The sequence below is a fragment of the Miscanthus floridulus genome, chromosome 11, assembly GCF_019320115.1.
Source record: "Miscanthus floridulus cultivar M001 chromosome 11, ASM1932011v1, whole genome shotgun sequence".
Classification (NCBI taxonomy): domain Eukaryota; kingdom Viridiplantae; phylum Streptophyta; class Magnoliopsida; order Poales; family Poaceae; genus Miscanthus; species Miscanthus floridulus.
In genome coordinates, this window is record NC_089590.1 from 97,300,072 (window position 1) to 97,371,003 (window position 70,932).

The 70,932-nt window shown below is 47.3% G+C and overlaps 5 protein-coding genes across 5 annotated transcripts; 2 read left to right on the forward strand and 3 right to left on the reverse strand.

Annotated features, from left to right (window-relative positions):
* The first annotated feature begins 20,294 nt into the window (after positions 1-20,294).
* On the forward strand, positions 20,295-22,294 carry LOC136490575 (DNA damage-repair/toleration protein DRT100-like). The gene has a single exon (XM_066486779.1). It carries the CDS (start codon positions 20,465-20,467, stop codon positions 22,025-22,027), a length of 1,563 nt encoding a protein of 520 aa, XP_066342876.1. The 5' UTR covers positions 20,295-20,464; the 3' UTR covers positions 22,028-22,294.
* A 1,545-nt stretch (positions 22,295-23,839) lies between these two features.
* LOC136494238 (NDR1/HIN1-like protein 6) lies at positions 23,840-25,192 on the reverse strand. Its single transcript, XM_066490410.1, has one exon. It carries the CDS (start codon positions 24,871-24,873, stop codon positions 24,118-24,120), a length of 756 nt encoding a protein of 251 aa, XP_066346507.1. The 5' UTR covers positions 24,874-25,192; the 3' UTR covers positions 23,840-24,117.
* A 2,302-nt stretch (positions 25,193-27,494) lies between these two features.
* LOC136492760 (uncharacterized) lies at positions 27,495-34,398 on the reverse strand. Its single transcript, XM_066488766.1, has 11 exons — positions 34,104-34,398; positions 33,775-34,003; positions 33,598-33,687; positions 33,320-33,489; positions 33,062-33,204; positions 32,788-32,968; positions 32,481-32,679; positions 28,597-29,001; positions 28,261-28,373; positions 27,887-28,130; positions 27,495-27,802 (listed from the first exon to the last, which is right to left on the reverse strand). Exons 1-11 carry the CDS (start codon positions 34,271-34,273, stop codon positions 27,563-27,565), a joined length of 2,184 nt encoding a protein of 727 aa, XP_066344863.1. The 5' UTR covers positions 34,274-34,398; the 3' UTR covers positions 27,495-27,562.
* Positions 29,289-32,435, forward strand: LOC136493856 (uncharacterized). Its single transcript, XM_066489988.1, has 3 exons — positions 29,289-29,498; positions 31,296-31,553; positions 31,734-32,435. The coding sequence occupies exons 1-3, from the start codon at positions 29,289-29,291 to the stop codon at positions 31,809-31,811; spliced, it is 546 nt and encodes a 181-aa protein (XP_066346085.1). The 3' UTR covers positions 31,812-32,435.
* A 678-nt stretch (positions 34,399-35,076) lies between the features above and the next one.
* On the reverse strand, positions 35,077-39,386 carry LOC136492761 (pyruvate kinase, cytosolic isozyme). Its single transcript, XM_066488767.1, has 3 exons — positions 38,903-39,386; positions 36,732-37,193; positions 35,077-36,194 (listed from the first exon to the last, which is right to left on the reverse strand). Exons 1-3 carry the CDS (start codon positions 39,167-39,169, stop codon positions 35,382-35,384), a joined length of 1,542 nt encoding a protein of 513 aa, XP_066344864.1. The 5' UTR covers positions 39,170-39,386; the 3' UTR covers positions 35,077-35,381.
* Between the last annotated feature and the right edge of the window lie 31,546 nt (positions 39,387-70,932).

A 70,932-nucleotide genomic window follows, 5' to 3' on the forward strand; every position in this document is an offset into this window, starting at 1 on the left:
ATCGGTACCTGTGGTGACGAGGATCGTACCATGCCGGCCATATGTACGTTTTTGATGTGTAGTAGCTATCAAATGTATTGCGGGCCTTGTTACCAAAGGTATGCAGGGACCACATAAATCAAGCTCCAATCCTTGCACGATCAGTTTGGTCATGTTGATCAGTGAACACTGCACATCTCTCTCTCTCTCTCTCTCTCTCTCTCTCTACGTGTAAAGACTCGGGTTCTTGATCGATGCTGATGAAACTCCAACTTGACCAGCATGCATAGAGATCAACACATAACTTCTTTCTTTGTATAATTTGGAACCTCAGCTCAAGTAGGAACTGTGCTAGCTTTCACGGTTTCACCATATAGTAGAAGATGTATATTTGGTGAAAAAGGAATATTACCCAGCCCACACAAGGCACTTGCTTGTGAACAACATGAGCTCACCAGAAAAATAACATAAACATAGCCTCAAGTATATAGCCTAATTAAGTTAACACTTCCATGCTATATGCACACTACTCCACATAATCTAATGCCGTTATTACAGCATAATGATGTCCCTATATATATATGCATGCAAAAATTTTCAAGTAGTACTAATAGATCTATCTATCTATCTATCTATCTATCTATCTATCTATCTATCATCTAGAAACAAAACGCATGCAGTGCAGAGATCATCTTGATTACATGAAGAAAGTTACAATCATCATTGTAATCTTTTACAGCCTAATAATTATTATTTGACACTGAGTGGGGTGAGATAGAAAGCCAAGCTTCTTTTGGTTAGAGAAATGGGCATGCTAATGCAGCCTCAACTTGCAGGGGGGCGGAGAGGGACCGCCGGACCGGCCACGCCGCAGTGCAAACACATGTCATTGGGTGAAACATGACATCTGAGTCGGCTGTCCTTTCGTCCTTTAAAATCCTTTCCATCTATCCCTTTTGCGGCCAATTCAAAATGGCGTGCTCACCAGTCACCACCGGCCACTGAACCACACACACACACAAAAGAAAAAAAAAGATAAAAGAAAGGGTAGCTATAGTTCGAGTTAGTAAGTGTTGAACTCTAGGTTGGCAGTTCACTCCTGAAAGATTAGCGTATGATTTGCTCTCTCTTGTCACTAGTGCTGCAATACTTTAGTAATGTTTGCAATCACCTGCATGCGTGCATGCCCGGCCACGAAAAGGTAGCCTACATATACTACCAGAAAGTAGTAACTCATATTGCTAACCTGTACGGAAGAAAATGACAGTTTACTGTTTCTGTAGTCTCTAATGCATGAGATCGCCATGTTTTTGGACTGGAAGGCAGGGATGGACTAGTATGAAACTACAAACCTGACATTCTTTTTTTTTTTTGTAGTGTAGTAGTAGGAACCAGTTATATATCCAGTGGTTAATCATAAATGCATGTCTTGTTTTTCTATAATTAGCGTACAAAACAAGCTGCGACTACTTTGGCTCCTTATTATTACTCCCTCCGTCTAATAAAAAACAACTTATGGAGTTGTCTTAAGTTAAACTTTTATAAGTTTATTAATAAACTTTATAGGAAAGAATATCAATATATCTATGACACCAAATAAGTACACTATGAAAAATATATTTCATAGTGTATCTAATATAATAATAATTTTGTATCATAAATATTTCTGTTATTTTTTTATAAACTCAGTCAAACTTACACAAGTTTTACTTAAGACAACAGTAAAAGCTGATTTTATTTGGGGACGTAGGTCATGTTCGCTTTGCTGAAAAGTCATGGCTAAAAGTATTGTTCGCTGATTTGTTGTGAGAGAAAAATACTGTTCGTTCGCTGAAATAGTACTGCTCATAAGACAAGCGAACAGGGCCGTAGCGGGTGGTATTGTGATACTAATAACAACTAATGTGTGAGATCATTCATATCATTATTATCGTCCACACACAGCCAAAATAGAGATTATTAGTGTGATAACAACGTTTGAACCGGCACAATTAGGAGCGCAGAGCTTTACGACAAAATGTGGTTAGGAGGAGATGAAAGGATTGCTTAAACAAATGAAAAGGAGGAAGGCATGCTTACAAGCGATGCTATGCTGAGGCATGCATGCAGCATGCTACAGGCGACTGCTGAAATAATAGAGGGCATGCAACAACGCGACACTGATGGCGCTGTAGTGGAGTTGTCACCACTCACCAGCGCCGGCGGCCTTGCGTTTGCGTACGTGTTCATGTTCCTGGTGGGAGACGCACGCAGACGATGCCAGACACTTTTGGATCGGAATTATTGGGGGAGTAGTAGTCAGGCAATACCAGATCAGCAAAAAACAACTGAAAAGAAACCGTGAAAGAACAGAGAGGTAGAGAACAGGATCAACCTGATTCTGGTTGTGTCGTGTTGTGAACAGTGACTTGAGTGGCCTCCAGACTCCAGTCCGGCCGGCGGCCGGCATCAATCCGGTGACATGGGGCAAGAGCTGATCAAAGACGAGTTCGGATCGGGCAAAAAAAGAAAAAAAAACGACAGGCTAAAATTTAGCATGCACTCACCCAACGGATACGGCGCCTATTCTCTATTTTCTTAGAGATAATTTTTTTAATAGAGTTTATTTGGATTTTTTATTTTCATATCTCTTTTTTCGAACCGAGGGGATTTCTCGTTTCCATTGCATCAGAACGGAAATACCGCAGAGTTTAAGAGCGCTAAGGCAGCACAGATACAAAGACATTTAGACAAGATGAGCAAAAGGAGTCTATCTTCGGCGCCTGACAACGCACATCACAGGGAGCAACCAACTAGACAAGACAAAAGGCTCAACATCCAGAAGCGAAGCTAACTCCTAGCAAACCTTTCACAGTGCCGGGCCCTTCATCATCATCATCATCATCATCATCATCATCATCATCATCATCATATGTGATAATGTCTTGCAACAGATTGGCCTACACAGCAACTTGGCACGGTTTGGTCAGCAGCTGGACAACGATCTTGAGCATAGTGTCGAGTGTCGACTCCCTCGATCAGCGCCTCCCTGTCACCTTCCTTTTGAAGACCTGCCCAAAATTTCATGAGTGCACATGCATGGCATATGATTTCAACTCATTGTGTAATATTTTTTCATTAAAGCAAATTTTGTTTCTCATTTTTCAAATTGACCAACATATTGCTGCAATCCTAACAATAAAGAATTGTTTCCCATTGGGAATCCATTTCTCACACCATTTCCAGCTTTGAGAGAAAGAAGTAGGGATATCATTAGCATCCAAGCAAGAAGCTATTGTAGTCCAAACAACTTTTGCAATAGAACATGTGAAAAGAAGATGAGGTACAGATTCATGCTGGTTACAGAAGTAGCAAGATGGATCGCCTTTCTACTGTCTCTTAATCATATTGTCCTCGGTTAAAATGGCATTGTTCTCCATTAACCATAAGGAGATCTTAATTTTGGCAGGGATCTTCCCTTTCCAAATGTGTTTAAAAGTAGGACCTCCTTCAGAGCTAGTTAAGGCATTATATGCGGATTTTACTAAAGACTTGCCTTGTTCTCTAGTTTCTAGAAAAGTTGCCTTTGGTTTTTCATATCTCAATCTATCTTTATATTTTTTATAGAATTTTTAGGAGCTTATAGACATCTTACGTGGCTCAAATTCTTATCGAGTATTTACTATATCTTTTTAAGAAAAAAGGACGACACCGCTTTCAGAATTGCTTTAAATCAGGCCAGGAAGATAATTTGAGAGTTTAGGTTGCAGGGTGTAAGGCCAAAGGGGGCATGCTCCTTCTGGCATGAGTACTGTAATGTTACTGTTCACAAAACTCATTTTTCTTTCTCTCGTTTCCGCCAAACCAATGTGGAGTTGGTGAAATCATGTTCTCCTCCGGTTATTATAGCACAGATCCGAACTCCGAAGCCTGAAGAAGTCCTCCCAAATAATGAACTCTAGGATGTCTGGTTTTGAAATTTGATAATGCTATTCTCAGGGCGTACGTCTAGATGGACCGACCTACACTGTTGTAGGGTTGACATGGCGGACTAGAGGGGGTAAATAGTTCTTTTCTAAAATTAATCGCACCAGCTAACCAAAATAAATGTGAAATTAAAATTATCGGTCTAGCCAAAACTACACCCCTCTATCTAAGTTCTCAAGCACCTTAAAAAGATCCTAATTAGGCAACAAAGTTATCGGGGTAGCTAGAACTCACATAACCAATCTAGCTTGCAAGGTCACACAAACCTATGCAACTAGTACTTCACACAACCGAGGGAGCTCCTACACAATCTAGTAAGCAAAAGCACAAAGCCACCTAAGCTCATTAGCAATGCTCAATAACAAGGTAACTAATGCCGAATTAGAGATCGCAAAATACTTAGCTACATAAACTAAGCAATGTAATTAATAAGGTTACTAAAACCAAATTAGTTACGCAAGGGAGCTACTTCTATGCTACACAAGCAAGAAGGTAACTAGTAAACTACACAAGCTAACTAATTATAAGAGCAACTACACAAGCACAATGTATATAAAAGTAATTACAAGGTTGTGTAAGGAGGATGCAAACCAATGGGAAAACAAGGATGACACGATGATTTTATCCTGAGGTTCACGTGCTTACCAATATGTTCGTCTCCGTTGTGTCGACCGCTGAAGGGTCGAGATGGCGGACTAGAGGGGGGGGTGAATAGTCTTTTCTAAAATTAATCGCGTCAGTTAACCGAAACAAGTGCGGAATTATAACTATCGGTCTAGCCAAGACTACACCCCTCTATCTATGTTCTCTAGCACCTTCCAAAGATACTAATCAAGCAACAAAGGTGCCGGGTTAGCTAGAGCTCTCCTAAACAATTCTAGGAGTAAGGTTACACAAACCTATGCCACTAGTACTTTAAGCAACAAGAGAGCTCCTACACATGCTAGTAAACAAAAGCACAAAGCTAACAAAGCTCACTAGCAATGCTCAATAACAAGGCAACCAATGCCTAATTAGAGAGCGCAAATACTTAGCTACACAAACTAAGCAATGTGACTAACAAGGTTACTAAAACCAAATTAGCCAAGCAAGGGAGCTACTTCTATGCTACGCAAGCAAGAAGGTAATTAGTAAGCTACACAAGCTATCTAATTACAAGAGCAACTACACAAGCTTAATATGTATGAAAGTAATTGCAAGCTTGTGTAATGGGGATGCAAACCAACGGGAAGAACAAGGTTGACACGATGATTTTTCTCTCGAGGTTCACGTTTTTGCCAACACGCTAGTCCCCGTTGTGTCGACCGCTCACTTGGTGGTTCGGCGGCTAATTAGCATCACCCGCTAAGCCCGCACGTCGGGCGCCGCAAGAACCTACCCCTTGAGTGAGGGTAGCTCAATGACACGCTTTACTAGAGTTGCTCTTCGCGGCTCCCACAGGGCGAGCACAATGCCTCTCACAAGCACTTCTCCGGAGCGCCGCACAAGCTTCTTGCGCGCTTCGACGGAGACCACCACCAAGCCGTCTAGGAGGTGGCAACCTCCAAGAGTAACAAGCACCACCGGCTTGCAACTCAATCACCTAGTGCCACTCGATGCAACCTCACGATGCAATCACACTAGAATCGCTCACTCACACAATCGGATGATCACTATCAAGTATGTGTGAGATGGAGGGCTCCTAAGCACTCTCAAGCATGGACATAAAGTCCCCCAAGGTGCTCCACACCAGCCATGGCCGAAGGCCACTTCTATTTATAGCCCCAAGGGCTAAACTAGCCGTTACCCCTTCACTGGGCAACGGTCGGGCCGACCGGACGCTCCGATCGTGTTGACCGGACACTGGACCTCAGCGTCCGGTCGCCCGCAGACGGCCACGTGTCCCGATTCCAATGGTCACTTGACCTGACCGGACGCAGCAGCTTCAACTGACCGGACGTGGAACCCCCAGCGTCCGGTCATTTCCAGTAAGGTACCGACCTCGACCGGACGCGTCCGGTCACACTTGATCGGACGCAGCCAGCGTCCGGTCACACTCCAGCTTCTGCGTCACCGTACATCAGTCTGACCGGACGCAGCCTGCCAGCGTCCGGTGCTTTCAGACCCAGCGTCCGGTCAGTTGACCGACGCCAGCGTCTTCGCGACCAACTCGTTTTCTCTTCTAACTTCTTCACCTTTGCACCAATGTGAGAGGGACCCAAACCCATCTCAACCCTGTAAACACCACCTCCTTTGTAAATGTGCCAACACCACCAAGTGTACACCACCATGTGTATGTGTGTTAGCTTTTCACAATCATTTCCCAAAGGATGTTAGCCACTCAACTTACCACGCCACTCGATCCTAGCGACGATGCAAAGTTAGATCACTCGAGTGGCACTAGATGACCGATATGCAAACAAGTTTGCCCCTCTTGATAGTACGGCCATCTATCCTAAACCCGGTCATAAACTTCTCTACACACCTATGACCGGTGAAATGAAATGCCCTAGGTTATACCTTTGCCTTGCGCATTCCATTCCATCTCCTTCAATGTTGATGCAACACATGCACCAACATGATCAACAATGATATGATCCACTTCATATCATCATGTGATCATATTGGTTCATCGATCTTGACTTTACTTGCTCTTCACCGTTGCTATCGTCCATCGGCGCCAAGTCTTGCTCAAGCTTCACCGCCACGCGGTCCATCACTCCAAAGCCTTCGACTTGCCCTTCACGCTTGCAATCGGTCCATCAAGCCAAGTCTTATCTTGATCTTCTCCACCTTGATCACATGACTCAATGTCATGTCTCATGTGCAATAAGCTCCTTCATCATCACATGTGTGAGCTTTGCAACATCTCCAAGACATTTTCACCTCCATGGCATATGTTGCTCACACACATGTACCTGTGGACTAATCACCTGTGTATCTCACATAAACATAATTAGTTCACCTAAGTTGTCACTCAATTAGCAAAACCAAACAAGGACCTTTCAACCGCTCACTTGGTGGTTCCATGGCTAATTGGCATCACCCGCTAAGCCCACACATCGCGCACCATAAGAACCTACCCCAAAAGTGATGGTAGCTCAATGACACGCTCTACTAGAGTTGCTCTTCGCGATCCCCGTGGGACGAGCACAATCCCCCTCATAAAATCCTCCTCTAGAGCACCGCACAATCTTCTCACGTGCTTCAATAGAGTCACAAGCCAATAAGTCATCTAGGAGGTGGCAACCTCCAAGAGTCACAAGCACCACCAACTTGCAACTCGATCACCAACTACCACTTGATGCAACACACTAGAATCACTCACTCACTCGATCGGATGATAACTATCAAGCGCAAGTGAGTTATAGGGCTCCCAAACACACCTACACAAGCCACCAAGGCTCAAGGGTGCTCAACTACCAGCTCAAGGCTGGCCACCACTTCTATTTACAGCCCACGAGCTAAACTAGCTGTTACCCCTTCACTAAGCTGAAATCGCAGCGACCGGATGCGCCGGTCATGATGATCGGACGCGTCAGGCCCTACGTCCGGTCACTCATGGACGACCACGTGTCACCTGGATTCAACCAGGGCCACTTGATCCCAATGGTCGGCTCTATGTGCCAACGGTCTAAGAGTGACCGGACTCGCCAAAGGACGACCTGACGCGCGCAACCGGCATCCGCTCGTGCGCCCCTGCATGCCATAGAGCCAAGGACCGGACGCGCCTCTGCCTTGACCTGACGTTGCGCCATGCGGAGTCAGGTCAACTCTAGAGACTACCCCGAGAGGGATTTTGACGATCGGACATGTCCGTTCGCATATGACTAGACGCATCGTGATGTTCGCTTCTCTCTGCCTTGCACGCCAGCCCTACGTCAGCGTACGTCAGCAACGATCAGACGCAGGAGCGTCGCGTCCGATCACCTCCAGGCTCCAGCGTCCGGTCATCAAGACCGAGGCCACACCACTTCAGCTAACACTAACCAGACGCGTAGGTCCTACCGAGGCCAGCGTCCGGTCACCTCCAGAGACCTCTTTTCGCCTCCTTTTTTTCATTGAGTTGATCCACAACAACTCCAACTTCTTCTCTTTTGTAAATGTGCCAACACCACCAAGTGTACACCACCATATGTATGTGTGTTAGCTTTTTCACAAATATTTTTAAGGAGTTAATCACTCAATTCACCATGCCACTCAATCCTAACACGTATGCAAAGTTAGATCGCTCAAGTGGCACTAGATGATCGATATACAAACAAGTTTGCTCTTCTTGATAGTACAACCATCTATCCTAAACCCAGTCATAAACTTCTCTACACACCTATGACCGGTGAAATAAAATTCCCTAAGGTTATACATTTGCCTTGTGCATTCTATTCCATCTCCTCAGATGTTGATGCAACACATGCACCAACCAATCACAAGTGATATGATCCACTTCATATCATCACATGATCGTATTGGTTTATCGATCTTGACCTCACTTGCTCTTCACCGTTACTTTGGTCCATCGGCGCTAAAGTCATCACTCAACTTATCCTTCACACTTGCAACTGGTCCGTCGAGCCAAGCCTCATCATGATCTTCTCCACCTTGGTCACATGACTCAATGTCATGTCTTATATGCAATGAGCTCATTTATCACATGTGTGAGCCTTACAACATATCCAAGTCATTTCACCTCCATGGCATAGGTTGCTCATACATGATGTACTTGAGGACTAATCACCTGTGTATCTCAATCAAACACATATTAGTCCACCTAAGGTTGTTACTCAATTACCAAAATCAAACAAGGACCTTTCAACTGCTCACCTATGTTGCGCGTCGCATGCCCTCACCCCACTCTGCCTCGCTGCTACCGCCTTCCCCACTCACAACCGTGCCTTGACAATCATGTCTGCGACCATGCCCGTAGCGGCCACCCCAACATGCTTGGGCCTCTGGCCAGCCTTCCTTCCACTAGATCCACTTCATGGAGAGAGATCTGGCGGTGGCAGGGGCTATGGCGCCAGCTGTGAAGGTTGTGAGGGCTCAGTCTCGCATGGAGCCCAGGATACCGGTGGCCACGAAGGGGTCCCCGTCGGCCTCGCGGTAGGTGAAATAGATCTGGTCGATGGTGGCGACATCGCGGCTACTTCCGGTGAACTCCACACGCCAACGAGCCTCCACTCTCATAAGCAGCAAGGAGATGTTGCGCTGAAAGCATATGTTTCAATTGTTTCAGAGGTATGTTATAAGTGTTTTGTATGGATGTTGCTGTCAACGAGATATCGTCGATAGTCCACCGAGGGGTATACCCACAATGGTAGATTGTGTGGTGAAGGTGCGCGTGATCAAGAACTAGATGGCTACAGAGACATGATTTAGACACGTTCAGGTCGTCAATGCGATCTAACACCTTACGTCATGTGTTCTGCTGGATTGTATTGATTGCAATGAGATGAGATGATGAGATCATTCTAGGCTAAGCCCAGGATTTGTATCTGGGCGCCGACTAGGGGACCCCTATGAAAGGTCCTAATATGGCTAGAGGGGGGTGAATAGCCTATTTAAAAATCTACAAATCAACTAGAACAATTTGATTAGTATGACAAATAGCGTAAGCAAACTTGCTCTAGCTCTACAAGGGTTGCAAGCCACCTATCCAACAATTCTAGTTGCAATGATTACTTAGGCACACAAACTTGCTATGTAATTACTCACCAAGAGCTCTCAACCTTGCTACTCTAAAGAGCTCAACTAGATGAATATAAATAATAAAGCAAGCTCTCAATTCTAATTACACTAAAGAGCTTGTGTCAACTAGTTTGCAAGAATGTAAATAAGTGAGTAAGGTGATTATACCAACGTGTAGGGGATGAACCAATCACAAGATGAATATATATAGCCAATCACCAGGAGAATGCCAAAGACAAGAGACAATCAATTTTCTCCCGAGGTTCACGTGTTTGCCAACACGCTACGTCCCCGTTGTGTCGACCAACACTTGGTGGTTCGGCGGCTAAGAGGTGTTTCACAAACCTCATCCACACGATTGGACACCGCAAGAACCGACCCACAAGTGAGGTAACTCAATGACATGAGCAATTTACTAGAGTTACCTTTCGGCACTCCACCGGGGAAGGTACAACTCCCCTCACAATCACCGAAGGCGGCCACAAACAATCACCAACTCGTGCCGATCCTTCACCGCTGCTCCAACCGTCTAGGTGGTGGCAACCACCAAGAGAAACAAGCGAAATCCGCAGCGCAACACGAATACCAAGTGCCTCTAGATGCAATCACTCAAGCAATGCACTTGGATTCTCTCCCAATCTTACAAAGATGATGGATCAATGATGGAGATGAGTGGGAGGACTTTGGCTAAGCTCACTTGGTTGCTATGTCAATAAAAATGTGCAAAAGTTATCCCTTGAGCCGGCCATGGGGCTATAAATAGAGCCCCCATCAAACAGAGCCGTTATACCCCTTCACTGGGCAAAACGCGCTCTGACCGGACGCTCCGGTCATACTGACCGGACGCTGGCCCTCAGCGTCCGGTCGCCCGATGGACGCCACGCGTCACCAGCTTCAAACGATGTTCGTCAGATTTCAACAGCTACGAAGCTGACCGGACGCTCCGGTAAAACTGACCGGACGCTGAAGCCCCAGCGTCCGATCGTTTCCAGTAAGCTCCTGTAACACCCCAGGTGTTTGACACTAGTTAAGCAATGTGTTTGAGCTAAAACATGGTATATTAAGTGATGATGAAGATGTCAAGGTCAAACCTATAGAAATGAGCCCCAACCTAAACTTGGAGATTGCACCTTTGCTCGCCTATAGACCCCTTTTCAAGATATATGCTTGGGTGGTGTTATTGGAATATCTTCGTGTGTCTCACATCAATAACCACCTATATTGATCCCTAGAAAAGTTTTGTGAAGTTTGGAATCAAGAAGTCACATGAAATGACGAGTTATGTCGTTGCTTGAATTATTTATAAAGTAAAGGGAATTCTCGATCATCAACCAAACCTTGCAACCTTGCCCAAATGACTCTAGATTAACTCTACAACAAAAGTCATGAAAAGTTCATGTTGAGCAAATGCCAAGAAAATGCCACAATGGGTCACAACGGATAATTTAAGCTTTATCGTGGTCCTTCTTTGATCAAAGTAGAACTATAGTTTCTGCACCTGTTATGAAGTTGGGCCTTTAATAAAAGTTGAAGTTTGAGTGGAGTAGAACAAACTTTGTTTTTGGACCCAGAGCCAGATCAACTTGGAACTAAGTCAAATCGAGGCTCGAACTTTGAGTTGACAGCTGTTTTCAGTACTTAGAAAATTTTCTAAGTCTGGAATCCATTGTCATCGCTGTTGGCATTCCGCGTTCTCCAAATTTTGCTAAGAAACTTCAGTTGATCCAAATGTAAAAGTTGGAGCTTACATGATGGGGAAGAACATACAAGAAGATGGCACCAGTTGCATTTCATTTCGACCATCAATTTTGGATGTTTGCTTGTCGCTGTCAAATCACTGACACTATCAAGTTTAGTACTAATTATCTGCTAATCCACCAGCCTAATGGCCGAGCACCCTTAATCAAGTTTGTAGAGCATCAGAAGATGAAGAATTTTGCTTCAAGGCCCATAGCCCAGTTCGGAGCAGAGCTGGCCCAAAAATGGACTCCAAGGCGGGCACAGTGACGCTCACCACGTGTTCGACGAATGGGCGCCGTGGCAGCCATGCAGCAGAGCGCGCGTTTCATTGCCGCCGCGCGTCCGACCTCCGTGCCACGCGCTGCCTCGCGCCCTGCTGCTCCAAGACCGAGCGCCCGGGTGTCTCCCTGCCTCCCTCCCTCGCTCTCGCCCTCCCTGGCGCATTTCCTCTGCGCGCTTGCTCGCTCTGTTGCCGCGCGGCTGCTCGCCATGGCCATGGCCGCCATTGCCAACTCCCAACCACCGCCTTGCCCCTCTGCTGCGCCATGCCTTGCTGCTCACTCCACCCGCCGCTCCCTTCACCTTTCCCACCTCACGCGAAGCCTCCTGGCAATCGGTGTTGCATGCTCAGATCGCCGCCGCCGCTGCAGCCGCCGCCCGCGCGTGGCCAAGCCACCGTGGGCCACCTCGGGCTGAGCCGAGGCCTCCGGCGTGTGCGCGCAGGCCCAGGCACCCTCCCCGCCACTTCACCGCCGCCGACGACGACCATGGCCACCGGAGCCACGAGCCGGCCGGCCACTCCCTGCTGCCGTCCTGAGGAAGAAGAAGATGGACCACGCGCGTGAATAGAGTGTCTTCCAGGGGGTTAAGTGATGAAGTGGTGACTCTGATGAATAGTGCAGTAAAGGATCTGTTCATGCGGGTTTTATTTGTGGAAACCACAGGGACCCTTATGCAAGTTTACATTCCTTTTCTTTTGCTTTTTACAGATTTGAATGATGAACTTTGAAAATTCGTATTAATTAGTAGAAAAATCATAAAATAGAAAATGAGGACTTTTTGGAATCCTTGTGAAATTCTCTATGTACTAGATCAATAATATTACCTGCTTTAGTTTAAAGGTTTAGCTGTAAAAATAGATTTAAGCAGTTAGGTTCTCAATGCTAGTCATGTCTTGTTCTTTTTATAACTGTAGTTATTTTACTCAAATAAATGTGAACTTTTTATGGAGTGTTACTGATGTGATTAGTGATGTCTGGTAAAAATTTCAGTATTTTAGGCTTGATAGTTTAAGATCTATAAAAATAACAAATTGCCTGTATTGCCTTACCCTTATTCTGAATAGGCCTGCAAGATTAAATTAATTGGCCTAGTTAGGTTATGAATCATGACTTTGTGATAATACATGAGTTGTAGTACTTTTATTAAGCTTTTAAAAAAGCTAAATATCATGATTTTTGGTTAAGTAGATCTTGAGTTATACTTGCTTAAATATCAGTGGTTGTTTCTGCCCAAACTCTGATAGGGTTACCTTGTTGGTATTGTGGGGCCTTCTTAATAGTAGAATTTGCTTTAGGTGTTTACAACAAAGTTGTTTAGAATTTGATAATATTTCTAAAAAGTCTAGAACCACATTTATTGGATATGTATAACTCCATTTATAGCTGTTTAAAGTGGCATGTCAATTTCTGTCTATGTTTTGGACAGAGATGCAATTATTGGATTAATTGACCCTTCTAACTGTAGAATAATCTTAAGATGATAATAAGAAAGTTGTAGATAACTCACCTAACTAGCTTGTGTTAAATTTTCATGGCATGTGGCCAAGTAGTTTGTGAGTTATGACTGTTCTAAGTTGGTCTTCAGAAAATTGTAGTTTTCTGGAATTGCTGGACCAGCTTTGATAAATGTGCCTGTTTAACCTGGTTAACTTTGGAATCATGCTGATAGGTTTAAATATGAATTGTAGACAATTTCATAATATTTCCATAATGTCTTCTTGCAAGTCATTTGGATTTGTGTAACTCTAGTTATAGCTAAATTTTGTAGCTATTGTTTACATGTCCAGAAATTGGCAGATTCTAATTATAGTGTTTGCTTGTATATTGTTAAGTGTGACTTATGCCTTGAATGATGACTGAGTTAGAGCACTTGAGATCTTGGGAAACCTGTGTCATGATTGGTGTTGTCGTCTTCTTTGCCATCTTAGCATGATAGATTGTGTGATGTTTAAGTTAAGCATCGCAAAGTACTTAAGTGTGTTAGTGTAAACTATGCTTGTCTTGCTTGCTATTTTGTGATGTGTCTCATAGTACTATTCTTCATAATTATGCACTTGCATATTGCATCTCATCTAGGTACGCTAGATGAACCACGTGAAGGACATGATGTTGGAGCCAAACCCGAAGACGGTGTTTGATGGATCTGTCCCGAAGATGGAAGGACTAAGCGAGTGCTAGGATCTGAGATGTCACCAGGACGGTGCAAGTTAACTGAACTGACTTGTGGCGGATCCCAGGCAAGCCCCGGAGCATTATAAGTCTCCTAATTTATAAAAGCAATTCTTTTTATATATGAGTTATATATTGTTGCATTAAGTTGTAGGAGTTGAGTGAAACCGTTGATGCATTTATTACTATCCTTGCCTACCTTATTATCTTTTTACCCTGTTAGGTCAGGATCGAATAACTGCTTAGCCTTGCTTAGACCAGTAGCGATCGGTGATATCCAGTCACCTACATTATAGGTGGTTACTGGAAGAATTTAGCTATGGAAAGAATGATATCCTGGAATTAACCATGTGTGATGGATAATTGGAGACCGGACGGAAAAAGTTGGAGGCAACCAGACAGGGTTCTGGGGTGCTGTTAGTTTCCGTCTGTGTCGATTAAGGACCGATCGTTGTTGGCCCTCGAGTCATGTTGAACGTATGCCTTACATTTAGCTGGCCGGATAAAGTACCTTCCGACCGCGAAGCTGGGAGATTTTTCGGGCCGAGTAGATTGCCCGCAACGCACTGTGCCGGAGCAGGTGTGGTAGGACACGGGGGCGGGATGATAAGGCCAAAGTGCAGTCGGTCGGCCCCCGGGTACATGTGGTTCCTGGCAAACTCGAGATACCTGGAAAGTTGACTCAGTGATCAATATCTCACTTTAGCGGGTGAGTGAGGTTTGTGTAAGGAATAAATCACCAGCTGGTTAGGAATCGATTCGAATCGCCATCGCTCCTGGATAGTGAGCACTTGACTCGAGTTACTGCATCATAGTAATTATTATGGAACAATGATGGTTATCTGGATGGTATGGGATATGCTAAATCTAAATTGGTAACTGGATGTTATTGGTTAATCAAGTGATTGCTATAGTACATGTGCTTACCTAGATGGATAGGTCATAATAAAGATGATGCAAAGTACTTAAAATGGTTTCTTCATGATAGCTTATGCTTTTCGCAAAGAAGTCAGCTAGCCCACTAAAGAAAGCCTTGCATAATCCTTGGTGTCACTTTATTTCTGGTTTACGACGGGTAAGTCTGGCTGAGTACATTCGAGTACTCAGGGTTTATCCCACCTTGTTGCAGGTGAAGTTCTCGACCTGTTGATGATGGTGGCTAACCGCCGGTGGGCTCGGTGATTCTATACTTACTTCTCATCTATATGCTTTTGTCGGATGATGTCACTTATGCTAGCAATATATTTGGAACTTATATTAATGTAATCATTTGAAAGCTATGTTGTTTTCACTAAGCGGTTTTGAAACCCAAACTGATACTTTTATTTGTGAACCCATTTGTAATATTATTTCCGCTGCAACCCGATGTATGTGATGTGTATTTGCTTAATCACGCGATCTTGGTTGTGATGTTGATTTACCGAGGTCTTTCGGGACACTCGGCGGACTACCGGGTTTATATGAGTGAAAGTATGGGTATGTCAACGTGTTAGCGGGGACAACCGTACTTGATCTTGTATAAATTGGACGGTTCTGTCACAGCTCCCTGAGGCATATTTTTTCGACCGGACGCGTCCGGTCCACCTTGACCGGACGCAGCCAGCGTCCGGTGCTCAACCCTAGCCACTGTGCCGTCTGACAGCTCGACCGGACGCATCCTTTCAGCGTCCGGTCGCTGAGTGACCCAGCGTCCGGTCAGTAGACCGACGCCAGCATTATTTCGACCAACTCCATTTCAACTCTACCTTCTTCACCCTTGCTCAAATGTGCCAACCACCAAGAATTTTGTATCCGGCGCAATAGAAAATAGGCATTCCATTTTCCCGAAAGCGCCGAATCCCGCCGAGCAAGCTCGGCGGGAGGGAGAGAGGGACCCAAACCCATCTCAACCCTACAAACACCACCTCCTTTGTAGATGTGCCAACACCACCAAGTGTATCACCTTGTGCACATGTGTTAGCATATTTTCACAAATATTTTCAAGGGTGTTAGCACTCCACTAGATCCTAAATGCATATGCAATGAGTTAGAGCATCTAGTGGCACTTTGATAACCGTATTCCGATACGAGTTTCACTTCTCTTAATAGTACGGCTATCTATCCTAAATGTGATCACACTCACTAAGTGTCTTAATCACTAAAACAAAATGGCTCCTACATTTTATACCTTTGCCTTGAGCCTTTTGTTTTTCTCTTTCTTCTTTTCCAAGTTGCATTTGATCATCAACATGCCATCACCATTGTCATGATCTTCGCCATTACTTCATCACTTGGAGTAGTGCTACCTATCTCATAATCATCTTGATAAACTAGGTTAGCACTTAGGGTTTCATCAATTAACCAAAACCAAACTAGAGCTTTCACCCTGCCCCTCCTTATATACTCTGAAGGGGTAGGGTTACAAGAAAAATATCTCAGTCGGCTTTATGGTAGATATTCTGTTTGGATTACAACATCTATAAGGGTCCTAGTAAATCATATCTTCTACCATTTTATGGTACTCGGAGATATATCCCCCACAGTTGTAAAAGTAGATCAGGATTTTGCACATGTTGTAATGGCTATACACTTATGTTGCAAGCGTCTGTTCTCAAAATGTTTCATTTGTTTTTTTACGCACGTTGCAAGTGTGTTTATCTGGATGTTGCATATATTTCACATATATGTTGCAAGTGTTTTATCTGGATGTTGCATTTGTTTTGCAATTGCTTTTTTAAGTGTTTTTAAGTATTTTTACAAGTATCTCATATGCATATTTCAAGTGTTTTACCTGTCTATAGACGTATGTTGCAAATATTTTATCTGAATATTTTAAAAGCAGATCAGATACCACCCATGCTGCAACGGACCCACCTCTCGTAGCAGCTGCATGAGAATTAGATGGGGGGCGAGTGCTCCCCGCGCCTGGTATGGCGGCGCGGATGACGTCTGGGCGCGCGAAAACGCTGGCGCAGGGCGAGGGCGTGCTGGTGCTGGCGCGGACTGCAGGTGCGCGCGGGAAATGAAGTGTAGGCGCCGGCATCTGTTTGAAATTTGAGGCGGCGAACCACGACGATCAGAGAGGCAAAAGATGCTTTTTCCTTGGGTTGGTTGGCCGGAAGTCTGACGTGGCTGCAGGGCAAACCGCGTTGGGTTCTCTATTGGCCTGCTGTGCCAGAAGCACAGTAGAGCAGACGCGCCTGGCCCAGCCGGCCAGGCCTGCCAAGTGGAGTGGGCTGAGAATGCATACACGCTACACGACCATGTAAGTTTCGGCCCATTGTATCCGATGCTTATGTGCCAAAAACCAGAGCGTGGTTTTCAATTCAAAAGAACCTCGTATTAGTCAAGCAAGGCCAGAAAAAAAAAGGTTTCTTCCCGGATTAGCACAAGCACAACACAGTGGAGCTAGCATGAGTGTGTATCAGGCCATCGCTAGCTTGGTCACAGTTGAGGCCAAGAATACGAACACGATGCTTACGAAGCTGATCTGAACAATCGTGTCTAGCACTTGACATAAAACGGCAACATAATCCTGCAAAAGTTGTAACGAGACGTGATGATTATTCAAGCGCGTATTCCCCGAGACTCGGAGCTGCATGTAAAGCCTATGGAACTGCACGAGTCCATCACTATTCACCATCACTCTTGTACTCCGATCCCGAAAAGAGTGCAATTTCTAGATTAAACCAAGTCAAAAAAATTTCAATCAAACTAAATTTATAGAAAATAGTACTAATATTTATGTTTCCAAATAGATAGATAAAAATAAGTTTCATAATTAATCTAATAATATTTATTCGATACGATAGTATGTTCTACATAGACTTAGTTGACTCGTAAAAATGAGAATTGCACTTTTTCGAGATGGGGGAGAGTATATTATATACTATTCCTTCTGTTCTAAAACAAATACACATATCGCATTGTATTTCGAGGAGTCAAATGTTTTCAATTTTGACTAAATATATTAGAAAATGTTCGAGATGTGATGATGATTGAAGCTCTAACTCCCCGTTATCCGGAGGCGCCGAAGCTGCCTGTAAAGCAAAACTACACATCGTTTGACTCCATATTCATTGTCACTAGTGTACTCCTTCCAATCCAAAAAAGAGTGCAATTTCTAGATTGAACCAAGTTAATTCTTTTGGATTCACTAAATCTATAAAAGAATATACTAACACCTATGTCTACAAATAGATTTATATAAAATTAAATTTTATAACTAATTTAATGATACTTATTTGGTATGATAGTATTTTTTTACATATATTTAGTTGACTCGTCTAAAATGAGACCTGCACCTTTTTTTATACAAAAGGAGTATATTATATACTACTAGATCTGTCCTGTCTAAAGTGTGACTAAATGTATTAGAAAATATACTAATATTTTATGATAACAAATAATTATCATTAAATTAAGATTAATCATGGAGTGTATTTTTATAGTAAATTATATATTAGAGATACAAAGATCAATGTTTTTCTATAATTTTCTAAAAATTATTTACTCCACCTAAAACGAGATATGTATTTATTTTGTGATGGATGGAAGTGAGGTGCTACGGCCATTGGGCGGCGGCACTTCCGTCTGCGGCCAGCTCCCTCCCGCGGGGCCCTCTGCCTCACCGCCGCCGGAATAGCCAGCTGGACCCAGGTGGCCACGAGAAGGGCGGTGGTAGGGCCTTTCTCCGACGGCGTTGCGGATTTGGCAGAGCAGCGTGGCTTCGGCGCAATGGGGCGAGGCGGTGGGCTCCCAGAGCGGCACGGGCGCTGCTCCGACTCTCTAGTGCCCCCAGGAACAGTGGTGGAGCTTTGGCCAGCGGATCTAGTTCTCCCCTGGACGGATTTGCGAGGGGCGGCCGGATCCGGTGGTCCAAGCCTGATGGCGGTGCAGGCTGTCTCCAGTGACGAATCCGGCAGCCTGGTGGCCTGATCCATCGATATGGTGGCCGGATCCGATGATCGGCGGTGGATGCGGCGTTTCTCCGACGTGATGGACGAGACGGAGGCGTCCGGACTCGTGCTCACGGCCGTGGAGGCCGAGGAAGCGACCGAGGGTTTGGCGGTTGGTGGTGCTGATCTGCTTGTGAGGTGAAGGCGTCGCAGAGGGAGAGGTGGGTGTAGGGCTTCGGCATGCCATCGCCGTTGCGCGTTCCATTCCTCGACGACAATGACAACATGACTAATTTTGGAGGACCGTGGTTTGATTTGGCAGGGCATTCCTTTGGAGCGGATGGTCGGTCTGCTTTCGTCTTCCGGGCGACTATGTGCAGGGAGTTTGGCGACATTTGGTAGGCTGCGGTCATTCGGGACTGGCGCTGCAGTGGACGGTCACGCGTGTCTGTGACTTATTCGTTGCGACTGTGACTACCATCTGGAGGCAATCTTCTCTGATGCGCCGTCTCGGAATGCTGGTGGTGTGGTCTAGAGCCTCGTTGAATGTCTTTGGTCTTCGACGGCAGGGGGTTGTCCTCATTCTTTGTAGCTTCTTGGGGGCAACATGTGGAGGCTGGTGTCTAGCAGGTCAGCAACGACCTCTGGCCGGCGCTGCAGTGACAAGCCACGCATGCCAGTGGCTCGATCATTGCGGTTGCGATGTCCTGCTAGCAGCTGCTCTTTGCAGTCGCTGTCTCAGTGACAGGTCTCGCTTGGCGATGGCCTCTTCGGTGCGACAGCGGTAGCCCTTCTATGGTGAGGTAGTGAGGTGGGCTTTCAGGTTAAGGCCTTGCTTCGTGGTGAAGCTGACATTGGCGATGTCTTTGACGCCGTTTTTCTCGCTTGGGGTCTTCGATTGAAAAACCTCGAATAGATTTTTTCGTTCAGCGTTGGCGACATCCGAGGATGCTGTTTCCTCCATGGAGGCATCGTTTTGGAGGATCCCCTTCCCACCATGGATGTTGCTACAGCTTGTCTGGTGGCCCTTACTGCTAGTGCAGGGTTCAAAGCTTGTTGCGGTGGTTTTTTTGGTTGTCGTTGTGGCTGTGTGGTGATGTTTTTGTGTTGCAATATTTTGTGTGTTCATCTTCTCTCTGTCAATACATAGACGGGCAGTTAACCTGTCGGTTCTCTTTTTTTTTTTGAAAAAAAAAATCGACTGAAGGCAGCAACGGCTAACCACGACAGCACATCGAGTGCTCCCTCCTCTTCGTGGCGACCATCGAGTGCCTTTCGCTGCCCACACCCAACACGCACCCCGTGCTGCGCGGCGCGTAACCACCGGCCGGCCCGTTGCCCACGGCGACGTCGGCAAATTCGAAAGCCGAGCCCCATGCCCTCCTGAAGTCCTGAGCTCATGCGCCGGCCGCGCCGCAGTAACTGTGAGCTGCTTGGCTCGCTAGGCTCCCCGCGAGGTGCCCCGGGCCCCTGCACATGAACACAGTGAATGCACGCGCGAGGCTCCCGTCCCCGTTCGTCCTCCGCGCTCGGGCGGCCGCGCCACGACGTCGCGCGCTATAAATACTCGCGCACCGACCACGTACCGCACTCGCAGCTCCACGGCCAGGCACGCACCATCATACACACACACTCGTGCTCGCTACGTCAAGCCACCGTCGTCTTCCCTACCTCCCGGGTGCTTTTCGTTCTGATCCATGATCACACGTCGATCACATCATCGCCGGCGCCAGTGACATGATAGCGCTAGTGCAGTAGTGTTCAACCGCGCCGTCAGCTACGAGAACAATGCAGCTTTCCGCCAGGCTCCTGCGCGTCCTCGCCTTCCTCCTTGCCGCCCTGCCGTCGTACGCGGACTCGGCCGCCGCGATCGGCACGGCGCGTGGCGGCGACGACAGTCCGTCCCCGCCGTGCTCGCCGGCGGACCGGGCGGCGCTGCTGGGCTTCAAGGCGGGCGTGTCCGTGGACACGACGGGCATCCTGGCGACGTGGGCGGGCAGCGACTGCTGCGGCGCGTGGGAGGGCGTGACCTGCGACGCCGCCACGGGGCGGGTCGTGGGGCTGCAGCTGGAGGCGCCGCCACCCAAGTCGCGGCACTACATGCAGGGCGCGCTGTCGCCGTCCCTCGGCGGGCTCGAGTTCCTGGAGTCCCTGGTGGTCCGCGACATGGCCAGGATCGGGGACGCCATCCCGGCGGCGCTGTCGCGGCTGCCGCGGCTCAGGCAGCTCTACCTTGAGGGCAACATGCTGTCCGGGCCCGTCCCGGGGAGCCTCGGCGGGCTGCGGTCGCTCCAGTACCTGTCGCTCGCGGGCAACCGGCTGGACGGGCAGCTGCCGCCGGAGCTCGGTGCCGTCTCCGGCCTGGAGCAGATCAACGTCGCCCGGAACCGCTTCTCCGGCGCGGTGCCTCCGAGCTACGTGAACCTGTCTAGGCTGGCGTACCTTGATCTCGGCAGCAACCTCTTCTCCGGCGCCGTGCCCGGGTTTCTTGGCCAGTTCAGGAACCTGGCCTTGCTGGACCTCAGCAACAACAGCTTCTCCGGCGAGATACCGGCCTCGCTCTGCACCCTGCACAGCCTGACGGATCTGTCGCTGAGCCATAACAAGCTCGGTGGCCATATTCCGCCGCAGATGGGCACCCTCCGGTCTCTGAACTCTCTGGCCATGGATGGCAACATGCTTGTAGGCTCCATTCCGGCATCACTCCTCGGCCTGCAGAAGCTGTGGTACATGAACCTGTCAGGAAACGGGCTCTCCGGTCCACTCCCCACCGGTGCTGGCAACGCCTTGCCTTCCATGGTATCCATGGACCTCTCCCACAACCGTCTCACAGGTGACATTGACCAGCTGTTCAGAAGCTTGTCGACAGCAGCTAGCCACGGCAACAGGACTACTACTCCACAGATTGTTCTTGCCCAGAAGCTAGAGCACCTGGACGTGTCGAAGAACAGGATCACCGGTGCACTGCCTGACTTCGCCCGCGGCGCCGGGCTCAGGTGGCTTGACATCTCGAGCAACGCCATCGGCGGCCAGATACCGAGCTCGATCTCCAAGCTGAGCGGCCTGGAGAGGCTGGACGTGTCCAGGAACCGCGTCAGGGGCACCATCCCTGCGTCCATGGCGGAGATGGTGCGCCTGCGGTGGCTGGACCTGTCGACGAACGAGCTCGTCGGGAGGATACCGGACAACTTCACGAGACTGACGGGTGTGCGGCACGCGAGCTTTAGGGGCAACAGGCTGTGCGGGCAGATACCGCAGGCCAGGCCGTTCAACCTGTTCCGTGCGGCCGCGTACGAGCACAACCTGTGTCTGTGCGGCAAGCCATTGCCGCCGTGCAGGAAGATACGGTGACACGGGATGGCATGGCAGGATGCAAGGTGACGAGCCAAAAGAAGTCGTGTCCACTGCTGGTGCAGCCTGCGAAGGGTGTGGATGGAAAGATGGAAATGTTCGGTTGTTAAATTAGTTTAGATTAGAGTACCTCTGTGTGTGTTTCTTTCAATGCAAAGTCCAGTTCATCAGAGCACTTCTTTGTGAGTCTGAATGCAAAGTTGTGTAATCGTGTTAGAAAAGAAGTGCAAAAGAAGACAAGCTTTGATATGTACGTAGTGTATTTGAAGTCTGAGGGTCATATTTGTTGCAATTCTAGTCAATTTTTGTTATAATTTAATTCAGAAAAAAACACAACGTGGGTTATACATGGTTCTTCCTAACCCACCGAAGTCACCAAGTCAAATTCCTATGCTTAATCATGTCCCCGGAGCTCCCGGTATCGATTTTAATGACACTTTGAATCGGTTTAAAGATAAATTGTCTAAATCCACTTAGGAGAGCTTGGGAGTACAAATTAAGCCTAGCAGGACCACATATCGTAAGCCGTACCCGTACCCTTCACATTTTGATTTCATGAAAGCACCTGATGGTCGGAGGGTACCGGATTTTTATAAATTCAGTGGTGATGACAGTAGATCATCTATGGAGAATATTAGCATGTTTCTTACTCAAATAGGCAAAGTTAGTAATTTAGATTTCATGAATGTTTGTCATTTTCTTTTATCTCTTACTGGTACAGCTTTTGCATGGTTTACTTCATTACCGCATTGTTCTATTGGTTCTCGTGGGCTCAATTAGAAGAGAAATTCCATGCTCACTTTTATAATGGAGTCCATGAAACTAGATTGTCTCACCTTACATCGGTTTGTCAAGAGCGTGATGAGTCCGTTCTTGATTTTGTTAAGCGTTTTAGAGACATTAAGAACCGATGTTTCCATTTGATGATTTCTAAAAGAGACCTCACTGATTTGTGTTTTGCTGGTTTCCGTTCTAGCATTAGAGAAAAGCTTGAGCATTATGAGTTTCTTAATGATAATCAATTATTGTCAAAAAGTTGTAGCGGTCGAATCTCGTTTAAAAGAATCTCGTGACGTTCATAGGTCTCATCGTTCAACTATGCATGTCGTAGAAAGCTATTCTGATAGCTCGGACGATGAAGATAAAGAATGCTATGCTGCTGAATTTGTGTGGTCAACGCAAAACAAATTGGTTGTTCTTCTCTCTAGTTGATTCACAAAAATCGGAATGAAGAAGTTAAATTTACTTTTGATTTTTCTAAATGTGATCGAATCTTTAATGAATTGCTTAAATTCAGTTATCTTAGAATTAATTATACATTGCCATCAGCTGAGGAGTGGAAGGGTTCGTGTCCCCTTCGTCGCACCACTGGATCTACCCCTGTTGACGTTGCTAAGGTCCGTGCAGTTCTGACAGACGAACCCTGAGTCATGGCAGATTCGATCAGATCATTAGAAGGAAACACATTCAGGATGTCTTCCTATCATGTTTGATCATCTACATTTCATGAAAGCGCCCAAGGTTGAGAACTGTGAAACTCCTTCAAATTTTTGTATAATTCTTGCGAAGTTTGTGTGTTCCAAAGGGCTCTTAGTAGAGAATTTATGGAAGATCCCATTGTTTACTCAAGTTGAAAAGGGAGTGTTTGTTTGAAACATGACCTGTTTTTCCTTAAGAATTTTTTTTTTTGCAAAGTGCTTTTCCCTCGAATAACCCGGCCATAACTCATACTCGCATCCGTTAGATCAAATCCATCATATGAAATCCGATGGGAATAATCAAATATAAATATATTTCAAATAACAACGATGCTTTATTGACACATATAAATAATTTCATACCAAGTTTTTTTTTAATAATGCATATCGAATGATATTACAATCAAGCTATGAACACACATGCCGAATAGAATGGAGCGAAATTGTACACCTCTATACCACCCATGTTGAGGCAGAGCTCAACCGGTGGATTCATCATCATATACAAGGAGATGTAATCTTATTGATATAACTAACTAATGCACTGTAGAAACATGACAAACAATTTGAACAAAATATGGCCAAATTCATAAAATTAAGGTATCTATCTATCTAGATCTTAAGCTTAAAACTGCAGGCATTGGATCGGATGCTCAGCTGCGTGCCTGCCTGGATATTGTCGACCACCAGGTTGCAGTTGGCCTTGCCCGTCATCTTCCACAGCCTGATGGCGCCGAACTTGATGCGTATCGGCACGCGGGCGCGCACGGTGAGCGGCACGAACCCGGCCTGCTGCTGCAGCAGCAGCTGCGCCGCGACGTCGCTGTCGAGCCGCGTCTCCCCGGTGAGCGAGATGTGCGGGCGCACGGTGGTCCGGTGGCCCTGGTACAGCGCCGGGAAGGCGCCGCGGCACAGCACGGTGCCGTTGAAGGACGCCGTGACGTCGCCGCCGTCGTAGTAGATCCCGATGCGGCGGTTCGGGTTGGTGGCCGTCACGTCGACGTCGAACGCGTCGGTGACCGTGGCCGTCGTGGTGTTCACGTCGAAGCGGGTGACGGTGAGCCGGTCCACGTGGAAGGTCGGGATCTTGGGCCGGAACACGAGGTACAGGATCCCCGCGGTGGCGCCGAGCGCGACGGCGAGCAGGACGAGGGCCAGGAAGGTGCAGCACACGCACCGGCAGCACCGGCTGTGCCGCCGCCGGCGCCGCGGCGGGGGCAGCGGTGCTGGCGCGTACGGCGCCGGGGCCGTCACCGGCAGCAGCTGGTCGTGGCTGGGTTTCTTGCCATGCTCCGGAGGCGCTGACGGCGTCTGCGGCGGCGGCGGCGAGCCCACGGTCACCGGGTGGATCCTGTGGTAGTCTGCCATGCTTGTCGCGTGCTGCTCTCAAACCTGCTGCGCGGCCCTGTACTTCTCTCCGGTGACCGGCCGGTGGCTCCGGTGTGGCGGCGTTGCCTGTACGAAATGCACGAACACCGCAGCTGCAGGACTGGATAGTTAAAGGCTTAAAGCTATTGTCGTCTCGGTGCTCAGTCGTCTATATATGTCGTCGCCATGTCTGGTTGGTCTGGCTTGGCTTCTAGACGGCTGCCCTTGACTTGTTCGCGCCATGGGCCATGGCGGCGTGCCGGCGTGGGTGTCGACTTCCACGCTTTCCCCTTTTCTCTCTCCCCTGTGTTTCGTGGAAGAAGAAATCACATGCCTTTGTGTTCTCACTCATGTGATGCTCGTGGCCTATAACAGGTCTTTGACTCCTCGCCCCCGCGTCCGGATGCACCTACGCGTTCTAGTGAGCATGCTGCTGTTGGAGGCAGGTGAGTGGTGTGGTCAGGTCAGACCATCCGTTGTCGTGTCGCAGTTGGACACGACACGCATCGCACCACCAACGGTACGCGCTGCGCCCGCGCCTGCGCGGCGTCTGCACTGCACGTAGATGCAGGTGAGTTCACGGCTCTGCCGGCGTGTTGAATGGTTGCAGGCTCGCGTATAGGTGGCCCTTCTCATGCCTCGTGTCCTCCTGTTTCGTTTGGGTTTGTTTGGCTGATAAGCCATGACTGAAAGTATTGTTGACTGATTTGGTGTAAGAGAAAAATATTGTTCGTTGACTGAAAAAATACTGTTTATAAACTAAACCAGTCTAAACGAACAGGGCCCTCAGGCGTACTGACACACTGGTCTACGCGTACGCATCCCAATGATACAGGTCGTGTCATGCCCCATGACCTATCGTGTGTCAAAATTCTAGATACGGTACGAATCAAAATTTATCGTGCCGTACTTTAGGCAGTAGGAAAAGGTCGTGCACGAAAGTCCAAGCTCAGGCTTGCGATCGTCGCCGGTTCGCCGCGGGGCATGATACGGAAGAGTCACCGTCGGCATGAGACCACCAGGAGCATGTACAGACGTACCGTTCAGATTTCAGAGCATCGCCGTGTCGTCGGCCGGAATGAACGGACGGTCGGTGTGGCGACAGCGATCCCCGGCAGGCAAGCAAGCAAGCATGCTTCATTTGACCACTGGCGGGTTGTTGTTGATACGTTGAACATTCAGAGGGCCGGGGCTGCATCCGGAAGCCCAAAGCTTTAATCATCCGTGACGTACTGACGTGATCAACGGTTGCCCGCAAACTTTCCCCATTTCATCTTTGCACGGCACGCGCCTTCCTGCCTTGCTGCATTCACCCAACTAGTAGTAATAATTACGTGTTACTACTACTAAACTTCGCTTAAACTGAGTTTAAACTGAGCCGGCCTGCCTCAACCCAACTTCGCTTCTCAAAGAAATGTTAAACACCTGGGCGATGTGGGCCCCAGCTTGCACAAACACAGAGAGAGAGGGAGAGAGCTGGACACTTGGGCCGCACACGTGGCGGGCAGTTGACGGGTCATTCATTGCCTCATTGGTATATCTTGCATTGGATTGCAGCCGGGGCCGGGCATCATGTGCTCCCTTTGACTTCAAATTTAGGGCCTTGTTTAGATTACCTCCAAATTCCAAGTTTTTTCACTCTCTCTCCATCACATCAATTTTTAGCCGCTTGCATGGAGCATTAAATGTAGGTAAAAAAAATAACTAATTGCACAGTTTAGTTGGAAATCACGAGATGAATCTTTTGAGCTTAATTGGTCCACGATTGGACAATATTTACCAAATAAGACGAAAGTGCTACTATTCATCGGGTTGAAATTTTTTGCAATCTAAACATGGCCTAGGTCGTTTGTTAGGACAAATCAAAGTGTATATTATAGTATCTTTTGCAAACAAACTGATAAAGTTTGACCGATTGAATCGACCATATTTCACATGAATAGTATTTCACTACTCATGCTGGGACTACTTTGTATCTTAAACAGATGTTGTTCTAAAAGTGTAGTCAATTAATATATAAAATAAAGTAGATGTGATCTCGACATCCTCGATTCTAACTAAAATGGTTTGGCGTGAAGATGTTAATCACCCTGTTCGTTTGGGCTGGTTTGGCTTATAAGCCATGGCTGAAAGTACTGTTGGCTGGTTTGGTGTGAGAGAAAAATATTGTTCGTTGGCTGATAAGCCATGGTTTATAAGTCAGATACGAGTAAGCGAACAGACTATATATATCACAACTTCAGAGATCAATTGCAACTTGCAACAGACAAACAGGTCATGACATAAGATTTAATTCTTTCATCTATTCTTTTTTTCCTAAGACTTTTGCTATTTATCTGTTGACAGATGTTTTTGATACTAAATCTGTCATATTTCAATACGTTTGATTGTGCTTTAGGATTTATGCTACAATTGTTGTCTACTGGGTCGCATTTGTAAAAATCTGACACTTCCTTTCCCTAATCTGTACTGGTCATACCAGGAAAAACTATATATGTTTGCTGCAATGAATAATACATGGTTCTTCATCTATTTCCACTTGTTAAAATCAGGCCCAGCTTACACCAAGGTATTTCTTTCATTTAAACACTTGTCTTGACGGCATGGTACCAATATCTCTACCGCTCAAAAGAATGTGCATGGAACATGGCGTAAAGCAATCAAATCAACATTTTTTGACTTGCTTATCTTATCTCAATCTCGATCTCCATCTCCTAGTGTCCCGAGGCTTTAGAAGTTGTACAGGCGCAGCTGGAATCCGGAGCCACCACTCCCTTAACCTTCTCACCAACTTTTCACTACTCTTCTTCCTCAATGGCATCTGTCTTGTGTATGCCTCCAGAAGAATCAGTAGAACAATGGTTCTCAATGGCATGAATGTGAATATCGTGGCCACAACGACCAATGCAGCTGCAACTCTGTTGGTGCTCTGAATTCAAGCAACAAATTTCACTGGTCAGGATGGCAATGTTTCAAACAATATGGCTACATAACAGAAGAGATCAAGAGACACCTGAGGAAATGCTGCAAGCATGAGGGACCGGAGCTTGAGGAGAAAAATGTTCCCTGTTTGCACGTGTGCTTCCAGCTGCGAGATGGCCTGTTGCAGAGCTAGGAGTTGTTCCACGGTTCTTCTTCGAGGAGGAGTTATGATCTCAAATGCTTCTACCGAGCGCCCATTCCCGTAATGTTTGTTCCATAGCATGAAGAGAGTAGAACCAAGCAAAAATCCAGGAAACATGAACCAGATCCAACCACTGCAGTAAAGGACGACAACGACTTATGGATTACTAAAAAACAGGCAACTTTAGCTACTTGCACAAAGACCTTTTTTCTAACCAAAATTTGTGATAAATAACTGGAAGGTATTGTAGATTATAACAATACCTGTATGCCATGTAGAGGAAACATAACAAGAAGACAAAAGATTTAAAGGGCTCTTCCCAGCCGGCCAAAGTGAGCAACCTTTTGCCTATTTCAATCAAAGGAAATAGTAGTTCCTGGAAGGAGTTAATCAGTGTTATTACATTAATAATCCTTAAATAAGCTTAGATTATGAGCTACCTGGATGACATATGCTGAAAGCCTGAAATATGCCCTACTATTTAGTACAGTAATTCAATAAAAGTTTAGATTCTGCCACACGCCATAGTTTTAGTTTCAGATTTACCTGAATTAAATTCTATGCAAGATAATGAACTTTTTTAGAGCAAAAAACAATACCTTTAGAACAGCTACATTAGTGTTTATGTCTTCCACTTTGACCTGATCAAGCGTAGCCCTTGCCGCTTCCACTCTACCTGAATACCCAACCGATCGCTCTAGAGCCATCTGAACTGAGCTAGTTCCTCCAATCTGCACGTCTCGCACAGTGAAATCCCTCTCCTCAGCGTTGTCCTCCTCTTTCAGTTTTAGCAAACCCATTGTCACCATGGTATATGCAGAAAGTGGGAAGGGGTCAGCACGCATCAATTCATCAGAACTGCTCTGACCAAAATCCTGGCTTCCTCTGAATCTTGGGCAATGCTGCTTGAGCTGGCCATACAATGCCTCCAAAATCTTGTCCCCTTTCGGCAATTTCTCTGCCAAGTTGAAGGCAAGGATGGTCTTGAAATGTGCTGGTAGTATGTTGAAGAGACTTTTCCCTACAAGCCATTATAAAAGTTTCTAATTCCTTCTCTGCCACAGAAATTTTAGCTGCCCCTCCTTAGTCCTTCGCGCAAAGTTTTCTGGACCTGTATGCCACTTCCGTCCGTCTAAAGTACGACGGCCGATAACGGAGAGATACAATGACCCTTTTGTCCCTGTGTCCACTTAAGTCCCACCAAACACACCACAGTCTCCCATTCCTCTTTTCTCGTCTCTCTCGCGAACTTCTCTCTCTCTCAAAACCCTAGCCTTCGGCGACGGCCCACATGCCGACCGCCTACAGCCTCCGCGCGCCGCCCTCCGCCGCGCAGCAGCGCCTCAGGCTGCCCTTACCGCCGCCCCCGCCACAGCTGCCGTTTACCCCGGCGGGTGGAGGGGCCGCCCGTCGGAGGAGGGTTGTCGGGGTGGCGGCCGCGTCCGCGTCGCCCTTCGACGAGCTGCACGCGCGGGGGAGGCCCGTACATGGACCCTCCAAGGTGAGCCTTCGCCTACCTCGGGGACATCGCCCGAACGACCAGCCTCATCCCCCCCACCCCAATTAGTATAGTTGGTGGTAGTATCGATCGAATACTACTGCATGATTAGCATCCATGGATTTCGTTGGCCCCGATTTTGAGGTTTCTATGCTGGAAAGCCGCTACCCGTAATCATTCCCTGTTTGAAATTTGATGTCTCATGAAATTCCGGGCCTTTGGGACTTGGGTCAGGAATAAGATCTACGTTCCAGCAAACGGTTCATATTGTGATGACTACCTCCTGTGATAGATCATCGCTCGCAGCTCATGTTCGTCTGTTAATTGAATAGAATACCCGCAAATAAGGTGGCAACGTTACTGCCAAGTAGTCTAATACACGACACGAGGTGCTTAGAAGCAGCTATTTGTTAGCTGCGTTCACTGGTCATCAAGAGAAACAAGAATTCGACGCTCGTGCAATTCTAGTTATTGTCGAGGTTTAGTTTCTGTACATAAAGTTGTGGTTTGCGCCACTCAGAAGGGGGAGGGGGTTCTGTAAGAGTGTACACTGTGAAGCAATGGAGGTTTAGCTGCATCTGCATGGACATAACTTTAGGCTTGGTAAACGTCAGCAACAATGGTCCTTTAGACATATGTTGGTTGTATGATGCCTGCCTGGATCATGAGGCTGATGACAAATTTTTTGTTTTGAGCTCCATTTTTCACCTTCTTTTTGAGGTCAAGGTTGTGATTTAGGAAGAATGATTGCTTACTAACAGCCTGCTGTCATAGGGGTCATATAGCATTGCAAAAAAAAAAAAAAAAACTGTTTTGTGAGCCCCATGTGACCCCAGGAACCATGGCGCTTAAGGATTCAGTGTTCCACCACTGTTTTTGTTTATTGCTAGGTCGAAACATTATATACTGCTAACTATCTTAGCAGTAACATTGGTACTACTGGCTAATACTGAGCTAAGTGGTCCTTAACATAGCAAACTCTTTATTTGTAATTCGTACTCACTGAGCTAATTTTTGGACTGAAGACTTATGACCTTCAACTTTAATATCAAAGTTCTTTTGGATAGCTCAAGATGATTTGTCCATATTGAGCTGGGTCATTCTCAGCATTGCGGCGTACTATGTTTCTGTAGACGTTTGCTTCTGTATATCAGTTCACAATGTATTTGTCAGATGGAGCAACCTGTGACCTGTCATTTATTCTAGCTAAATGTAGCAGCTGTTGTTATGACCAGTAATAATTTTTCTAAGAAATTTTGAAATACTGTTTGCCCATGGATCATTTCTTAATGAAATTGTGGGATTCTTTGAGGAGGATTTTTTACTGATTAGCAGCTATTTGTCTTGTATGGTTTAAATATGTTGATCTGGCTAGTTTTCCTAGGCTAATAGTCACATCACAAAGTTAGCTGCGCTTGATAGCTGCTTCTGAATTAACTGTTAGTTTCTTTTTTCCACTTTCCCAAAACAAAGAAATGAAAATTCCTGCTCAATAGTTTAGTTAATTCTGAATATTAGCTCTACTAAACTCTGTCCGAGATCCTGTCTTATTAAACATATGAACCTACTTCCCATTCCCATGTGATAACTCTTATTATATTATTTTCTGTAATAGCTACAGCTATGTAATTTATTAATCGAAAAGCTGAGATAACAAGAAGCAATGCCTTGTTTCATGGAAATACAGTTCACATGTATACATTGTACGATAGATTGGGTAGGACATGTATCTTGTTACTCTTGTACAGTTGCACATCATAAATGGGAACAAAAGCCCAAGCAGGGCACAAGTAAGCACAGTGTGCTGCTCAAGGCGCCGCGCGCGTCACGCGGGTGAAGCTGCTCAAGCCCCGCGACACGCTGGTGCTCGGCCAGGCGTACCGCCTCATCACCGTCGTCGAGGTCACCAAGGCGCTGCAGGCCAAGGAGGAGGAGAAGACCCGGAGGGCGCAGCAGCAGCTGCTGCTGCAGGTAGTTCAGACGAAGCACGCCGGCGGGAGGACGGGCTCCGGTGACGACTCGCAGCCGCAGCAGGTGGCTGATGGCAGCCTTGATCAGGTACTACTTTTACTCCTAAGCAAACTAAGGCACTAACTAATTTATGATGCCATAGGGTTAGACACTACATTAAGCTTTCCATGTCACTGAAGAAAACCAATACAGAGGCTCATGTTCTTGACATTTTCCTTGTACTACAGGTTTATAAGTCAACTAACCCTATACTTTTTTTTGCTTTAGAAGATCTGGAACAGGCTCCAACCAGCCAGAAACTGGAAGCCTGCAGCCTGTGCCTTTGAGCATTGTGTTCCCTGCTAGGCTGGAGCCAGAACCTGAGCATGTCAACACTGCTGACGATATCAACACAACTGAGAACAAAGGGAGACCCAAGACAGCAGTGAATAAGAAAATGAAACTTGACAGTCCTGCTATGAATACAAGAGCCAAGGTATCTACAACTCCAGATAGTCCTGCTATGGGTACCAGAAACAAAAGGAAGCTTGACATTTAGTTGTCTGTGGGATGACTCAAAACTCCAGATATTTTGTAACTCATGTGGTCTATCTATTGACCATAACCTGCATTTTGTAAGACCAAAACAGTGGTCTGTGCATGACCAAAACAATGGTCTGGTCTATGTCATGACTGGTTTGTGAAATGTTGTTATGGTTTGTGAAATTTTCGTAACTGGTTTGTCAAATTTGTTGTTCTGGTTTCTGAATAAGATCTCTTTCTGAATCTGTGTTAACTGGTTTGTCAAATTTGTGGCGTTAAGGGCAAGTGAAAAAATTCTACTCCTGACGTCTAGACACAGGGGCAAAAAGGTCTTCCTATCCCTCCATTACCGGCCGTCACTCTGTAACCTGACGGAAGTGGCACACGGGACCAGAAAACTTTGCGCGAGGGACTGAGGAGGGACAACCAAAATTTCTGTGGCAGAGAAGGAATTAGAAACTTTTATAATGGCGTGTAGGGAAAAGTCTCTATGTTGAATCCCTGTTTCACAGTGCGGTACCGCAAAATCCCTAATGTTGCGATGGAGAGCGCCTCCGCCTTCTGGAAACTACCAAGCCTGTACTTCCTGATGAACTTGTGTGCGTGCAGCACCTCTTTGATGGCTGCAAACCAGTAGTCTCGGCGAGTGTGGCCTTTCAATTGTGGGAATTCAAAGAAGATGGGTTCACTTCTGTCGGCAGTAAACATACGTTAGTTAGTCTAATATGTGCACATTACAAGTATGATAAAAGGATTTCCTTTTCTTAGCATAATAATGTATTGCGGTGCAGGTACTCACGTCAGGCTGGACTTGTACATGACAGCCTTGTCAAAGAGGTGAGCACCCCATGGCCCAGTGGACTCACGTTTTACTGATTGTTTCAAGTCCCTTGCCAGATCATACACAACAGCCTCGCCGTATGAGAAATCAACACCAATAGCCTCAAAGTAGAGTGCGTGATTCGTCAGCGTGAGCCTCCCTGCAGAATGTGCAGTCCATACACATTAAGAACCTCGTGAAGAAGCACAGGTCAGCAGCGCTGATCAAAATTACCATAAGGAGGGTGCTTAACCAGGCCATGTGGACGTCCCGATGTGCTGAAGAACTGGCTTGGTTGTCGCAGCCCCGTGGATGTCAAGGATCACCTCATCAGCAGAGAGCTGCAGGGCAGGAGCTTTGTGCCCCCCTAACATACGTTTTGCGGAGCAGAACGCCCTAGCGTCAGAGATGATACAGACATACAGTGAGTGATGCTCATAATTCAGAAGAATGTGATAGCTTACAACAATGTGAACATGGTGAGGATGGATCGATGCGTATATATACGTACTCGTCTAAGCTTCTGAGATACTTGTGGTAGATAAGGAAATGCAGCCGTCCTCCGGTGGAGTTGGTGAGCGCGTCAAATAGGTTACGGACGGTGATGGGGTGTGCCATGGCAGGGCAGGCAGGAGCAATCTTGGCAAATGCCTCGGGTCCAACCGTCCTCCTGCCATCAACCTAGCCATTGATATCACGCAAGATCAAGATCAGGCAACGCGAAGGAATCATCTGATGGAAGGGCTTGATCAAGAACACAGTCATATACAGGAGAAACAACCGGGAGACCTGAATTGCCATCTGCGTTGGGCTTGAATAGAAAATGGATGCACCGTCGTCGTCGTCCGCGTCGTCACGGAGAACGCTGAATGCCGTTTTCTGCGTCGTGAGAAAACCAATGAATCCTGATTCAGTATCTACATGGTCTGTTTGTTCTAACAGGGAGAAGACAAGAGCCGATCTGACCTCGAACACGGCGTCGGTCTCCTCGTCGGGCGCCTCCCAGGCGAGCATCATATCATAGGTGAGCGTGTGGAACTCCCTGTCGCCGAGGTGGTCCGGGCGCCTGGCCTCCACGCGCAGGGCGACGTGGGAGCAGTACTCCACGACGCTCCTGGCGTACTCCAGCGGCCCGCCGGCCTGCTCCTCCGCGTCCAGCCGCCGGAGCAGCTGATCCACCGGCACGCCCGCGATCCTGCCACGGTCACGCAGAATGTAATGCGATGAGATGCAATGTTGTGTCTGTCTGTCACGGTGAACGGAAAAAGAAACGCGCAATGTCGGGATGGACGGACCGGGCGCATCGGCAGACTACGGAGGCAGCAGCGGCCGAGAGGGGAGGGATGGCGGACGGTGGCGGCACGTCTGACCCCATGGCGGCCGTATCGGCGCCGCCACCGCGCTCCTGGTCCTCCTTCCCCCTGCTGCGATCGCCGCCGAGGAGGAGGCGATCAAAGAGACCCATCCCTGGTGGCCGCCGGACACGGATGCATCTCTTTCCCTTTCCGTGGACGGATGGCTACGCCTACGCGTGCATTCCCCGCCGGTGTCGGACGTCCAGTGAAGCGAGGAACCGCGCACACGCCGCGAACCTATACCTATCCGTCCACGGTCACTTGCCAGCAAAGTAAGTTCCACGTTCCTGTCCCTTCAAGTCATCGGTGAAATGGATTTCACGTAAAAGCAACTAATCGGACTGTTCGCTTATTGGTTTGAGGCAGAGCTTATTAGTCAATCAACAGTATGTTTTCTTCTCACAACAAATCAGCACCAGTCGGATTTATCAGTTCAGAAATCAACCAGCGAATAGGCTGAATATCTGTCCAGTTCGTTTGGTTAAAAAGCCAGGCTGACAAGTCTTCGTTGATTCGTTGGGAAAGAAAAACAACGTACCTAAATTGCGATCTCCGCCCAAAGATGCAATTTAGCTCCAGTCCAGTCCAAACCAAACTATCTTTATGTTTAACTATAATTATCAATATGCATGACTCCAAATAGATATACTATAAAATTATTTCATAACAAATCTAAGTAGATATACTATAAAACTATTTCGTAACAAGTTTAATGATACCTATTTAATATAATAAATATTAGTATCTCTTTATATAAACTTAATCAAACTTCTAATCATTTGACTTAAAATTGCATCTTTTTTTGACAGACTGGTGTAGCTCAGTTTGTATCTCTACTACGTATTTTTGCAAGATTTGCTATCCCCAGGAACAGTTATAAAAGAACATAATGTTTGTAAACGAGTTTACAAACATAATGTTTACACTAAAATACGGGCATGGACCGACATATAGCACGTTCCACCATTTTCATGAAAAAGCCTTTTAACTTAACTCCGTAGATACAAATCTTATTACCACTAACATCAATGGAGTCCTCTCCCTCCTCATTTACCAGCTCAAAAACCATGTGAACAAAAAACATCCTGCAACTGCAAAGAACAGACGCAGGCTTACAACATAATTATCTGTCCCCGAAAAATGCGGTAAAAAGGAGGCAGAAACATGGATCCCAGCGGTGAGAACCACCCTGGGGACTTAGGAGTCAAGTCATGGTGATCACTTCACGATGCAGATCTTGATGACAGAGGCGACGCCGATACGGTGAAGAGCCACGATGGAATCACCAGGCTTGCAAAGCTGCTTCTGCACAGCCGACTTCAGCGCGGCCTCCAAGATCACCTCCGTTGACTCTGAATCTGTAGCCTTTGCAGAGCCCTCGGCAAGGAGGGGAATGAGACCTCTGTAGATCAGGCTGTGCCTAGCTGGGCCCTCGGAGCTGATGGTCCAGTCGAAAGAATCCGTCGTTAGCACGGGTACGACAACAGAGAGGATGGGAACCCTGGGGCGGTACTTGGCGACCAGCTTGGCCGTGGTGCCACCGCGAGTCAAGACGACGATCAGTGCGGCCTTGGCCTTGTTGGCAGTTCGCACAGCAGATGATGCAAGAGACTCCAGAGGGCTCATTGGAAGAGGCGCGGACCTGATCATCGCCTTGAAAACTGCCTCGTGGTCCAGGGAAGATTCTGCCTCAATGCAGATACGAGCCATGATCTTCACAGCCACCTCGGGGTAGGCTCCAGCAGCACTCTCACCACTGAGCATGACACAGTCAGTTCCATCAAGAACGGCATTTGCAACATCAGTGGCCTCAGCACGTGTTGGCCTAGGAGATTTGATCATTGACTCGAGCATCTGGGTAGCAGTAACAACAGGTTTGCCAGCAATGTTGCACTTGTAGATCATCATCTTCTGCGCAAGGAAAATCTTCTCAACTGGAATCTCCATTCCCAGATCACCTCTAGCAACCATAAAAGCATCAGTCTCCCTCAAGATCTCATCAAAGTTTACAACACCCTCTTGGTTTTCAACCTGCATAGCAGAACCATATCATGAAAGAAATCAGATCCATGACAGCATAACTAACATGATCATAAGTTCTATATGTCCATTATCATCATGTAATATGAACAACACTATAGCAGGAAACCGATTCCAGACATTGCAGTGAAAAAGCAATATATGACATGAACTAGTCTGAACCATAAAGGAATTATCCAGTATTTCGGAGAATTCGGCTAGGAGTAAAACAACCTAACAGGTGGAAACGTAGAGTAAAAGTAACAGAATTGCATTTTGCTAACCAACTGTTAAGTAAAAATTCTTGTGAAGTCGTAGCCTGGGCAAGCACTATATCCTAGTTGGTAAAAGAGTACTCAACATACTACTTTCATATGTTACTGATAAATAACATAACATGGCAAAAACTGGTCATCAAGTTGTTTACAGTAAAACTAAGATGAGAAGGTTTCATACGAGAGATGCAAGCAAATCATGTCGTGCAAAATTATGGACAGAGAAATAGCTGATATAACCCTTTGAAGTAAGACAGTGATAGTATATACAAACCTTTGACATCAACTTAATGCGCTTGGCATGCTGCCCAAGAACCTGTCTGACAGTCACCAAATCTGATCCTTTACGGACAAAGGATAGAGCAATCATGTCAATATCATTTGGAACACCCCAGCCCAAAATGTCTTCTTTATCTTTCTCAGTCAATGTAGGAAGATCCACAACAATTCCTGGCAAATTGCAGTTCTTTCTCTCACCAAGCATTGCAGTGTTCTCACACCTACACCTCACAGTTCCAGCATCTGGATCGCAAGACAGAACGGCCAGAGAGATAGTACCATCTGCGCAGAGTATGACATTTCCAGGCTTCACGTCAACAGGCAGTTTCTTGTAACTCATAGCAATCATATTTTCATCACCCTTGATATCATAATCAGTGGTGACAGTGATTTCTTGACCCTTGGTTAGCTTAATTGGTTTACCATCCTTCAAAAACCCTGTACGAATCTCAGGACCCTGCAGCAACAAAAGGTTGGTTAAGAACACTTCATATAACCACCTTAAATGCCATACAAAGAAGAATACAGTCAGAAGTTTTGCAAAATATCATGGAGTGACACATGACTACATAAGCAGCAAAGAGCAGGTATAATATATATGTACTCAATTTTAATGATGAAGCCAAACCAACAAATATGACCATGCGAACCATGAATTGAAACATAAGAAAATGAAGAGGTAGCAATTTAGTGGCAACTGACAAGAAATTAAGGAATAAAGACCCCTAGAAGTTCCTTTATTGATCAGCTCTTGTGTCAAGAAAATGAAACATCAATTGAAAATTGACTGACCCTGAATATCTGGGGAGGCTGAATGCTTTGGCATTGCAACCTCAGACGACAACCAAACCATTCCAAATCCAAAACCAGAAGTAATACATTAATCCCTCGACCATTAAACGCAGAACCATAACCAGAAGTGGCAGAAGTAATCTAAACAAAACATAACAAATTTGGAACTGAATTCAACCATTCACATGGAGAATTGTTGACACAAGAGTGAACAATGGCAACAAGGCAAATATAGAGCCATAGGCAAATCTAATCCTTGGCACTATTGTGTCACGTCACAAATCAGTATCCCATTACATAAGAAAGCAACTAATGTAATCACAGGTGTTAATCATATATGTAGCATTCATTTTGGTCAAGATGAATGTCTAAATACTGAAACCACTGAGCTCAAAACAGCAATGTCCAAGAAAAATATTTTGGCTTACAATTTGCCAATCTTCAAGTCTAGTGAAGGAATTGATTTCTTAAAACCTAACTTCCACAGCAGCTAAAGTAGGAGTACTCGACATCCACCAACTTTGCAGGACACTCTGGGTAGTTAAAGCTAAACATACAACCCAAAGTGCTAATGTACAAAATCTGAAACTAACTTTAACCAACATGGAGTATCGTTTCCTTTTCACAAACACGATAACCAACAGCATATATTGACTAAAGTAGCAGCAACTGTCAATAAATCAAGGAATAAAGACCTTGGAAGCTCGATGCAGATGAACTCCATAGGAAGCAGTCAATCAAACCATTTAAGTCCAAAAACATTCCAGACTTGCAGTAACGTGAACAACAAGCAGACAATCTGAAACTAGCTTCAACCAACAAGACGTGCAGCTTCTATTCTATATGGAGTATTCAAGGCACAAATAGCTCCTCTTTGCAAGAGGGCCAGTATAGAGCCGCATGCAAATCCCTTGGCACGATATGTCAAACTGCCAAAAGCCAGCACAAGTTATTTAAGGAAAAAGCTACTTGCACGCATTAGTTTTGGTACTATCACACGCGTTAATCATATACTGTGTATATGTAGCATGCAGTAATTAAGTTAAGATCTAAACCTTCTACCAAAAAACCATTGAGATCAAAATACCAAGCTCCCTGAGTGGAAACCATATTGAGATAATACCAAGCTCCCTGAGTGCCGTGAGTGGAAACCATATATTGAGATAAAAACAGTCCCCGTCAGCCCCGAAAAGATCACTCTAGCTCGTCCCACTGAACAGATCACTAGATCCCTCCAGCGGCAAACAAAAACAGTCCCCGTCAGCCCCGATCCAACCAATCGGCAAGCATAGCCAACCCAAACATGCAGCTAAAGCAGGTAACGGCAGCAGAGCAAGCACATCCATGACACACAGAAGACAGAGAGAGGGAGACCTTGGTGTCAAGCATGACGGCGCAGAGGATGCCGGTGTTGTGCATGGCCTGGCGGAGGTTGTCGAGCGTCTCCTGGTGGTACTCGTGGGTGCCGTGGGAAAAGTTGAAGCGCGCGACGTTCATGCCGGCGCGGAGCAGCTTCTCGAGCATGGGCACGGTGCGGGACGCCGGGCCGAGCGTGCAGACGAGCTTGGTCTTGGGCACCCGCGCGTCGCCGGCGCCGCGGTCCAGGTCCGCCAGAATCTTCGCCATGTCGATGTTCGCCATCGCGCGCCGCTCCGGATCTCTCTCCCTCTCTGCTCCGCGGTCTGGGAAGGGGAATGGGGGGAACGGTGGTGGCGTCGGCGTCGGGGTCGGGGTCGGGGTCGAGCGGCGGAAAGCAGCGAGATGGGATTCGAGATTTGGTGCGGAGTTTTATAGAAAAGGAGGGAGGAGTGTGGGGAATTGCGATTCCGTGGGCGAAGGGCCGAAGAGGACGACGAGCGGAGAGATGGAAGGAAGGCGCAGGCAGTAGGCAGCAGTAGGCACCGGGCAGGGGGATGGTCGCCGGACACGTGGTGCCCACTGAATTTGGAAAAAAAAAATTCTTCCCCTTGCATTCTTTCTTCTAGTGGGAGCGATGGTCCCACTGGCATGAAGAGGCCAAGAGAGCATGGCGGGCCTACCAGTCAGTGGCTCCTGCGTCCACTGGCTATATGATGGTGCGAGCGAGACTTGTTTGTTGTTTCCAATCCATTAATCCAATAGTAAAGCTAGAAAGGGTCTTCTTGGAGAAGAAATTTTGCAATAGAAAGTGTCACTCTCGTCAGAAAGAATACATTTTTTAGTTTAGATATATATAGATTCTATAAAAAAAAGAGTACATCTTTTTAGTTTAGAAAGAATACATTTTCAGTTACAGTAATATAAATCAACAGTATGTTCGGTTGGCTAGTTCGTATCGTTGCTGGTTTGTAAAGAAGTACCGCTGTCTGGTTTGTGTGAGAGAAAAATATTGTTCCGGCTGAAAATTTACGATCATTTATGACAAGCCATAGCCAAACGAACAGTATGCAAACCATGTAAGTTTTCTTTTCCAAACAGCACTAATAAATATCATTAGATGTATCTTAAAATATATTTTTACTATTTAAAATTTAAATTGTTCACATACTAGCAGCCCGATCGGCTGGGGCTGGCTGACTAGGCTGGCTAGCCAGCCCCCTCACATAGATACTGTTCACATGAACCAGTGAACAGTATTTCACTCTCGCGAATCAGCAGGAGCGAACAGCCTGTAGTTCGCTGAGCAGTGCAACTGTAGTGGCCAGTGGGATTCGCACTCGCCCGCCTTCTCGATGCGTGCGAGCGCGGATGATGATGGGGGTGCGAGGGATGATTCCTGGGCGAAACCAGCATATGCCGCGGCACGGCGGCGGCCGGCACAGCAGTCAACAGCGCACGGCGCCACGGCGAGTCGCCGACCGTGGGCGGGGGCGGCGCCGAACGGACCTGACGGCAAAACCAGCGACGTCAGAAACCGGGGACCTGGGCCTCTGTTTTGAATACTTTCGCGGTCTAGCCCTTGCCCTTCGTTTTCCTCGACACGACAGCGTTGGTTGGCGGCGTCGCTGCCCGTTTCTTTCGTCACGGTCGTTTTCTGCTCTAGTTTTTATGATGCTGAGATGAGAGGAATAATTCAATTATTCAAGTTCATCCGAATATGTTGTCTTTTCTGATGAGATGAGAGGAATAATTCAATTATTCAAGTGCATGCGAATATGTTGCCAAAAAAAAAAGAAGTGCATGCGAGTATATACCGAGCCTGACGTTTCAGCCTGCATGGTCAACTTTATTGCACCAGTGGCCGCTGTCCAGTCTTCCATTCCACAAAGGCATGGACGAGTAGAACAAGAACCCTTTTTTTTCTCCAACTCCTATACTCCCTCCGTCCTATTGAGTTTGTCATTTGAAAACCGTGCCCCCCTCACAATTCCGATTCTCGAGCGACAAACTCAATAGGACGGAGGGAGTATGTTCTAATTAGAATTAGAAGGTTCGCTTGTTCAAAACCTCCTGGTCCTGTTGACAAACGATGTCAGTCACTTTTACGGCTAGAACCATGGGATCTAAAGACCGAGGAAAGAAAACAATGGTTCTAGATTATTTGAACCTGGACCAAAAGAACATCTGAGTCGTTGCTCGTGAAATTTATTTATACACTCGTCACATGCTAGTATTTTACTTGGATTCATCCACAGCAGGCAGCATAAAAGGGACATGATAGCTGAGATCTCCATGCCTAATCAGCTTTGCCTAAACACATCGAGAAGGTGGACACATGGAGCTATGAAAATATATATATATGCTCCCTTCATCCCAAGATAGAAGATCTTATAGAATTTAATTGTTCCAAAATATTTGAGATTCTCATTTCTCAATGTACCTTTTTCTTCTTTTTTAATACACATTTTTTTTCTTTTATCAATACATTTTTATCTCTATTTCTTTCAATACATATTTTTCCAATACATCAGTATCTCTATCTCTATTTCTCTATCTCCTTCCTGTTTTCTGCGCACCACAGATTTTGACTCTTCATAAATTTCTGTGTCCAAATCTAAAACGTCAAATATTTTTCGGTTGGAGAGAGTTTTCCCAATATATCTCTATTTGTTTCTATCTCTTTTCCTTTCGTTTTCTGTACACCATATTTTTTCATTCTTCGTAAATTCCGGTGCCTAAATCTAAAACATCAAATATTTTGGAGCAAAAGGAGTCTCTTCTTGATATGTGTGTCAAACATACATTATTTGTACTTAAACTAGTAGCCTCCCGCACGCTGCCACGGGACGTCTATTGTTTTTTTAGGAAAACTGGAGGGGTTTGCACCCCTACTGTGCTTTATTAAAAGAAGGAAATAAACAGTTCAGAAATTATAGTTGTATACATTTAGAGTGAGAACATGAGAAGTAGCCTAAATCTGAAATAACCGATATGGTATTATTGTCGCACGCTGCAATGTACCCAACTATCCCGCGTTTAGGTGCGGGATGGTTTCTCTCTAAGGGCCTGTTCGTTTGGAGAAATTTGGATGGTTTGGAGGAATGCTGAAGGAATTTGTGAGAGAAAAACACTGTTTCGGATGAAAAAAAAAGTGGAAGCCGGGTTTAAGAGCACGCGAACGGGGCCTAACTTTTAAGTGTAAATAGCATAAGAAAATGTAATGTTTAATTGTTGTACCATGCGGAAGATTTGTTCGTACTATTATCTAAATTAAGTGTCGAACAAGCTAGTTGTTCACCTGACACGTAAGGAGCCAAAAAAAAGGCGTTCGTTTGGCTGTAGCTTGTCGTAAACGATCGTAAATTTCTAGCCGGAATAGTATTTTTCTCTCACATAAACCAACCAGCAGTACTTCTTCACGAACCAGCAACGATACGAACCAGCCAACCGAACAGGCTGAAGGAAGAGCTAAAAAAGGTGTTCACTACAGTAAACAACGACACGATTATCGGTGAGGCCTATTGTGGAAGGCTTCACCGTAGCAAGTTACCACGCATTTCACTGCAGGATGGTTTAGGCTTAGGGCCTGTCTAGTTCCTCACTTTTGCTAAAACTTTTGTTGTTTTATCTTATCTTTTGGTAAAATGGATCTAAATATTATGGGCAAAAAACAGCAAAACTTGGGCTACAAAACTTTTGGCATTTGGGAGCCAAGAGGCCCAAATTGTGCAAAAACACGGAGAGGGGGGGCGAGCTGGACGCCCACTACCCCATACCCACCCACCCTGCTGCTTGGGTTCTATCCATTCCCCCGCACCTCACTCCCCACCGCTCTCGCTCTCTGCCTCCGCGTAAACCCTAGCTCCACCTGCCGCTCTTGCTCTCGCCCGCCGCCACCGCTGTCGCTCTCATCCTCCACGGCCGACCAGATCCAGCTCCTCCTCGCTGGCCCCCAGCTCCAGCTCGTCCTCCTCGGCCGCCAGATCCAAATTCGCGCCTCGCAGATGGACGGCTTCAACGGCGACGGCTACGGCAACGGCGATCGCACCAGGGACTTCATGCCGTAGCCTGATTCTTATTCCCCCGCCGGCGGCTACGACATCTTCAACGACACGGCATATCCCTTTCCGGGCTCGAGCAGCGTCAATCTCCCTGGGTGGGCATGGCGGTGCTCGACCTCAACTCCCATGGCAAAGGGTGGCCCAGAATGCCGGGCTATGATGGCCTCCTTCGCTCCGGCCCGCAAGGTGGAGGCATCGGCGGCAGCATGGGCCCCCCTCCCATTCGCGTCCGCAGCGGCAGTCGTACCCTCAGCTTATGTGTGGCTCACAGTGGCGATGGAGGAGGCACCACGGCCGCTCGCGCCTTGTCGTCATCCTCCGATGGTGGCTGTGGCCCTCCCTTGCCTCCTATGACCGCCGGCGTGCGCGGCTCACGTGGATCTACATCCGGCGTGCCTGCGGGATCCAGGAGCCGCGATGGACGTCGATGCCCCACGACGGTAGCTGTTGTGGAAGACAACTTCGACGTCAACAATTACAATGTAGCTAAAGACGACGAGATCCAACATATCTTTCCGAACGCTCAAGTCGCGGTATATTTTCAAACCCAGAAAAATATGCTATGTGTTGGATTGTTGCCGTTTTCGTAATGTATGTACCTATTATTGCTATGCATGGATTAGGCTAGAGTCGACATGGGAAATTGGTCAGATCGAAATACCATAACACTGTGTTTAATTTGGGTTGACCAAATTAATAAGGGTAACTGCGTGAGAGGAGTCATGAACAAGACAGTGATGAACGAGGTCATAGGAAGGTATTATGCAGCAACCAATTTGGTCCATAATAGAGTGCAGATCGCTAATAGAATTAGGAAATTGAAGGGATATTGGCAATTCATACAAAGGCTGCGCAATGACACTGGCTTAGGCCGTAGAGCTGATGGCACTATTGATGCAACTGATCAGTGGTGGGAAGACAACACTAAAGTAATTGCCAAACTGCTTGTTTGCTGTTTTGCATGTAGTAAGTTGTACACTAGCTCACAATGATACGTTCTTCAGGGCCACCTAGACTGGAAGAAATGCAAGCTGGGGATGTGAGCATGTTCACTTTTTACTGGCATATGTAACTGAGTTTGTGATGCATTTATGTGTCAACATGGTAATTCAACAAAGGATGGGGACAATTCTGATGAGTTAAGTGATGCCGACAACCAGCCGTTCGGGTGATTGGTGGAAGAAATTTGAATTCAACAGGCTCATTCAAAACCTGGCGCCAACAGCCCATGTCTCAATACACATTTGGCGCCAATGAACAGTAAACTGAACCCGCCATTTACAAGGCATACATTTCATACAAATACAAAGCTGTCCATTAACAACTACTAGGCTCGCTACTGTTCATCAGCAAGACAGACACCCAGGTCTCAATACACAGTCCATTTGTGCAACACAGTACTCTAGTATACATGGATTACTAGAGCATTATGCAACACATGTAGTTGTTCCAATGACCTTAGTGCAGCTACACAAAATTTGTACCCTCCTCAGGCACATAATCACCAGCAACAACATGGTACAAACACAAAAGTCACTTACGCATGCACTGCTCCACTCCGATCTGATTCACTGTTTTGCCATCAGGTGCTAATCAGTTGGAACCAAAGCTGAATCCTGAATGTGCACAACCCAACCGACGCCATTTTTTGTTCTTTATTCTTTCATTCAGGTATTGTCGGTGTTTTTGGACCACCGACGAGTAAATTTGTATTTACGCGTCTGGCTCGGATGGTGTGCTCAGAGGACACAAGGGTTTATACTAGTTCGAGCGAAATGTCCCTACATCTAGTTCGCTACTGCTCGTGTTACCGGCACTTGGTTTGTAGTAGAAGTTACAAATAGGTGAAAGAGAGAGGATCCCAAGTCTCTGGTGGAAGGAGTGAACGGGTGCTGAGAGCTCACTTATCGGAGGAGAAATGGATGTGAACCATGTACCTCATGCGTACCACGAGGGGTGAAACAAATTCTAGCCCCATGTTGGCACCCTTCTTCATTAGTGATCCATCAAAGTACATCGTCCAGTACTCTTGATCGATGACTGCTGGTGGCATTTGGATCTCGATCCACTCTATAACGAAATCAGCTAGCACTTGGGACTTGATGGTCGTCCGAGGGGCATATGAAATGCCTTGACTCATCAGGTCGAGTGCCCACTTCGCGATTCTTCCTGTGGCATCACAGTTTTGGATGACCTCGCCGAGAGGGAAGGACATCACGACCATCACCGGATATGACTCAAAGTAGTGATGCAATTTCCTTTTGGTGATAAGGACGGCGTACAGGAGTTCTGGATTTGGGGGTAGCGAGTCTTGGAATCAGACAAGACCTTGCTAATGAAGTACATGGGACGCTGCACTTTGAGGGCATGTCCCTCTTCTTCTCGCTCTACCACTAGGGCAGCGCTGACCACTTGCGTGGTGGCCGCAACGTAGAGCAGAAGCGGTTCCTCGTCGGTCGGCAGTGGCCACAAGCGAGCCCTCGTGCCGCTGCTTGTTCTTCTTGTTAGGGCGGTTGGAGGCACCTTCGCCGGCATCCTCGTCCCACTTTGCCTTGCCCTTGGGGCGGTAAAAAATCACCCCGACTACCTCCTTGCCCAAGGCGTGGCTGGTGACGATGTCGAGGAGCTCCTTGGTGGTTCACGGGCCCTTACATCCTAGCTTGTGAACTAGAGACTCACAGGTGGTCCCGGATAGGAAAGCTCCTATGACATCGGCGTCAGCGACGTCGGGCAGCTCATTGCACTACCGGGAGAAGTGCCAGATGTACCCATGAAGAGTTTCCCTAGACTTCTGTCGATAGTTTTTGAGATCCCTTGGGTTCCTAGGATGCCCGTATGTGCCCTAGAAGTTTCCCACAAAGATTTCTTTAAGGTCCGTCCAACTTTGGATTCGGTTAGGCGAAGGTGTTCCAACCACGTTCGTGCCGAATCGGCCTGGAATAATGGAAGATTGCGGATAATGAAATTGTCACTATCCGCTCCACCAACTTGGCAAGCAAGCCGATAATCCTCGAGCCACAGTCTGGGGTTTGTTTCCCTAGAGTATTTCAGGATGTTGGTTGTCGATCGGTATCGCGGTGGGAAGACAGCGTTGAGGATGTGTCAGCCAAAGGCCTGAGGTCATGGCAAGTCAGGGCCCGGGCTTCGTTCCTCACCGCTATCATAGCGTCTGCCATGATGAGGGTGGTAGCCATGGCTGGCCTCCTCCCTCTCATTGCCGTGGGCATACCTATGGGCATCCAGGGTGTCGAGCACGTCATAGTGGAGGCCGAGACGCTCATGCACCGAGACCTCGACGCGTGGCCTACCGCCTCGCTACATCTAGCAGACTGACATGTTCCTATCAGGTCACTCTGAGGGGGCGCACTGGCTGGCGTTGAGCTCGTGTTGTTGGGACAGCGAGCTCTCGGCCTACTGCGCCGCCGCACGCTCAAGTAGCGTGCGAATCTCACGATGGGCCCGACGGTCCTCTGATGTCGTGGGCTCTAGAAGCCCTCGGAGCAAGGCTGACATGGCAGCGATGTTCTGGCTTGCCCGGGTGAAGTGTGGGAGGGCTTTTGTCATCCTTGATGATCCTCCGATTGACGTCGCGGGCCACGGCACACGCACGGCCACCGTCTCTATGGCGCTCGATCTCTCGCTCGAGCCTCGTGCATTCCTGCTCAGGCTAGAGTCATGTTTCTTTGAGCTCTTAGTGCCACGCCCTCAGCTGCTCTACCCATAGGCAAGGTGGGGCCCACGCATCCCCCTCGACCTTGTCGTCGAGGTCATCTATTGGGGTAGCTCCCCCCTCATGGATGCTTTTGTCGTATCCCTCAGGGGTACTTGCTATGAAACATTCACGCGATGGGTGATGGCTTCCCCTGCTAGAGTTAGAGTCAAAGGGCGACTCTAATTCTCCTGTGAGAAGGTCGTGGAAAGATTCAACGACATATTTGGCCATCCACATGAACTCATCTTTTGTAGGGGATGGGGGCGTGCGCTACGCCACAAGGTAGCCAATGGTCTAATGAGGACATCACTACTTTGTCACATACAAGCCAAGGAGAGGAGGAGGTTCAGCATGGGCATCCAATTCATCTTTCTCATGGTGGAGGCCCAGTCCAACTGAAGTTGGAGCCCATCTCGGGTTCCAGGACTAGTCTATCATAAAACTGGTCACACAGGCGCGTTGGGGCTCCATTTTCCACGATCCACATATAGATGGAAAGATAATTAGATAAGGAAGCGAGTGCAACTGGTCTCACATCAAAAGCCCTTTGGAATCAATGGGAATCGTCAAAAGAATTCAGCGTCCAGAATCTACTAGGGTGCTGCGACACCGTCTTTTAGTCTGTTGGATCGTGTATCATGTTTGGGCCCGTTAGGGGCGCGTCCAGGGGGTGACACCCAAGACTCTATATTATACCACCGTCACTCAAGTTAGGGTTTGGGTTTTGTTTAGTTCTTGATTTTCTTGTGAAACAGACGTTATTTTACTACAACTGTGCCGCCAAGGTCGCTTGCTGTGAACCAGGGCCCCTGTTCTTGATCTTGTTCGCCTGTGGTGATTCGTCCTTTCGTGAATCCAGGAGAGTAGCCTCATTAGTGAATTAAGAGTAGCAAAGTGTGCATCCACCGTTCTCATTAGGCTTCGAGTGGTCAAGTGAGAGTTCATGCTTGTTACTCTTGGTGATCGCCATCACCTAGATGGCTTAGTGGTGATTGGGAGCTTAGTGATCACACGGCGGAGGTTGTGGGTGACCCAACTCAAGTTGTGAGCGGTTTTAGGTGATTCACCATGACAGAGTGTTGAAGAATCAACCTGTAGAGAGCACTTGATCCTTGCACGGATCAAGGGGGAGCTACACCCTTGCATGGGTGCTCCAACGAGGACTAGTGGGGAGTGGCGACTCTCTGATACTTCGGCAAAACATCGCTGTGTTCCTCTCTCTCTCTATTTACTTTGAGCATTTACTTTGAGCAATTCAATACTTGTCTTTACATTCATAGAATTGCCATGCTAGAGTAAGTTTGGAACATAGGTTACAAGTCCTTTTGTGCGTTAGATTAATAGAAACATTTTTCTAGGCACAAGGGGTTAATTGGGCTAACCGTAGGACTTAATTATTACAAGAAAATTTAGAATTAGCCCAATTCACCCCCCCTCTTGGGCATCTTGATCCTTTCAATTGGTATTAGAGCCTCGTGCTCATGTTTTTAAGCTTAATCGCTTAGAGCAAGATGTCTCACGGGGATGGAAATCCTCCTATCTTTGAGGGAGATGACTTTCCATATTGGAAAATCCACATGGAGGCGTACTTAGAAGCTCTAGACATTGGTATACTTAGAGCCACCACATAAGGCTTCCCAAAACCTCGGGATGCTACACACTTACAAGGCGATGAGGTCAATTATGAAAAGTGGAATGCAAAGGCTCAGAACACCATCTTTAGAGGCCTTTGCAAAGATGTGTTCAACCACGTAAGGAACCACAAAGACGCCCATGCACTATGGTCGGACGTTTGTGCGCTCCATGAGGGAACCAAGAGTGAGCATGAGGAACGCTATCATCTTGTGATTAAAAAGCTAAATTTATTTGAGATGCTTCCCAAAGAATGTGCTAATAAGATGTATTCATGTTTGAATGTTCTTATAGAGGAAGTCAATGGGCTTGGACTTACTCAAATGTCACCATCCAACGTTGTGAGAAAGATCTTGAGTGTCCTCCGCATTAACAAATATGGGCATATTATGACCGTGCTATACCAAGGTGATATTTCCACCACTACACCGACACAAATCTTGGGAAAGATCAATGCTCATGAGATGTACATGCACATCACGCCACAAGATGGCTCATCCTCTACCAAGAAGAAAGAGAAGGACATAGCATTCAAAGCTAGCCAAGATAAGGGCAAAGCAAGACTTGAGTATGAGAGCTCAAGTGATAAAGAAGATGAAGATGAAAATCTTGCTCTCATGGTGAAGAAAGCCACCAAGATGCTAAAGAAGCTAAACAAGAGTGGCATCAAGTTTGACGGCAAGAAGAGGAAGTTCTTCACAAGCTCTAGAAGGAAGCCAATCTCCAAAATGGATTGCTTCAATTATGGTGAACTTGGTCATCTAGCACATCAATGCATCAAGCCCAAGAAAGACAAGTTCAAGAACAAGAACAAGAGCAAGAAAGATGACTCAAGCAACAAAGATGAAGATGAGAAGAAGAAGAACAAGCTATACAAGAAGAGAGATGGCAAAAAGAGAGACTTCCACAAGAAGAAGAAGAAGAGTGGAAAGGCCTACATCGTCGGTGATTGGCTCACGGACATTGATTCATCTAGTGGATCATCCGATGATGATAGTGAAAATGAGAAGGTGGCCGCCATTGCTATTGATCTTTCATCTTCACCGCCACCATCGCCATTATTCTCTACACATCTATGCCTTATGGCCAAGGGTGAACGCAAGGTAACTAATAATGATGATAGTAGTGATGATGAGCAAGCTAGTGATGATGATAGCGATAGCGATGATGATGATGCACCTTCATATGATGATCTTGTCAAAATATTAAGACAATACACTAAGATCATTAGAAAGAGTAGAGCTAAAAATGAAAAGCTTGATGCTAAAAATGATTCACTCTTAGCAAAATGCGATACATTGGAAAAGGCTAATGTTGAGCTTAAAGAAACAAATGATGCTATATCATCCAAACTCAAGGAGCTCAAATCTTCTAAGAAAGAGCTTAAAGATAAACATGATAAACTTGAGTGGGTACACAATGAGCTTATTACTAGCCACAACAAGCTAAAAGATGAATATGCAACTTTAAAGATCAATTATGACACTCTTGTTATTGCTTAAGAATTTTTACCAAATGAGCCACATGATGCTACTAACCATGTTGTTAAGATTGATATAGCTACATCATGTGATGATTTGATTGATGAGAGCATTGAGCAAGGATCTAGTGGCAAAGGCAAGAAAGTGGTCGAGTGTAATGACTATGATGAATATGTCAAGCTCAAGAATACAAATGAAAAGCTCATGAAAGATCTTGAAGAGATAAAAAGCCACAACACCATTGTGCTAGAAACTCTTGATCATGACAAAGAGTTGATCCTTGAGAATGAGAAGCTCAAAGAAGAAAACAAGAAGCTCAAGGAAAAGAAGAAAGATGATGCTCTAAAGGAAGAAAATAAGAAGCTCAAGTTGGAGAAAGAGCATCTCAAGATTGGGTTGAGTAAGTTTGCTAGAGGTAAGCACCTCCAAAGTGAGCTACTCATGAACACCATCATAAAGATGGATAGAAGTGGCATTGGATATGTGGCAAGTGTAGAAAAGAAGAAGGCTCAAGTTCAACAACAACAATCAAAGCCAAAGCCAAAGCCAAAGAGATGTTTTGAGTGTGGACAAGAAGGCCGCTTTGCTAATGAATGCCAAACTCCACCGCCACAACCATTGCCCAAGCATGCTAGACCCTTTGCCTTCAATGCTCACTACATGCTTAGAAATGATTCTAGTGGAAAGATGAAAGTCATGTTCTTAGGACCTCCTAACAAGAATAGGCCTAAGAAGATTTGGGTGGCTAAGTCACTTGTTGAGAAGGTGAAGGGCCCTCAACAAGTTTGGGTTCCTAAAGTTTGAATCTCTTGTGTGTAGGTGAACTACAAGACCGGTGGAAGTCATTGGGTTATTGATAGTGGTTGCACTCAACATATGACCGGTGATCCTCGTATGTTCACCTCACTAGATGAAGAGGTAGATGGATAAGAGAAAATAACATTTGGAGATAACTCAAAGGGCAAGGTTAAAGGATTGGGCAAAGTGGCAATATCAAATGATTATTCCATCTCCAATGTGCTATATGTTGCTTCATTGAGTTTCAACTTGCTATCCGTTGGACAATTATGTGATCTTGGCTTCTAATGCTTGTTCACCGAGAAGGAGGTTGTTGTATCCAAGGTAGATGATAATCAAGTGATATTCAATGGATTTAGATACAATAACTTATATCTAGTGGACTTCACCTCCGAAGATGCAAATTTGAAGACTTGCCTATTCACCAAAACAACACTTGGGTGGCTATGGCATAGAAGACTTGCTCATGTTGGTATGAGTTCACTCAAGAAGCTAATGAAGAATGATTTGGTGAGAGGGTTGAAGGATGTGAAGTTTGAGAAGGACAAGCTTTGTAGTGCATGTCAAGCCGGCAAGCAAGTTGAAAATACCCATCCAACAAAAGCTTTCATGTCAACCACAAGAGTGCTAGAACTCCTACACATAGATTTATTTGGACCAACAATATACAAGAGTTTGGGAGGGAATCTCTATTGTCTTGTGATTGTTGATGACTATTCAAGGTATACATGGGTATTCTTCCTTCATGACAAATCCAAAGTTGTATCTTACTTCAAGAAGTTTACCAAGAGAGCTCAAAATGAATTTGAAGTGAAGCTCAAGAAGATAAGAAGTGACAATGGAAAAGAATTTGACAACACAAACATTGAAGCTTATTGTGATGAAGTTGGGATCAAGCATGAAGTCTCCGCAACTTATACTCCTCAACAAAATGGTGTAGTTGAGAGGAAGAACTGGACTTTGATCACTCTTGCAAGGACAATGCTAGATGAGTACAACACCCCCGAAGCTCTATGGGCGGAAGCAATCAACACCGCATGCTATGCATCAAACCGTCTATTCCTTTAAAAGTTCCTTAGCAAGACATCTTATGAGTTGCTCAATGGGAAGAAGCCAGACGTCTCATTCTTTAGGGTGTTTGGTTGCAAATGCTACATATATAAGAAGCGGCAATACCTAGGGAAGTTCCAAAGACGTTGTGATATTGGTTTTCTTGTTGGTTACTCATCAAAGTCCAAAGCATATATAGTATTTAATCATGCCACCGGCTTGGTTGAAGAAACATATGATGTGGAATTTGATAAATCTAATGGCTCCCAAGGAGCACATGAGAATCTTGATGATGTAGGTGATGATCCATTGAGGGAGGCTATGAAGAATATTCTAATGGGAGACATCAAGCCAAAAAATGATGAAGATGATATACAAGTCATTGATCAACCTTCTTCATCAAGTGTGTCATAAGATGGTGAAAAAGATGGGAGAGTAGAAAATGAAGATACTCATATCTCCCATGAGCAAATGGTGGTACAAGCACAAGATGTTGATGCTCCACAACCTCCTCCTCAAGTGGTTAATAGAAGAAATACACCTCTCCTACAAGATCATCCATAAGATCTCATCATAGGGAGTTCATCAAAGGGTGTAATGACTCGATCTCAAAAACTTGCTTCATTTATTGCTCATCACTCTTTGTCTCTTGCTATGAGCCTACCAAGGTAGAAGAAGCTCTTAAAGATCTAGATTGGATCAATGCCATGCATGAAGAGTTGAACAACTTCACTCGCAATAAAGTTTGGACTCTTGAAGAGCGACTAAAAGGTGCAAGAGTCATTGGAACAAAGTGGGTGTTCCACAACAAGCAAGATGATCAAGGTGTTGTTGTGAGGAACAAGGCAAGACTAGTTGCAAAGGGGTTCTCCCAAGTTGAAGGTTTGGATTTTGGAGAGACCTTTGCACCGTTTGCAAGATTAGAAGCCATCCGTATCCTACTTGCATATGCGTCATATCATGAAATGAAACTATATCAAATGGATGTGAAAAGTGCATTTTTAAATGGCTTTATTAATGAACTAGTCTATATTGATTAACCACCCTGGTTTGAAGACCCTAGATATCCTAATCATATTTATAGGTTATCCAAGGCACTATATGGGCTTAAGCAAGCCCCAAGAGCTTGGTATGAGCGCCTTCGGAACTTCCTCATTGAGAAGAGCTTCACCATTGGGAAGGTCGACACCACACTATTCACCAAGAAGCTTGATGGGCATATCTTCATTTGTCAAGTATATGTTGATGATATCATCTTTGGATCATCAAATAAAGACTCATGCAAAGAATTTGGTGAATTGATATTGAAGGAATTCGAGATGTCTATGATTGGTGAGCTTACATTCTTTCTTAGTTTTTAAGTCAAGCAAATGAAAGAAGGCATCTTCATCTCTCAAGAGAAATACACAAAAGATCTTCTCAAGAGATTCAAGATGGATGAATGTAAGCCAATCAAGACACCAATGCCTACAAATGGACATCTCGACCTAGATGAAGGAGGTAACCCAGTTGATCAAACTCTCTACCGTTCCATGATTGGTAGCCTATTATATTTAACCGCATCTAGGCCCGACATCATGTTTAGTGTGTGTATGTGTGCTAGATTTCAAGCTAATCCTAAGGAAACACATTTAATTACCGTAAAAAGAATCCTTAGGTATCTTAAGCACACACTAAACATTAGCCTTTGGTATCCCAAAGGAGCTATATTTGAATTAGTTGGCTATTCCGATTCGGATTATGCCGGATACAAAGTTGATAGAAAGAGCACATCCGGAGGGTGCCATTTGCTTGGTAGATCACTTGTGTCTTGGTCCTCCAAGAAATAAAATAGTGTGGCTTTATCCACCGCCGAAGCGGAATATATTGCCACGGGTGCTTGTTGTGCACAAATATTATACATGAAACAAACTTTGCTAGACTATGATGTAGTTCTAGAAAAGGTACCTCTTTTGTGCGACAATGAAAGTGCAGTAAAACTTGCAAATAATCCGGTTCAATACTTTCGCACCAAGCACATAGATATCTGCCATCACTTTCTAAGAGATCATGTTGCTAAAAATAATATATCACTAGAAGGTGTAAGAACCGAAGATCAATTAGCGGATATCTTCACTAAACCGCTAGATGAGGCTAGTTTTTGTAGATTGCGGAATGAGCTCAATGTACTTGATTTTAGTAACTTCACAAAAAAAATGAGCTTGTGTTGTCCCTTGCATTCATTGTAATATACAACATGTTTAATTTTTAGTAATGCATATAGGGCTTGTCTAACATGGTTAAGATAACCACCGAAAAGCGTGTGAAGAAGCTTAACCTTGGATCAAACTTGACAAGTAACTTGATTTACTTACAAGTATTGCATATGCATGGATGTTGTTTTATCGTTTTGTTCCATTTGCCCTCTTATTGCCTATTTTCTTAAAAAGAATTATAGCCTAAGGCAAAATATTTTTGAAAAATATGAGGGTTTGAGAGAGGTCACTCACATCAGTCCCAATTGGTGTTTATTTGGATATTATTTCAAGTTGGGACTTGATTGGGAACAGGCAGCACGAAGGAACATTGAAGATTTGCTAGAAAAGGGTGACCGAACGCTGCACCGGACTCTATAGTCTAGCATCCTGTCAGTTCACAGGAGGTGAACAGAAGCTAAAGGAGTGACCGAACTCTACTTTTGAGTGTCCGGTCAGGAAGGGTTCCAGCGTTCGGTCGATCTACATGGCGTTAAGGGCAACTAACCGGACTCTGGCTGCGTCCGGTCATGGACCACCAGACGCGTCCAGTCGCGATTTCAGAGGAATTGGACCTCTCTGGAATCGACCGGACGCTGGGTGGTAGTGTCCGGTCGCTACCACCGGAGCGTCTGGTCTGTAGATATTGTGCAGACTTTGATCTCTGTTTTCGTTTCCTATTCTGTCTCGTTGGGACCCCTTTATAATCAATTCGGCCGTACCTAGCACCGCATCTGCCTTTGCCCTAGCCTGCTTCCCCACGCCGACGCCGCTGTAGCTCCTCTGCGCCAGCACCATCGCGCCAGCTCCACCGCCGTCATGTCCGCATAGCATTGCCCCGCGCCAGCTCGCCACGCCAGTGCCACCGCTAGCCCGCGTGCACACTGCAGCCCGCCCACATGCATGCCGCCGACTGCTCCCGCACCACCAGCGCCCTATCCATAGCACCGCCGAGCCAAGTCCTGGTGCCCTAGCGCCACCGTCAGTCCACATCGCCGATTCACAGCCGCAGTGCGATTCTCACCCATTGCTTCACGCCAGGCTGTCAATTCACCGCTCAACCCTAACCCTAGCCAGTTCCAAAGGTTCCCCGTGTGACGTCTCTTCTTTTCTCTTCTCGGATCGTCAGTTCATTAGGTAGCAAGCCACTCGCTTCTATTTCGCATATAAATTGCTTGCTCTCATAGGGTTTCGCATCTATTAGATATATCGTATTTACTTGTATATCTATCTATTCCATCATGCAGCGAGTCGGTGCCGTTGAGGTGTTAGTGGCAGTTGACAGTCAACTCAGAGCCAAGCTCGCGAGTACGGATCGAGGCCAAGCCTCAAAAGTGTCAGTGGACAGTTGAACTTGTCAGTGGCAGTGATTCTAGTCAGATCAGATGGCTCGCACCAAGAATGTAGGTGGTGGTCCAGGAGATGATGATCGGAGGCCTCCACCTCGCTTGCCTGTAGGAACTAAAGGCAAGGCGATGAAGCAGGTTGCATCAAAGAAGCGCAAGTACCCTGATGCAGAGATAGCAAGAGCAGCAGCAGTTGCTGAGGCCGCAGAGCGTGCTGAGAGAGGAGGTGCCCGCAGTGGAGTTGTCATTACAGATCATCTAGCACCAGACGCGTAGGGCAGCCTTAAGGAGATTGAGTGACTTCATGGTAGTCCATCTGGCACTGTCATGATGGTAGGACAACATCTTCCCATTGTGGATCCTCAACCTCAAGGGGAGTCATAGCAGGAGTCACAACAGCAGCCCCCACTAGCAGAGCCTCAGCCAGCTCAGGAGACACAGGAGGGACAGCAGTCACAGCAGCCTTAGGAGGGTGAGGAGGGCTAGCAGGCCGAGGAGACTGAGCAGGCACCCCAGCCATAGCTATGTCGCTCTGGTCATACCCAGGTTCCAGTGTCACTGAGGCCGCCGACACAGTGGAGGGGATCACATCCACCACCTCATCCATAGGGTCCACCTCCAGTGACCCACCTTGACTTGAGGGCCGCCACGGCCAAGCAGGTTCAGCAGCTTCACTTTATAGAGTTTGATGTGTGGTTTCCACCCAGGAGGGATGAGAGAGCTTCAGAGGGATTCTATACACCGCTCTAGGAAGACTTCTACAATGCATATCTGAACAGTAGAGCAGTTTTTAGATCTCAGCGGGTTTGCAGCATTGAGGCTATAGTCACAGCAGCTAGAGAGCACATTCGCCCCTATCTTGCATATCTACCGGGGTTGATAGATCTGATTGGCCGGACAGGATTGTATGTACCATCATGGGTTCGGCAATTCTATGCTTCGCTCTATATTGACCCACAACATAGATATATTCACTTTGCATTTAGAGGCAGAGACTATAGGATGATGAGTTAGAGGGCTAGGGAGATACTGAGGTTACAGGAGTAGCCTGTCAGGTTACATGAGGTTTGTTATGGACAGCAACAGCCTCCCAGGCGCCCTCATGGTGGTTTGGTGCCCTCTATAGATCTTGTGCGCCATTGCTTCAAGGAGCCCTTTGGTGAGGGGTCAAGGAGGAACCCCAGTGATCTTACCCCTACAGCTCGAGTGCTAGAGGCTATCATCAGGAGGACACTACTTCCCAAGATGGGATACAGAGAGGGTCTGACTCGCCTACAGCTTTGGCTCCTCAATGCCCTAATGCAGTAGACAGTGTTCGATATTTGGGATCTTCTTCTATCTGAGATGGAGGACACGATAGCTGAGGGCTTCAAGGGTCACAGGCAGCTTCCATATGCACATTGGATCACATTCCTTATGCTTAAGGCTGTGCATGTTAGGACACCAGAGATGGTTGTAGAGTACAGAGGTGCCACCATAGAGTTTCCAGCTTATAACATGTCATAGAGGATCAGGCATAGCACACCATAGGCACCCACTCAGTCTTGCCGTCATCCAGATGTACCAGAGTCCACAGCTCAGTAGGATGAGATTATCAGAGGCATAGCCACTGCTGAGGAGGAGTAGCTTGAGGCTTAGGAGGAGAGGAGCGAGTCTAGTAACAGTTCAGATGATGACTACCTGCCTATTCCTCAGATGTCTCCACGCAGACACGATGCAGAGGCTGGCAGTTCTAGCTCCGCTCCACCTGCACCGTAGACGGATCCTGCTTTGATTGCTATTCTTGAGCGCATGCAGCAGGATCAGGCACGACTGGCTTAGGAGACCGCTACCAACTTTGCACAGTTTTAGGCTCGTCAGGACGAGTTCCAGCGACAGTAGCAGGTCCTCCAGCAGCAGCAGCAGTAATTACTCATGCAGCAGCAGCTTATGGGATTTATGTAGCATGTAGTAACAACACTTGGGGCTCCACAGTCATAGCCTTCACCCCAGCTTGCTCAGCCTGCCACCACTACGATGACTCCAGCAGTACAGCCTAGTGGGCTTCAGAGTCAGGGACAGCCTCCAGCTCTATTTGCCTCTCCCATAGTATAGGTGTCCCAGTGGTTATTCTCGCTAATGGTAGCCCCGTAGTTCACACCATATCATACAGGCTTCACACCAGACCAGTCACCCTCGCTATTTGTGCCTGACACATCAGTCTCCAGGAGTCTTGGAGCATCTTTCAGCGAGTTGATAGGGATGCCTACACCACCGCATATGTATGCCCCAGGTCCTTCTACAGTAGCTCCTATCGCTGTGACTACTCAGAGGCTCCCTTCTTCTGTCACATCTTTAGATCCTACGACAGATATACCAGCAGCATCACAGGCAGCACCTGCCCTAGCTCAGACCTAGACCGCTTCAGAGACACTTCCAGCCATAGAGGGTCAGTCAGTACAGAGCTCAGGGTTAGATGATGATGGCGCCCAGTTTCATCTTGCTCCTCGTACCTCAGCGCCCGGCTCGTCCGCTGCAGCCCCATCGATCGACCCTTAGGTTTTGGTGTTTGACGCCAAAGGGGGAGAGGGTTCGAGTATGTAGACTCAGGGGGAGCGACATTTAGGGGGAGCTAGTTATCTATTATTAGCTTATTATCTATTACATTTGGAGTTTCTATGTGTGTGATACAGTATGCATCCATGTTTACTATTATATCTATGTGATAGTGATATCTACGTGATGACATGTGTGCTCTCTACTTTGAATTCCTTTATATGTCATATCACTTGTGCTATGCTCATTTGCTTTGCTTTCGCGTTTATACTCTGATGCAAATGAGCTTTATTACTTATACTCATGCTTATTTCATATCTTTTGAGTACATCGTGTTGGCTTGGGTCATATAAGCTTGCCTAACTCTTTTGTTCTTATTGACAAAAGCTTATATGAACCAAGCATGTCAAAAACCTTACTCTTTCACATACTTGAGGTGGTATTGTCATCAATCATCAAAAAGGGAGAGATTGAAAGCATCTAGGCCCCTTGTTGGGTTTCGGTGATTAATGATAATACAAAATTACTATGACTAACATGTGTTTTGTAGAGGCAATTAAGTTAGGTCATGGTAATGGAGATCAATTGGAAAATCAAGGTGGTCATGCCCCTACGATGGAAATCATTTTGGTTTTCAAAGGATGGACGACAAGGTTAAGGATGACTAGTTCTAAGTGTCGATTGGAGTTGGAGAGACACTTAGAGTAGTTTAGGACTTTGTTTTTCCTTTGGCCGTACTATTAAGGGGGGTATGGATGGATAGCTTGACCTAGATGAGTCTAGTGAGTTAGGTGTGGTGCACACTTGTTAAAACTAGCACTAGGTAGCTCCACAACACCCTATGATCCTATGGAGCAGATTTCATTCACATATGTTCGAGAGTTGGAAGTGAATGGAGGGTCAAATGCTGACCAGACGCTGTCTCCGGTGCGACCGGACGCTGGCCGCAGGGTCCAGTCAGTTCATTTGATCAAGGAGATTGCGTTCGGTGTGACCGAACGCTGAGCGGCAGTGTCCGGTCGACTCCAGTAAGGTTCCAGAAGAGTGAATCTACGACCGGACGCGTTCGGTCAATGCTGACCGGACCCTAAGGATCCAGCATCCGGTCGAGTACAGTAAGCATCTAGTGAGGGTTTCATGCGACTGGACACATCCAGTCAGTGGTGATCGGACCCTACTAACGTCCGGTCAACACTTAAACACTGGTGTGCGGGTTGAACTGACTAGAGAGTCCGGTCAACATGACCAGAGCGTTCGGTCACCCCGCAGAGGCACATAACGGTTTGTTTTTCAGGCTGCCTTATAAATAGAAGCTCCACTCGTGTGTGGAGTCACTTTTTGCTCATTCCAACAGCTGAGAAACACGTTTGTGAGTGCCAAGAAGAGCAAGGTCCTAGTGAGGTGATTGAGATTCATGAATCCAGGAGAGTAGTCTCATTAGTGAATCAAGAGTAGCAAAGTGTGCATCCACCGTTCTCATTAGGCTTCGAGTGGTCAAGTGAGAGTTCGTGCTTGTTACTATTGGTGATCGCCATCACCTAGATGGCTTGGTGGTGATTGGGAGCTTGATGATCACCCGACAGAGCTTGTGGGTGACCCAACTCAAGTTGTGAGCGGTTTTGGGTGATTCACCACGACGGAGTGTTGAAGAATCAACCCATAGAGAGCACTTGATCCTTGCGTGGATCAAGGGAGAGCTACACCCTTGCGCGGGTGCTCCAACGAGGACTAGTGAGGAGTGACGACTCTCCGATACCTCGGCAAAACATCACCGCGTTCCTCTCTCTCTATTTACTTTGAGCATTTACTTTGAGCAATTCAATACTTGTCTTTACATTCATAGAATTGCCATGCTAGAGTAAGTTTGGAACATAGGTTGCAAGTTCTTTTGTGTGTTAGATTAATAGAAATATTTTTCTCGGCACAAGGGGTTAATTAGGCTAACCGTAGGATTTAATTATTGCAAGAAAATTTAGAATTAGCCCAATTCACCCCCCCCCCCTCTTGGGTATCTTGATCCTTTCAGTGTAATGGTTGCGAGGGTCCAAATCAGTCTTAGTTCGAAGCCTAGATCATTAACGTCGAGTCTCCACCAATCGATACTATCATACCAATCGGAAGATAGGACCTTGTCTACATTAAGTGATATCAGAGACCTTATTGCCCGTTAGGTATACTTTTATTTTTCCTTTTAGATTATTACTATTTTTGCTTTACCTATAGTCCACAAAAGCCAAAAAAATATACACTGCCTCATATTCCCTGTCCTATAGCCTCATTGTGTCACGTAATTTCATCTCAGTTTCGCGTTGTTGAGTTTGTGTCCTAGGGTAGGTTCTGGTTTGCTGGTTTTAGATCGTTTTTAGTCCAGTTTGTATCTTTCCCTTTGTTGTTCATCATAATCCATGAACACCTTCAAGTCTTGCTGTGTTTCCTTTGTATCCATCAAACCCTAGTCCACGCCATCTAATTTCTTACACTTATCTTCACTGTTTGCATCTATCCATAGCCGCCGCAACAACTTTTGCGCGCATTGTTCTCGTTTTGTCCTCTAATTCGGAGTCAGCTCTTAAAACTGGTCTAGTTTTCGCATACGAACTCGGATTTTGACGTTCCATATATCAAAATCGATCAGAAAAAATTTCACATCCGTCTGTCCCCAGTGTTTGGGTTTGAAAATTTTTATTTTGGCCAAAAACTGGTCACAAGATCCTCTTTTGTGGTCACAAGCTTTTTGTCAATTTTGAGCACATCTTCTAAATTTTCCACAGGCCACGCCTTTCACTTGTTTAGGCTCATATTTTCTGTGGTTACTTCTTTTGTGCTCCTAAGTGAAGAAAAAATATCAAAAAAATAAAAAGAAAAAGTCAATGAATCCTAAAAAAACAACGACAGCCAAAAAATAGAGAAAAAAGAGAGGGGCAAAAGTGAAACAATATCTAGAGGAGCACATATGGAGCGCCATTTGAGCTGTGTTTACGTGTGCTGATTTTCGCCTTGTTCCTAATCATATTCCTACTATTCACATCACTTGATACATCTGGTACTTAGAACGTTAATAGGTCAGCAACTAAGACAAGTACTCGGGATACTTATTCAGCTTTCCTATTTAGTTCCGAATATTACTATTCCTTGCTACTATATTGTGCGTGTCCAAGCTCCACTTTCTTCTAACCAAGTACATGTTGAAAGTTTGCAGTAGGGGTTACAAACGGTCGAGAGATGGACATGTCCCAAGTCTCTGATGAGAGGAGCAAACGGGTGTCGAGAGCTCGGTCTCTTCCCGGCTGTGTGCTTATGTGTTCTGATTAGTTTAGGGTTAGATGGGTTCCAGTCTGAATCAATGTGATGTGTTGCGATACCCCTTATGGGATGCTCTGCTTTCCCTTTTATAGGTCAAGGGAAAGCACGGGTTACAGTGGAGGGAAAATAGGAGAATGAGAAGGAGAAGTCCTCTAGGATCACCGGGTCCTTCTTTTCCTTCACGTGGGTCCCGCCGACCCTGTAGACGTCAATAGGGATAGCTCCACATCGTGGCCCTGTCCATCACTGGCGCCATGTGCAAGCATCGTCTTCCGGTCATGGCGCTCCACTCCGTCCTAGCGGATGTCGTGGTGGACTGACGCGCCTAATAGTGCTCGTACAAGGGTTAGGTAGAACAGCACCGGTACGCCCGACGCTGTTCCTGATGTGAGTCCCCAGGTATGGACCATCACGGCCATGGGTTATATCAGGGCGTCCCGGTCACCTCCTTGGTGTCAGAGCTTTGACCCAGGCCCTTTCGCTTGGACCTAGAGTGGTTGTCGGCGGTATGGGTCTCCGTTGGGCGAGATGGATCCCCTAGCCTTGGGGTCGGTCGAGGCGGAGTCCCCTCCAGAGGCTGGGCTAGGCGGAGTGCAAACCTAACGGTCGGGCGAGGCGGAGCCATCCCTCAAAGATCGGACGAGATGGAGCCTGTCCCTAGAGGTCGGGCGAGGCAAAGCCCATCCCTAGAGGTCGGGCGAGGTGGAGCCCGCCCCAAAGGCCGGGCGAGGCAGAGCCCACCCTCAGAGGTCGGGCGAGGCGGAGCGCAAACCCAAGGGTCGAGCGAGGCGAAGCCCGCCCCAGAGGTTAGGTGAGTGAAAGGTCCTAATATGGCTAGAGGGGGGGGGGTGAATAGCCTATTTAAAAATCCACAAACCAACTAGAGTAATTTGATTAGTATGACAAATTGCGAAAAGCAAACTTACTGTAGCTCTACAAGGGTTGCAAGCCACCTATCCAATAATTCTAGTTACTATGATCACTAGACACACAATTTACTAGGTCACTACTCATTAAGAGCTCTCACACTTGTTACACTAAAGAGCTCCACTAGATGAACTTAAGCTACAAAGCAAGCTCTCAATTCTAGCTACACTAAAGAGCTTACTACAACTAGTTTGCGGGTATGTAAATGAGTAAGTAAGGTGATTATACCACCACGTAGAGGAGTGAACCAATCACAAGATAAATACTAACTCGATCACCGGGAGAATACCAAAGGGTAAGAGACAACTAATTTTCTCCTGAGGTTCACGTGCTTGTCAACACGCTATGTCCCCATTATGTCGACCAACACTTAGTGGTTCGATGGCTAAGAGGTGTTGCATAAACCTCGTCCACACAATTGGACACCACAAGAACCTACCCACAAGTGAGGTAACTCAATGACACGAGTAATCCAATAGGGTTACCTTTCAGCGTTCCACCGTAGACGTGCCGATGGTACTCGTCCATGGATAGTGGTGCGGTGCAAGGCTACTGATCCTCGTCCTCCATGGACGACCAGATCCCTGCCAAGCTTCGTTTGTCACAAAGGGGGCATAACCCACGTGAGATATCATCGAGGGGATAGATTGAGCATAATCCCCAGATTTGATTTGATTTGGGATGCTTTGGGTTGTTGGACCTGTGCGTTATGTCGGTGTTTCGAGTTGCCACCGACTAGTAAATTTCTAATATTGCGCGTCTAGCTCGGATGATGTGTTAAGAGGACACGAGGTTTATACTGGTTCGGGTAGAATATCCCTACATCTAGTTCGTTGCTGCTGCTCGTGTTACTAGCACTGAAAGTTCATAGTAGGGGTTACAAACGGTCGAGAGATGGACATGTCCCAAGTCTCTGATGAGAGGAGCGAACGGGTGTCGAGAGCTCGGTCGCTTCTCGACTGTGTGCTTGTGTGTTATGATCGGTTTAGGGTTAGATGGGTTCCAGTCCGAATCGATGCGATGTGTTGCGATACCCCTTATGGGACGCCCTGCTTTCCCTTTTATAGGTCAAGGGAAAGCAAGGGTTACAGTGGAGGGAAAAGAGGAGAATGAGAAGGAGAAGTCCTCCAGGATCGCCGGGTCCTTCTTTTCCTTCATGCGGGTCCCATCGACCCTGTAGACATCAACAGGGATAGCTCCATGTCGCGGCCCTGTCTGTCACTAGCGCCATGCGTAAGCGCCGTCTTTCGGTCATGGCGCTCTACTCTGTCCTGGCGGATGTCATGGTGGACTGACACGCCTAATAGTGCTCATACGAGGGTTAGGTAGAACAACACCGGTACGCTCGATGCTGTTCCTGATGTGAGTCCCTAGGTATGGACCATCACGGCCATGGGTTATATCGGGGCGTCCCGGTCACCTCCCTGGTGTTAGAGCTTTGACCCAGGCCCTTTCGCTTGGACCTAGAGTGGTTGGCAGTGGTATGGGTCTCTGTTGGGCGAGATGGATCCCCTAGCCTTGGGGTCGGTCGAGGCGGAGTCTCCTCCAGAGGCCGGGCTAGGTGGAGCACAAACCTAAGGGTCGGGCGAGGCAGAGCCATCCCTCAAAGATCGGATGAGACAGAGCCTGTCCCTAGAGGTCGGGCAAGGCAAAGCCCATCCCTAGAGGTCGGGCGAGGCGGAGCCCGCGGCCTCGGTGTTGGGCGAGGCAGAACCCGCCCCAAAGGCTGGGCGAGGCGGAGCGCAAACCCAAGGGTCGAGCGAGGCGGAGCCCGCCCCAGAGGTCGGGCGAGTGAAAGGTCCTAATATGGCTAGAGGGGGGTGAATAGCCTATTTAAAAATCCACAAACCAACTAGAGTAATTTGATTAGTATGACAAATAGCGAAAATCAAACTTACTCTAGCTCTACAAGAGTTGCAAACCACCTATCTAATAATTCTAGTTACTATGATCACTAGACACACAATTTACTAGGTCACTACTCATTAAGAGCTCTCATACTTATTACATTAAAGAGCTCCACTAGATGAACTTAAGCTACAAAGCAAGCTCTTAATTCTAGCTACACTAAAGAGCTTACTACAACTAGTTTGCGGGTATGTAAATGAGTAAGTAAGGTGATTATACCACCACATAGAGGAGTGAACCAATCACAAGATGAATACTAACTCAATCACTGGGAGAATACCAAAGGGCAAGAGACAACTAATTTTCTCTCGAGGTTCACGTGCTTGTCAACACGCTACGTCCCCGTTATGTCGACCAAAACTTAGTGGTTCGACGGCTAAGAGGTGTTGCACGAACCTCGTCCACACAATTGGACACCGCAAGAACCTACCCACAAGTGAGGTAACTCAATGACATGAGCAATCCAATAGGGTTACCTTTCAGCGTTCCACTGGAGAAATCACAAGTCCCCTCACAATCACCGGGAGATGGCCACGAACAATCACCAACTCGTGCCAATCCTCCTCCACTACACCAAGCCATCTAGGTGGCGGCAACCACCAAGAGCAACAAGTGAATCCCACAACGAAACACGAACACCAAGTGCCTCTAGATGCAATCACACAAGCAATGCACTTGGATTCTCTCCCAATCTCACAAAGATGATGAATCAATGATGGAGATGAGTGGGAGGGCTTTGGCTAAGCTCACAAGTTTGCTATGTCAATGCAAATGGTCAAGAGAGTGAGCTTGAGCCGACCATGGGGCTTAAATAGAAGCCCCATGAAATAGAGCCGTTGGCTCCTCAGTCCAGTGAAAACATAGGGTGACCGGATGCGCTAGTCAGATCGACCGGATGCAGGACCTAGCGTCCGGTAGCGCGATGCATGCCACGTGGCCCCTGCTTCAAATGCAGATCGCCCGATCTCAACGATCATCGGTACATTTAAGTTATGACCAGAAGCGTTGCTGAAAGTGACTGGACATATGACCACAGCGTTCGGTCATTTCCAGTAAGGTTCCACTCACGACCGGACACATCTAGTCACGCCCGACCGGACTCACCCAGCGTTCGGTCACTCATCGTCTTCTCTGTGCACCGCCACATCAGTAGGACCGGACACTAAATAGTGTTCAGCTAGAGTTCGGTCACCTATGTCTGGTCAAGAGACCGAGGGCAGCCTTCACTGCACGCCACTGACTGAACGTAGGACCCCAGCGTCCGATGCACTCTATGAAAACCCTATCTTTCTTGTATAGGGCGCCGGTGGCACCGCCGGTGAAGTTTCGAACCCTTGCTCCCAAGTGCTAAACACAATGTGTATCACCTTTGTGCATGTGTGTTAGCATATTTTCACAAATGTTTTTAAGGGTGTTAGCACTCCATTAGATCCTAAATGCATATGCAATGAGTTAGAACATCTAGTGGCACTTTGATAACCGCATTTCGATACAAGTTTCACCCCTCTTAATAGTACGGCTATCAATCCTAAATGTGATCACACTCTCTAAGTGTCTCAATCACTAAACCAAAAAGCTCCTATCAATTTCACCTTTGCCTTGAGCTTTTTGTTTTTCTTTCCTCTTTTCCAAGTCCAAGCATTTGATCATCACCATGGCATCACCATCATCATGTCATGATCTTCATTTGCTCCACCACTTGGAATGTGCCACCTATCTCATAATCACGTTGATAAACTAGGCTAGCACTTAGGGTTTCATCAATTCACCAAAACCAAACTAGAGCTTTTAGCAAGGCGGAGCCTGCAGCCTCGGTGTCATTCGAGGTAGAGGTAGCCCTTAGAGGTCGGGTGAGGCAGAGCCTGTGGCCTCGATGTCAGGCGAGGCGTAGCCCATCCTTAGAGGCTAGGCGAGGTGAAGTAAGCCCTCAGAGGTCAGGCGAGATGGAGCCCGCCCCCAGAGGCCAAGCGAGGCGGAGCCAGCCCTTAGAGGTTGGGTGAGGTGGAGCCCGTTGCCTCAGTGTCGGGTGAGATGAAGCCAGTCCTTAGAGGTCGGGCGAGGCAGAGCCTGCGGCCTCGGTGTAGGGCGAGATGGAGCCCACCCTCAGAGGTTGAGCAAGGCAGAGCCCGCCCTCAAAGGTTGGGCGAGGCAGAGCCCACCCCCAAGGGTTGGGTGAGGCAGAGCCCGCCCCAAAGGATGGGCGAGACAGAGGCCACCCTCAGAGGCCAGGTGAGGCGGAGCACAAACCCAAGGGTCGGGTAAGGCAGAGCCCACCCCTAGAGGTCGGGTGAGGCAGAGCTCGTCCCTAGAGGTTGGGCGAGGCGTAGCCTGCCCTCAGAGGCTGGGCGAGGTAGAGTCAGCCCTCAGAGGTCGAGCAAGACAGAGCTCATGGCCTCGATGTCGGACGAGGCAGAGCCCACCCCTAGAGGCCTGACGAGGTGGAGCTTGTGCACCTAGGGGTCAGTTGGAGCTATAGTCACGCTCTTAACTGCTCGGATGAATCAACCTTGATGGTTATTAGCTCCTCCTCTTTGGGTACCCAATTATTGGTCCCCGATAGTAGCCCCCGAGCCTATAGAGGAGTAGAATACTCCATCGGAGGCTTTTCCAAATGGGAGGACTTTGAAGGTCTTAGCCTTCTTTTGTTGCCCATAGCATGACCTAGGGTGGCGATTCCCTTTCCTCGAGCCCCCTCCCGTAGTAGGGGCCTGGTCGAGGATCGGTTTGTCTTTATGATTGTCTTCCCTCAAGTGTTTTTTCTGATAAAAACGGAGGGGCCGAGCCGTGCCACGATTTTCCTCTAAGGACGAATCATGGCACCTGGTGAGCTATTAATGGGCTAGTCTGAGTGGGGCCCCTGGCATTTCATTCGTGGGGATCTAGCTTGGGTCAGCTTGGTGACTGACCCTAGATTCTCATCGGTCAATCCATATAGTCCTCGAGTCTGTCCGATCGGTCCCGAGGGCTAAGTACCTTTCTTCGAAAAAAACCATGGATCGTAACAGGTCGAGACTTGAACGTGGGTTGGGATGCCCACGGCACTCGTGCGCCTGGGTACTGGCTGCTAGCGGGCCCTATCCCTTTCCACCTCTCACCCTAAAGGTCCCTAGAGTGGTTGTCGAACCCGTCGATGGGCCAACCTACAAACTCCTGGGCCTAGTCGAGCCATAGAGGCGCTTTTAGATCCGTATTCCTCTTACTCATGATGAGTCGTGGCCTGTTCGGAGAGGCAAAATGTCCGGCAAGTTTTTCGAGGGAACAGACAGAGATTGCGTGTGTAGGTCCCATGGCTGGACGTTGCGGTAGATCATGGTGGGTGTAAAGATCTAGGTGGGTGGTTGGTTTCCTCGCATCCATCGCCTCTGTAAAACCAAAGGGTTCGCCCCTCGAATTCCATACCTTGCATCCTTGCCACCGTAGCCACGACCACCACCACCAATCGCTCATGTTTCCTGTCTCCGTATCCCTGCCGTTGTCGAGCTCGCATCCACCTGCCCCCATCTCTAATGGATCCATGGTGCCGCTCTGACATCACCTTCCTGCACATGGAGGGCTCATCCGTCGTGGTCTTCTCCATGCGTAGACCATGACCGAGGAGTGGCTGCAGCCCGGCGAGATGGACGTGCCATCGCCGCTCGATGGCTATGTGGTGTCATTTGCCTACTTCCACGAGCGTGGGTTTGTGACCCCTGCCCATAGATTTCTTCATGGGCTGCTGCACTACTACAAGATCAAAGTGTAGCATCTCAATCCCAATGGGATCCAGCACATGGTGGCGTTCGTCGCCCTATGCGAGGGGTTCCTAGGGATTAGCCCCCACTTTGATTTATAGAGATACTTCTTCGCCGTCACCCTCTAGAAGAAGAGGGAGAAGAACGTTAGGCAGAAGCTGCATATGCCGATGGGGTGCGCCGGCATCTAGCTCTGGAACAATTAGGTCGGCGAGTACCCATCGATGTGGCTATCAACGTCCAACAAAGGGTGGCACTCGTAGTGGTTCTACCTTAAGAATGATGCCCCTCTGCCGAAGTTCACCGAGCGCCTGATCGAAGAGGCCCCGAAGTCGTGGAGGAAGTGGGGCGTCCTGGAGAAGGACAAGAAGAAGATCTAGGACCACATCACCGCCATCCACATCCTCAAGGAGAATGGCTTGAAGGGGTCAGGCATCATTAGGGCCTACCACACAAGGAGGGTGGCGCGATTGATGATGGGCGCGCTCCCGCTATACGCGATGGTGCCCGAGGCATTGTTTGATGGAATGGTTCTCGCTAAGGGGGCGCTCCTCAACTCCGAGATCGTGCAACGCATCAAGGAGGCAATAGAGCTCTCGCAGCATGACACGGGTGCCCCCCTCGATTTTGTCTCCTTGGTGCCAGGACATCCTCTAGTGCGGCCGAAACCAGGCCACGTCGTCTTTGTAAGTTTACCTTTCTCATGCCTTCTCTTCAATAGATTTTCTGACCTCTTGATACTAACTTTGAGAGGGGTGAGACCAGCTAAGGGACCTCATCTTCATGGATCACCTAGCATCATTGCCAAGGGATTCATCCATGAGGGCGGTGAATCGCACTGAGGGCGAGTGACTGAGGAAGGTGACGGAGGACAAGAAGAGGAAGAGGCAGCGGAAGCTGTAGGCGTGGGAACGGGGGGAGGACACCGACATCGATGACGATGATGAGGTAGCCAGCGATGTCGAGTGGGACATCCTAGAGAATGAGGATGCACTGACAGGTATTGGTTTGTCCTTGCAGGAGTCGGGACCCTTCCCGTTCCACAGAGGGGAGGGTACATCTAGGGAGCCGATGGAGGTGGGACGTACCATCAGCCTCCCTTAGGAGTAAATGGGGGCGGGTGGCTCTGCTGCCATGCCTGAGATGTCAGCGGAGGTGGGTGGCTCTGCCGTCATGCCCCAAGAGTCAAGGGGATCAAGCCCCTCTACCTAGGAGCAGGGGCAGGCTCGAAACGGCCTCAACCCGATGAGGCAAAGCAGAGGTCGGGGGGTTTGCCCCCTAAACGCATCTGCCACCCGATAGTGCTGAGGTGAGTTATCAGTTCCTCGCTTTTTTCCTGTTTTAGTCAGATTTTGTCATGACTTATGCTTTTCGTCCCTTGCAGCATCGGTAGGCAGCGCAATCCTTTGGCGTTGGCGCCAAAGAAGAGCGTTGCCCTCCAATTGATGTGGCAACCGCCAGCTGGTGTTGCGCACATTTTGGGTGGGAGCGGCACTAGTGTGACCATGTCGTTGGCCAGTTGGACGCTACCCATGGTGGCGCCTATGCCCTCGGTGGGATGGGCGGACATGGGGGCTCAAAGGGTGCATTCGGAGGTCGTGGAGCAGCCGGCGATGGCCGTGATACCGCTGCCAACGACAGGGCGGACGGGGCTACCGACCATACTCATGGCACCAACCTTGGCGGGTGCGATGCAACCAGTCGTGACCCCCCAACGCTGGTGGAGGTGGTGGCGATCATGATGGATGGGTCACGACCGGGCACAACCGTAGCAGCGCCTAAGGCATCGACGTGACCCATGCCATTGGCGGCCCAAGCGGCAGTGCCTGGCGTGGGATGGACAGAGGGGGACATGACCGAGGGGTCCCCAGGAGTCATGGTGATGGCAGAGAGGTCGGTGGTGCTTGGAACTAGTGGGGACTCATCCCTAGCGCTGACGTTGGTAGGCAACGACTCACCCATGTAGGGCGAGCCCCTGCTCCGGTGGACAAATCCATAGGATCTAGCATCAACGCTCTTCACCCTTGATGGCATCGCTAAGAGATGGAGTGGGAGAGCCTCGATGTGGGGATCGCATCCATGCTAGAAGCCTTGGACCATGCCAAGGATGCCTTGCGTGATGTTGTCGTTCCCTTCGGATGGGTATTCGCCTGATCCTGCTTCTTGCCCTTTTCTTTCTCTATATACTTTTTGTATTCTAACCTTTGTTTCCCTGCAGTCCCTAAGAGCTCATAGCCGGGGGAAGTCTCGCTTCCTTCGTCAACAGATGGAGACTTGGGACCACCTCATCGAGGAGGCGTGGCTGCACAGGGAGGTGACCGCTCAGCTTGTTGCCGCCTAGTAGATGGTGGCCGAGCTGACTCCCCTCACCGAGGAAGCAGACAGTCTTCGGTTGTGGGTGGTCGAGGCCTGTCGAGACGTTGACGAGGCCGAGAAGGCGTTCGAGGCCCTATCGACGAGATCGCGGAGGGACAACGAGGAGGCCACCCGGGTTAGGAAGGAGCGGGACAAGCTGCTCTAGAAGGACACTGAGACTCGCTAGTGGATCCTCGACCTTCTGGCCAAGACTGAGAAGGAAAGGGAACTGAAGCTGGGGGCCAAGGAGAAGCTCATGGCCCTAGAGAAGAAGGCGAGCCTAGATACCGTGGCGGTCGCTCAGCTACGCAAGGAGTGGGATGAGCTGCTCCAAACCACAGAGAGGCTCCGCTCGGAGCATGGCACGGCTTGTAAGGAGCGTGACTAGGCCTTTTGAGAGCATGACCAAGCCTGCCAAGAGCACGACAATGTGTAGCAGAAGGTCAGGTCCCTCCAGACCAAGCTTGGAAACATGATGACCCAGAAGCTAAAGGTCGAGAGCATTTCTACCAGGCTGGCCATGGACCTCACCAAGGCGAGGAGGAATCTTCAGGCAGAACAGACGAGTTCGCTCATAACCCATGCCATTGAGATCACGGCGTGAGTGCGCCAACTCGAGAGGAATGCCCTTTGTGCTGGGGTCATTCAATTCTTCACGATTGCTCATTCTCACTATGGGGACAACATCAATCTTGAGACGATGAGCCATGACTTCGCACCTAGCTATGAAGTCCATGAGCTGGAGGAGATGGAAGCGGCAGTGGCTCCCCTTTCGTAGGACCTAGCGGACAGGATCGAAGGCATAGTTCTCCCCCAGAGGGGTTAGTTAGTTCAATAGGTCGGTCAATCATTCTTGTAATCAGTGGATAAGTGCCAACCCTTGTGTATCATTTAAACAAACTTGTTATTTTGTTTTGTTTGACCAAGTATGTTCTTTTGTTTTGGTACGAACAAATTTGTTTTTCCTCCCTT

Bases quoted from the DNA above. Each gene is read 5' to 3' on its own strand.
- LOC136490575 (XM_066486779.1), top strand. From the start codon at position 20,465: ATGCAGCTTTCCGCCAGGCTCCTGCGCGTCCTCGCCTTCCTCCTTGCC.
- LOC136492760 (XM_066488766.1), bottom strand. From the start codon at position 34,273: ATGGGTCTCTTTGATCGCCTCCTCCTCGGCGGCGATCGCAGCAGGGGG. The intron at 33,688-33,774 runs GTCAGATCGGCT...CTCACGACGCAG, and splicing joins AGACCGACGCCGTGTTCGAG to AAAACGGCATTCAGCGTTCT. The intron at 33,205-33,319 runs GTACGTATATAT...CTCTGACGCTAG, and splicing joins TATCTCAGAAGCTTAGACGA to GGCGTTCTGCTCCGCAAAAC.
- LOC136492761 (XM_066488767.1), bottom strand. From the start codon at position 39,169: ATGGCGAACATCGACATGGCGAAGATTCTGGCGGACCTGGACCGCGGC. The intron at 37,194-38,902 runs GTCTCCCTCTCT...TTGTTGCTGCAG, and splicing joins CCGTCATGCTTGACACCAAG to GGTCCTGAGATTCGTACAGG. The intron at 36,195-36,731 runs GTTTGTATATAC...TCTGCTATGCAG, and splicing joins GCATTAAGTTGATGTCAAAG to GTTGAAAACCAAGAGGGTGT.
- LOC136494238 (XM_066490410.1), bottom strand. From the start codon at position 24,873: ATGGCAGACTACCACAGGATCCACCCGGTGACCGTGGGCTCGCCGCCG.
- LOC136493856 (XM_066489988.1), top strand. From the start codon at position 29,289: ATGCCGACCGCCTACAGCCTCCGCGCGCCGCCCTCCGCCGCGCAGCAG. The intron at 29,499-31,295 runs GTGAGCCTTCGC...AAGTAAGCACAG, and splicing joins CCGTACATGGACCCTCCAAG to TGTGCTGCTCAAGGCGCCGC. The intron at 31,554-31,733 runs GTACTACTTTTA...TTTTTGCTTTAG, and splicing joins CTGATGGCAGCCTTGATCAG to AAGATCTGGAACAGGCTCCA.